Source organism: Equus asinus, chromosome 20 (assembly GCF_041296235.1).
Source record: "Equus asinus isolate D_3611 breed Donkey chromosome 20, EquAss-T2T_v2, whole genome shotgun sequence".
Lineage (NCBI taxonomy): Eukaryota > Metazoa > Chordata > Mammalia > Perissodactyla > Equidae > Equus > Equus asinus.
In genome coordinates this window covers 22989233-23048477 of record NC_091809.1, presented here as the reverse complement: position 1 = coordinate 23048477, position 59245 = coordinate 22989233, and the positions used below count along the sequence as shown (strand labels likewise).

Below are 59245 nucleotides of genomic sequence, written 5' to 3'. Positions count from 1 at the left end.
ACAAGTTCAAATAATTATAACATAAAAGATAAAGGGAAGGAAAGCATCATAAATAACTATAAACACTTCAACTTAGTCACAAAGTCACAACACAAAACAGAAAGATTTATGACAATAACTCAGAAGGGGAAGAAGAAAGGGATGGAACTTGCATAGGCTAATGTAGATAAGAGGCAATCAGATAATGGACTACCTCATCTGTGAGATATTTTATACAAACCACATGGTATCCACTAAACAAAAAATCAGAGCACAATTCACAAATAAAGAGAAAACCACCAGAGAAAACAATCAAACTGAAATTGCCATTAGAAATAAAAGGGAATAGAAATAATGGAAATATAGAACAACTGGAAAACAAGAGATAAAATGGCAGTATTAAGCCTTCACATTTCAATAATCAACTCTAAATGTAAATGGATTGAATTCTCCAATCAAAAGACACAGAGTGACTGTATCGATTAAAAAGCAAAACCCAACAATATGCTGCCCCCAGGAAACACATCTCAGCTCTAAAGACAAACACAGGCTCAGAGTGAAGGGATGGGAGATGATACTCCAAGCAAATGGCAAGAAAAAGAAAGCAGGCGTAGCCATACTTAGACAAGCAGACTTCAAGATAAAAAAGACAATGAGAGACAAACAGGGCAAGTATATAATGACAAAACAGACTTTCCACCAAGAGGACATAACACTTATGAATATATATGCACCTAACACAGGAGCACCAAAGTACATAAAGCCACTCTTAACAGACCTAAAGGGAGAAATTAACAGGTACACAGTAGTAGTAAGGGACCTCAACACCCCACTTACATCAAAGGATACATCATCCAGACAGAAAGTCAACAAGGAAATAGCGGGTTTAAATGAAACACTTGATCAGGTGGCCTTAACAGATATATAGAGCACATTCCATCCCAAAACAGCAGAATACACAATTTTCTCAAGTGCACATGGAAAGTTCTCAAAGACAGACCATATGTTGGGGAAAAAAGGCAAGTCTTAGTAAATTGAAGAAGACTGAAATCATATCAAGCATCTTTTGTGACCACAATGATATGAAACTAGAAATCAACTACAAAAAAAAAGCTGGTAAAGTAACAAAAAGTTGCAGACTAAACATGCTACTGAACAACCAATGGATCAATGAAGAAAGCAAAGAGAAATTTAAAAATATGTGGAGATGGGGCTGCCCCATGGCCAAGTGGTTAAGTTCACATGCTCTGCTGTGGCGGCCCAGAGTTTTGCTGGTTCAGATCCTGGGTGTGGATATGGTACCGCTCAGCAGGCCACGCTGAGATGGCATCCCACGTGCTACAACTAGAAGGACCCACAACTAAGAATATACAACTATGTACTGGGGGGATTTGGGGAATAAAAGGAAAAAAAATCTTTAAAAATAAATAAATAAATATAAAAAAATATGTGGAGGCAAATGAAAATGAAGATACAATATACCAACTCTTATGACATGCAGCAAAAGCAGTTCTAAGAGGGAAATTCATAGCAATACAGGCCCATGTCAACAAACAAGAAAAATCTCAAATAAGTAATCTTGGGGCTGGCCCCATGGCCGAGTGGTTAAGTTCACACGCTCCGCTGCAGGTAGCCGTGTTTCATCAGTTCGAATCCTGGGTGTGGACATGGCACTGCTTATCAAACCATGCTGAGGCAGCATCCCACATGCCACAACTAGAAGGACCCACAACGAAGAATATACAACTATGTACTGGGGGGCTTTGGGGAGAAAAAGGAAAAATAAAATCTTTAAAAAAAAAAAAGTAATCTTAACCTACACCTAACAAAACTAGAAAAAGAACAAACGAAGCCCAAAGGATAGCCACTGACTCTCTTTTAGCTGAGCAAGGCAGTCTGTGTTGTGGCCATCACCACCTGCTGCTCCTGAATTTAAACTTCTGGGGAAGTTGAAACTCACATAACATCACTGAGAAAACCATTTGGCTTTATTAAAAGGTGACGGCTTTGATGAGGTCTTTCTTTGATTCATTTGATTTTGATTGGTTTAGTTCTTGGGGACCATGGGTCCAAAATACACTCCAGATATTGAGAACTGTCCTTCTGATTATACTCATAATAAACTCCTTGGTACATTGTAGTCTCTCAAAAGCTTTAAATGCATGTTTGCAGCTGCTAACCACCAAAGAAATGATCTCCTAGGACTGGAAAATCAAAAAAGGAATGAAGAGACGACCAGCTTAAAGAGTGTGAACCTGAAGCCTTGACCTTTGAATGTCACAGGGATTAAGGAAAAATGTCATGACCTCTGGATGCCATCCAAAGGAACAACAAAAAAAGAATTTCACAGGGGTAGCTGAGTGGTGCTGATGCCTTAAATTTTGCTCAGATCTCTCAGTTAGGCTGAGAACCTGATCAAAAAGGAGGAAATTGTAAAAAAGGAAACCACAGGCCGAAAACAGAGTCACTTTTGCTAGGCCCACATCAACAAACAAGGGCTTGATACCTAACCTACCTGCAGCTTCAACCTTCCCGAGGAATGTAGTCTGACCATCAGTCTAGGAGTTTCTGGTCAGCACCAATGAGGCAATCTGCCACAGGGACCTCTCCATCCCCCAAAGGAAGATGAGGTCACCCACCTAATAAGATCCTTGTGTCCCCAGTGCAAGGTAACCTTGCCTAAAATAATAATTTTTTCTATTTATGACTTCCTTGACCTGCCTTTCAAACATTTCCCTTTCCACAGCCCTTTGGAGCTCCTCTCTAGTGGATGTGATGTTGCCCAGTTGATGAGTTGGTCAATAAAACAAATTAGATCTTTAAAATTTACTCAGTTAAATTTGTGTTATTAAACACTATGAAAAATAAAATATGGTTCCTACAAATTTTTTTATCATGAAATATTTACCATGAATATCAAGCTTCAAAAACTCAGCCTGAGATTTATTTGCTACTTATACTATATAGGTAATATACTAAAATATACTATATATAAATATGTATATATACTGTATTCTACATTCTCTCTTAATATATATACACACAGATACTATATGCAGCATTAGATAATTTTATTTTATAAACTACATTATAATACAGTAATCAAACACCTCTTTTCAATATAGATTAAAAAAAGCCTCCACAAAACACTAGTACACTGAATCCAGCAATATATAAAATGACCTAAAACACCACAACCACGTGGGATTTAACACAGGAAAGAAATGGTGGTTTTACATCTGAAAATCATTAAAAGAATCAACCTCAAAAACTACAGGATCATCTCAACAGATACAAACAAGCATTAGACCAAGTTCAACAGCCCTTCACAAGGAAAACACTCAGGAAACTAAGAGAACCTCCCTCAGTCAACTCCCTCACCCTGAAATAAAGCATCAGTGAAGAACCCACAGCTGACGTCACTCTTGATGGTGAAGGACTGCGGGCTTTCTCTCTCAGATCAGAGAGAAGACAGAGATGTCTGCTCTCACCAGCTCCACCCACCGTGGTGAGAAAGGCGCTACCAGGGCAGTTAGGCAAGAACATGGGAAAACCAACCACTCCAGAATTCAAAGGACACATACATATAGCTCCATAGACAGACATGCAAAATCACACAGACTTTGTCATGGCACATATAGGACACACGCAGACGCAGACACAGACACACAAACTCACAAACCCTCACAGTTAATGGTCAGAGACACAGATGTTCCCATAGACACACAGGCGCAGGCCCTCCCCACTCCCCCCCACATTTCTTTACTCTTTAGGGCCAATCATCAGATATATGGTATAATTTTACTAATATATCTTCTTTCCTAAAATGTCATCTTAAATCAAAGTGGGATATTTCTTCTGCTTTGTTCACCAAAGCACCTACCTGAAGGCCAGTCATGGCAATACTTCTTGCATACTGGGGCTCAGAGAGAAACAAACAGACACACACACTCACATGGAAGCCTTACACAAACCTCATCACAGGCCCGGATCTTCACAAGGTGTGTTGTTCTCACTCCCATGCCACCTGGTAGAGGGGTGTCTCCTGGCTCCCAAACAAATCCCCAAAGAGGGGGTCTCAGCTCCTCCAGATGGGGAAGGGATTTCACCCTTCCTCACACCACACAGTACAAACAGGACACGCTACAAAAAACACAAAATGGGAGACTGGATGGCAGGGTCAGGGCCCAAAATGCTGGAGTTCCAGCCCCTCTCACTGCTACAAAGGCATCCAGAAGCTCCCTCATCATGAATTGTCCCTTTGTCACTTTGCTTTTCTATTGAGCTCAGTGAGGGGACCAAAGGTGAGCATCTCCTCGCTCAGTCCCCATGTCCCCTGCTGCAGGCTCCCTGGGAAACATCAGCTCTGCTGTGGACTCACATTCCCACAGACCTCACTCTGTCCTCCCACGGTGGCTCCACCATCTTCACTGAACACTTTCTCTTTAGGATCACTGTCTGCTTTGTACCCTCAAGATTTTAATTTACAGAGTTGACTAAGTGACAACATAGACAGGCCAGTATCACTGAAAGAAGTTTTTTACTTACATTTCCCAAGACAAGGGGGCACACCATGCCAGACAGGGTCATAGGGGCTGCATCAGGGTTGCTCAGGAGGGAGAATCAGGAATGGGACACAAACCCAGGCCACGGCCTTCATTTGGGTCCCACAGGAAATGTGAGTCAGGGCAGAGTGAGCAGCTCAGGACTGGCTGCTTTGAACAATCCCAGCAGCCTCTGGGGCCTGGGGATGGTCCTCAGTCATCTGGTTCCTGGCCCTGGGTGGGTTTAGGGCAGGGGATACTGTCTGGCGTGTGAGAGGCAGATAAGGAGGTCTGTAGGGACAGGGCACTGGATCAGGCGGGATGCACATGAGAGGCCTGCTCCAGACAAGCTGTCCACCGCCAACGTGGAATGAGGTGCCCCCCAAGATGTCAATACACCTGAAGAGACAGAAAATAAAAGATGTGATTAACACAATCAGAAAGAAGACAAGGATGTGTCTGCTCACGTCAGTTCAATTCACCATGGTGAGGGAGGTGCTAGCAGGACAGTTAGGCACCAAATGACATAACAGCATTCCAGATTTTAAGGACATCCACACACAGGCCCCCAGACACACAGACAAAATCACACAGGCTTTCTCATTGGACACACATGTGCACACACCCACACACAGACACACAAAGTCACAGACCCTCAGAGATAATGGCCCAGAGACACACAGCCCAGGCCCTGAGGAGGGAGAGTCAGGGCCCACGATGGCTGCAGTGATCACCGTGTCCCAGCCCCTCACGCTGCTGTTATCCCTTCCAGAAACGCACCCCTCACCACGTGCCCCTTCCTTGCTTTGCTCTCCAATTGGAAGCTCAGTGCAGACAAAGCTCTGTGCGTCCTCACCCAACCATCAAGTCCTCAACTGTGGTCTCTGTGGTCTGGGATCCATCACCCCCTGAGGTCTCACCTGCATGCAGACCTAGCACAACACTGCCCATCCTCACTGAGGTCTTAATCACTTCCATGCCTTGGAACATTTACTGATGGGGGGGGTAGAGGCTTTGAGACCTCTCATCCCAGCTCTCCCAGCCATGGAGACATCACCTTGGAGACTCAGGAAAGCACTGGAAGTTGTTGCAAGACCAGGTTGGGACGTGGCCTACCTCATTTCTCCCTCTTCCCTTCAAGAAACAGTGGGCAGAGCCTCTCCCAGAGTGGGGGCGGCATCACCTGTGCCTGTGCGTGTCAGGAAAGGAGGAATTCCCTGCCATTTTCTGCCACTTCCTTTGGCATGGGGCCTGCCGCATCCTGGGAGCGATGATTAGGGATGGGACCCCACAACTGCAGATGGTGTGCTGAGATCACCATTTACCACAGGTCTTACAGCTGGAAGTCTGCTGGGTGAGTCCTGATATAGAAAAAGTAAGCACTGGCCTTGGTGGGTGGGCTCCAAACTCACTCTGGAGTCGGGTTCTGAGGTGAGGGAGCTGGCGTGGTCAGTGCATGAGCCACTGAAACCACAGGGTGGAATGTGCCAGAGATCTCAGGGACAATGATTTAGGTACAGCTGGGCACCTGAGGGACTTCCAGAGCTTGGACAAGGCAGGGCATCTCTTTGTGACATTATTGGTGGTATTGAGACTATGGTCAAACTGTGCTTGTTGGTGCAGAGGTGATGTGTATGTGACAGTGGGGAGTATTGTTTTCCAGGGGCCTGTGCCTCATGACATGGGCTCAAGGTTCTGCCACTGCCTCACCTCGCAGGTACCTGGGGCTTCAAATGTGAAAAAAATACAGGAAATCTCATGTAAAATGAAGTCAGGAAGCCCTGAAGGGGAGCTCTCATGCACTACCACTCCCCATAACCTGCAGACCACAAACAAGAAGTGTCCGTCCCATTCCCCAACAGGAAGCAGCTTACTTCACAGTCTCCAGCAAGAGGGAGGAAGAATTTCTCCTTGCCCAGCAATAGCCCAGCCAATGAGAAACCACCACAGTCAGCCACTGTCAGTACCCTGAACTCTCCTCCTCCTTCAATGGCCTTTGTTCCAAGGAGCCCCTCCCAGCATGCTTCTTTCCTCTTTAAAAGCAAGCCCATCTGTTCTGTTCTCCATATTTGCCTACAGTTCGCCATTATTTGCATATACTAACTTGTACTTCCTCTGCTATTCCTGAATAAACTCATTTGACTTCTAAAATAACTGGCTGTTACATTTTGTTTAAGATTTTATTTTTCCTTTTTCTCCCCAAAGCCCCCGGTACATTGTTGTGTATTTTTAGTTGTGGGTCCTTCTAGTTGTGGCATGTGGGACGCTGTCTCAGCATGGCCTGATGAGCAGTGCCACGTCCGTGCCCAGGATTCGAAGTGGTGAAACCCCTGGCCGCCACAGCTGAGCACACGAACTTAACCACTCAGCCACAGGGCTGGCCCCATCTTACGTTTTTTAAGGTCAAGACGACAGAAAATTTCCAGAGTGGGACAGGTGTGGCATTAAAAACGTTGCCCAGCAATATGCCACACGGAAGTCTTGAAATGGGAAACTTAAGAGCTGGAAACGGCCTTAAGACCTGCTCTGAGAAGACATGATGTCGATGCCCAAGAATTAGATTAGGATGTGCCCTGGTGGATCCCACTGTGGAGATGTGTCAGGCGCAGCTTTACGTTTCACCCCACCGCATTCCCAGGACATGACCCAGGAAACCCGGTGTCAACTGAAAGATGGAGGCCGGGAGCCCCATCACTTTCTCACCAGTTATGTGAATGACACAAGGGCAGGTGTAGCCCTAGAGGGAGTTTTCTAATTCAGACTGGGTGCCAGGAACAGTCCATAGTGGCGCATGTCCTTCTTCCCAGTCCTTCCACTCCTTCCGAAGAAGGAACCCAAGGAGGTGGAAGGAAGTGTTGCACACGTAGCAACCAAAGTACAGGAGAGTTTCACATTCTCCTAGCATGTGAACACATTTGTATTGTTTTCTATTAATTGATTTTAGTATATTCACATACTATTTTAAGAGTAGTTGTGAGTTTTCACAAATGTATACTTACACCACCATCAGGATGGAGAACACTCCATCACCCCAAAGGAACACTCTCATGCTGCCCATTGTACTGAACCCTCCCACCTTTAAGAACTGATCTGTTTTATTTTCCTATACCTTTGTCTTTTCCAGAATGTCATATAAATGGAACACCATGTTGTCTTATGGGTCCTGTTTGGAAATTTTGATGCCACTTTTGTAAAAGGGCCTAATTATACAAACTTTGCAGTGTTCTTGTGAGTTTAAAATTTTTGGCATTGCCCATTATGCCTTCAAAACTAAGAGATTCCTCTCTTACGAGCTCTGTGAATTTGGTTAAGACCTCGTGTGCAACTTTTTTCATCTGCATCATGGGAGGAAGGATGGGGACAGGGAATCAAATGAAATACTAATAATTAGAAAATCTCATAATCTCTCCACTGCTAGGAGAACATGAATTAGCACTGACCAAAAAAAGGGGGAACAAGTTTGGTTTCTGTTGTTGTTTAATGAAAAAAAACTGTCAAGTTTTACCCCGTCTTCCATAACATCTCCTGGAAATGTAAACATATGGAAATGATCCCCGAAAATAGTAAAAATGAGTTTTGGGGGCTTTGCGCATCATTGAAAAAAGCTCCCAGCTACTCCTCTTATAAAACGGCATAGAAAACTTCCCAACTTGAGGATGTCAAACTTACCTCCTCTGCCACCACACAGGATATTACTCAAAATGATTCTGTGTGTCTGTCTACAGCTCACCTCAGCTATTGCATGGATCATTATCTTCTAAGCATTCATAGATTTTTAAAATGTTTTAACCAGGAAATCACACTGATCTTGCACAGATGTCACTCTACTCCTAGGAAAACCCATGATGGGCCACAACTGTGCAGATGACCAGAACCCTTCCTCAAACTGAGAGAAACTTGAAGGTTTAATGGGCATAAATAGTGTCACTCAGTGTGAATAGCAGAAAGACAATATGCTGTATCAAGACAATTTCAAATCCTTTCAACTGATTTTAAACAGAAACATAAGTACCACAAATACCCATGGCCCAAAGCAATGGCAGTCTCCAGTTCCAGACAATCGTGTATCTGGATCGTGATCAAATAGCACATGCAGTGAAACATTTAACCACAGCTAAAATGAAGATGAACTGTCTATGCCTTTATCTCTATGGGGAAGCATTGCTGTTAATTCCAAGAAAGCAAGACTTTCAGTATTGCTGTCCATTGTTTACATCCACACCCAAGCAGTTCCTCCAACAGTGTTTAAGATGTAGTAGATGGTGGGAAGACAATGATCGATGAGGGCATCCTCACTCACTGAGGCCTCTACCTGCCATGGAGAAGATACACATCCATCAATGGACGAATGGATACAGAAGTTGTGGTGTATATACACAGATGATGGAGTATTATTCAGCCATAAAAAACAAGGAATTCTACCATTTGTGAAAACATGGATGCAACTTGAAGGCATTACACTAAGTGAAATAAGTTAGACAGAGAAAGACAAATACTTTATGATCTCACTTATATGTGGAATCTATAAGACAAAAACAAAAACAAACTCATAGAAAAAGAGATCAGAATTATGGTTACCAGAGGTGGGGGGAAGGCAATTGGAGGAAGATGATCAAAAGGGACAAACTTCCAGTTATAAGATAAATAAGTACTAGGCATATAATGTACAACATGACAACTATAGCTAACTATATCATACTCCTGTATGATACATAGAAAAGCTGTTAAGAGAGTAAATCTTACAATTTCTCATCACAGAGATTATTCCTTTCTTCTATCTTTTTTTTTTGTATCTAAACTAGAAGAAGGATGTTAGCTGACGTACTGTGGTAATCATTTCACAATATGTATAAATCAAACCATCATGTTTCACACCTTAAATTTATAAAGTCATGTGTATCAATTTTTTCTCAATGAAACTGGAAAAAAAGGAGTCAGAGAATCATGGTCTCTGGTCTGTAATACACGGAGCTCCGAAGCCAGATTTGAGTCCTCAGAATAAAAAAGCCAAGAAACTTGTAATCAACAACTCTTCCGTCAGAGAAGTGACGTCACAGGGTAAACCACTGTCTCTATATTAGAAAGAGAGACAAAGAATTAGCCATTTACCAATAAACCCCAAATGTAATGTTTTTAACAAGGCATGCCCTAAAAGCAGTCTATTTCACAGGGCTGGGATTTTCCCAGAGCCTAACTGACCCGGGGGAGAGAAAGAGCCAAGAACGTCTCTTCCAGCCTTTTCTGCTCTCAAAGGTGGGGGACTTGTGAGAATGATAGGATTTTCCCCCTCCTGACACCAAATATTTGGTGTCTGTTCCAATGCCCCTTCTCCAACTCTACATCAGCAAAGAGGCATCCATCAGTTCAATTCAATCCTAACACTTACCACCCAGAGTGCACGTCAGACTCCACAGGTTAAAAGTTCAGTCCCACAAACTGCCCCTTCTTCAGATGTCAACCAAAAACGGGGTTCCTGGGCTGCCAACACTTTTACTCATACATCTTCAAATTCATAGATTGTCTCAACACCTGATTACATTTCATAATTTACTTACATGATTTTGAGACCTCAGCCAAGTGCTTCATTATTATTGGTATAAAAGATACAACTCGGGAATAGACAAAAGGCAGAGTTGCATAGGGCAAAGTAGGGCAGTGGTATGGGTGAGGGGGGTGGAGGGGGCTGCAGAGATTCCACGTCCTCTCTGGACACTCCACCCTCCCAGCACCTGATGTGGTCACCAGCCCAGAAACCCTCTGAATTCTGTCTGTAAGGGTTCCAGTGGAGGTTTCATTACATGGGCACAATTTATTCAATCATTGCCCATCGGTGACTGACTCAGTCTCCAGCCCCTCTCCTTCACACAGAGGCTGGGAGCTGGGGCTGTAAGTTCCAGGCCTCTAATCACGCTTGGTGTTTCTGGTGTCTGACTCTCATCCTGAAGCTATGTAAGAACACTATCACCCTTATCATGCAAGGAATTCCAAGGGCCTCAAGAGGTTTTTGCTAGGAACTGATGACATAGACCAAATATCTTTCCTTTTGTATAACAAGGTCAAGCCCAGGGACACAGGCTCACTAAATATTGAGACCAAAACATCAGAATAGAGAATGCTTCCCCTCTGCCCACACCCACCTCTACATCAACTGGGCTCTTGCTCAGTATTAGTGGACTACACTGAGGGAACTAGATGCTTCCGGTAACATCAGGAGGAAGGCAAGGGTGTCCCCTCTCACCAGCCCTAGTGAACCCTGTACTGGAATTCTTAGTTAATACAATTAGACACAAAAAGGAAATAAAAGGTACATAGATTGGGAAGCAGGAAATAAAACTGTCCTTGTGGCACGAGATTGTCTAGGGAAAATCTCAAAGAATCCCCAATAACAAAGACAAACCCTTGAACTAAGAGGGTAGAGGAAACTTGAAAGATAACATGTTAATAGACAGAAGTCTATTGTTTCCTGTAGATCCACACAAGCAAAGATGAGGTGAGCTCATCTTTGACTAAGGACCAATGGCAATTCACTGGGAAAACAAACTTTTCGACACATAATGCCAGAATAACAGGGCATCCACATGCCAAAAAAAGAATCTAGACAAAGACTACACTTTTCACAAAAATTAATTTAAAATGAATCATAGATCTTAGTACGAAATGTAAAACCACAACACTCCTAAAAGATAACATAGGAGAAAATCTAGGTGACCTTGGGTTTGGTAAGTAAGTTTAGATACAACACCAAAACATTGGTGTTTTGTGGTAGGGGTGCCCATTCAAGGTGCAAATTTGCAAGGAACAGCACAAACAGGCTCAAGTAAAATTTGTAAACAAGGAATACACTGCCTCCCAAACACCAAGAGAACCTAGAGGATGTGGTGAGTGCTGAGGGGAGCAATAGCTATCTCTTCACGGTGTCAGAGAAGGAGCAGGTCTCACACTAACAAATAATTTCCAGAAATTTAACAAAGTTGTCAGGGCCTCACAACAAATGTGTGGCAATGTCCCATCCACTTTTTATGAGCTCCTTTTTTCAATATTTGTGTGTCCTGAATGTCCTCAGAGGAGATGTCAGTAATGTAACATGGTCCCTGTGTTCTTGGAGGAACCAGGATGAGTTCAGACCCCGCCTGCAGTGACTGTGGGAGGGCACAGCTGTGGAAGGTCCATGAGGACAACCCAGTAAAGGGGCATCATGTCCCTTCAGAGGGGAAGGCCAAGTGCAGCTGAGAGGCTGTGGACACAGGACTGGACAGAACAGACTTAGCCAAACCTGTGAGAGCAGGATATTTATCAATTGCTGATTGGCTGTGGTCAGTAATTTCCACACTGTGGGGACTGGGGACAGAGGTCTGTGTGGTGCAGCCACAGCCTCAAGCTGAGGTAAATCACTCTGAGGTGTCAGTTGTTCTTTCCAGGTTTAATAAGACAAATTAAGTTGTTAAAAAGGACACTGGGAATACTCAACGCTTCACTAACTAGGTTTTCCAAACTGTTTTCAGTTCTTCCCGGCCCTGTGTAATTTACATTGGGACATAGTAACTACTTGATTTGCGGGGTAAGGTCCCTGGGGTCCCAATTGGTCAAGTCATCTTGTAAGTGGCAAAGACTACATTTAACTCTAATTCTAGCTCATTGGATCAGAGCTTCCCAGCTCACTATGGGATATTTCAGGACAATGCGTGTTTGGACCATGGAGAATTTAGGCAAGACCATAGTTCTGATAGCTAAAGATGAAATACTTGTCCTATCTGTCCTATATATTATAGTCATTAACACCCCTAAGATCATCAGGGGCACTTTCTGTAAATTTAATGGGATCCCAGGCATGACTGTAATTTGACACCTAGGCTTGAAGGTTTCTGAATTAGTGCATTACATCAGAGAGCAAAAGCAATACAGAACCGATCTTGTAGAGGCCCAAAGCCAAGCTGTGTACCTCTATCCGTTTTGTTATGTCAATTTTTTAGTATATTTTGGATTTCGAATTGGTGCAAATTGGACCTTTCTTTCAGTATTTTTTCTTTTGTTCCCTCCGTCTTGTCCTTCACTGTTTTGGGTTTTTTTTTTTTTTTTTTTTTTGTCATTTGTTATACTTCAGGGGAAAAGCCATCCTCTCTACCCTGGTATTTATATATTTTTGCTTCTGAAGAGCCTCAAAAAGTGCCATCAAGCTTGGGAGCCTCCCCAATGACAACTGGGTGCTTTAGTGAGGTTAAGGTCCCTGGACTTAAGTCAGGTTTCAACTAATCTCTTTGCTGCATCACAGCAGTGCCATGGGTGCTGTCCCCTAGAACCCCGAGGGTCATGATGTTTGTCACAGTAGATGCAGGGAGAGCAGCAGCAGCAGAGGTACTGAAGGGACCAGGTGAGCCCTCTGGCATTAGGGTGTGGACTCAGCCTGCCATCTACTGGCTGCCCGTCCCCTTCTCTTCTCTTTTTAAATGACAGCTGTTTCAGGAGTGACCACTGATGGGCCCTCCTCTTGCACTGGCTCCGGTCTCCCTGTGCCACCCCCATCATTGGGGCATCTTGGGGCCAATGCAGCCTCTGTTACAGCTTCACTGTAACACACAGATAAATCCCAGCAAAGACGTGAAACAGGAGCACTTTAAAGAGACCCCAATCCCACAGTCCTGCTCCCAAATGCCTATAAATTCTTGAAATTGCCAACTCTGCTCAGCTGATCCTGAAACTGAGGCTTTGTGAGTCAACAGTGCAACACGGGGCAGCACAGCTCACAGCCCAGCTCGCCAGCGAGCAGCAGCCCACAGCCCAGCTCGCCAGCGAGCAGCAGCCCACAGCGCATGCGCCACCAGGCAGCAGAGCAGGGGAGCAGGTCAGAGCAAGAGAAGACAGACCCAGGGGTGGGGTCATGTCTGGACATGCTTCTCAGGGCACCAACTGTTATGGTCACCCGCAGAGGGGTGGTTCCTTTGTTGGGACTGATGCCAGGGTGGCACGCAAGCGCACGCGCACACACACACACACACACACACACACACACACACACAGGATAGGACAAGGCTTAGGACTCACATAACAGAGGTCTGAGGGGAGGGCAGGGCCAGCCTCTCAAGCAGCTCTCACAGGGCTCAGAAAGCAAGGAATGGAGCCTGGCCTGGGGGTTCACTGGCCCTGGGGGTGGGGCCGAGGCAAGAGCTCTGCACACAGGCAGGGGCTGGAGTGGTGGGAATCTCCTGCCTGCTCTAGAGGAGAGAGCACCCAGGCTTCCTCCTCAGCTTGTCCAGGTGGGGGCACAAGGGGAAGAGGGTGGGTGAGGCTTAAGCTGTGAGCAGTCACCCAAAATGTGGAGCCCAACTGTTCATTAAAAGGACAAAAATGGGTTAAAATATACGAATTTGCAGTTGCTTGTTTTTATATAAAGAAACACTAACAGAAAGCTCAAAAAATCATCAAAACTGTGTACTTGGGGTGACTTGAGTAACAGTGCTGGAGGGGACCAGGATATGTTGGCCATGAGTCATAAGTCAGACTTTGCTGTGTTACAGAATTATTTTTAAAAAACAGAGAAACTGATATGTATTATATTTTATTATTTAACAGCCATTTATTTTTTTTAACTTTTGTACATAGGAAACCATTCTAGTAGATTTAGTTCCTTTAAACACTAACAGTTACAAAAGTGCAAACCACAGAATGAAAATTTTTAAATCTTTCTACCTAAAAGGACATGCAGCATCCTAGTCTGTCCTCCCCCTGTAGCTCACACTGGGGTATTTTCAGGAATAAGTAGCATATTATAAGGCAATAGGGGTCTGAGTTTAGCTGCTTTGATATAGTAGGATTTTCAAAGATTGACATAAGCTTTCAGAAGTTTCCTTCACATCAATTAACATAGGAATTTAATTGCTTTAGCCTTTTAAATTTCTCTGTTCTCTAGGGATATACACATACAAAAACTGATCTAAAAATGAAATATTTACCTGAGAACTTCACATCTTGAGGTTCTCTGGCTTAAATGGAACAAAAATTCTATTTGGTTCCACAATTTTTTACTCTCCTCACAGCCTCTCTCTCCATCTACTTACAGTCTCAGGGCCCAAGTGCTAAGGGAAACTAGAGCCAAAGGGCTGCACTAGTCCATCAATAAAGGAATCCAAAGGGAAGAAACACAAACACTGGAACCAGCTCAGATGAGCAGCCTGCTTCCCACAGGACAGAAGGAAAGCCACAGTCAGAAGGTTCCACGTTCCTGACTCTCCTGGTGGAGACAGAGCCCTGGAGGGGGTCAGTCCCTGGAGAAGGAGGGGAGGGCACCTGAGCAGCCACAGGAAGGAGCTCTGGGAGCCCCACACACCCTCCTCTCCCCAGGGAACAGTGCACATGCTCCCTCTCTCAGGCTCCATTCTCACAGTGAGGAAACTCAGCTGGATCCAGTTTAAGGTTCTGACCCAAATGGACCCCAGATTAATGGGCCCTAATCCAGGACACAGAGCTCCTGACTCTCACAGACTTTCTCCGTGTAAACAAATTACTCTCTGTGGATGCAAAACTCCAATTATGTCTAGAAACAGGCCCAAGGAAACCACAGCTACAACCTCAGAAAGGGTGTCACTTCCCATCCCATGAGCACGTGCACCCCCAGCTTTCCAGGGCTCTGCAGCTCCTCTCAGGATAAAGGCTCCTTCAATGGGGGTGTGAGCAGTAGGACACCTGCAGGGGGAGGCCCCCAGGAAGGACAATGGGCTTCAAGTCCTTCCCTCTGCAGGCCCAAGGGGGCATCAGCTTAGTGACAGTGTCTTCAGGCGTCTGCCCTCACTGGAGTTTTTTTGGACCAGCATTGATACCTTAAATGAAATAAATCCAGTGTTTGAACAATCGCACTAAAACACTCACACCAGTCTTTATGTGGAAATGAGGGAAGAAAATTGTATGGCATTTTGCTGGCTCAACAAGGAACCTCACAGCAATGTACTGCATTCCAGGAGAAAAGATATTGATTGATTATTTCCATGACAAGAAATTGTTGTATAAACTATTACTCATACTTGAGCACTTCAGATCTGCCAGACTAAGCCCTGGAAATCCATTTGAACTCCCCCAAAATAAAAGAACAGACCTCAGAATATTAGCAACATGCATGGGGAGGAAAAAAGAACAGTTATTAAGTCATACAATGAACTAGTGGAATGTTTTATTTTCTCTGAAATTCACCTCTTTCTTCCCTCTTTGGAAACATTTTATATTTTCTTTCAAGCTGTATTGATTAAATAAATTTTCATTCATTGAAAAACAGACACTAAAATAAAGTGAATACATCTTTTCAAGCTGACAACCCCAGGGAGGGGCAGTGCTGACAGGACAGATCACGAGGAAAGTTTGCCCAGAGGAACCTCCAACCAAAGGACATAGGATTGAATGTCTGTGCCCAGGACACAGCCTGGGAGGAGAGGCGGAAGGAGTTCACACAATGCGCTTCTAGGTAGCTGTTTACTACTTTTTTCTCATGTAAAACATCTGATACCAACCCTGATATCAGTTTCCCTACACTGAACCCAGCATATATGGGGTTAAAACCAAAACACTCATTCCCTGCTTACTCCCTGACTTCCTGGCTCCAGAATCCACTATCCTAGATGGAGACAGACACCACGAAGGACAAGCACCTGGATTCATTTATCTCCTCCCTGCAAGGAGCTACAGGCTGGTGGGAAAGCTGCTGACCAGCAAGGCGATATGGTCCACCTCCCCTACCTAAAGCCCCAAATAAAAACCCTTCCTTTTAGCTTTTCAGGGAGTTTGGGATTTCAGCATTAGCTGCCCTCTCTCCTTGCTTAGCACTGTGCAAAAATAAAATTCCTACTTTCTTCCACCACACCCGGTGTCAGAGATTGGCTTGCTGCCAACGGGTGAGCGAACTCACTTCAGGTTCGGTAACACATCCACAAACAAGAAATAAACCCTTTTAAAAGGGCCACCCATTGACTATGAAAAAATAATAAACAATTAAAATGTTGGGTCTGTTTGTAGTCGGTTATGATGCTGTGACTTGGAGACATGAAGCTGGCGTTGGGGAACGTGAGGAGGATCTGGAAATTTAGGGATTTATTGTCAGTCCTGGAACAGCCGGGGGACAGGGTCGTGGATTTGAGACGCTGCTCCCCAAACATTTAGGAAACTCAGGAGAAAACAGGTCCCCCCTGGGGAGAAAGGAGGCCCTGGGGACCCCACAGACCGCAGCCCCTCCGCGCACGGACCCCGGACACCGAGGCCCGACTGTCCTGCGAACCCTCCCGCTGGCCCCGCACCCTCTGCGACACGCGGGGCTGCGTGCGCACAGCGGCCCAGAGACGCTCCGGCCCAAGTCGCCGCGCGCAGGGACCACAGGACGCCTGGGGCCCGGCTGCCGGCCCCGCCCCCACGCTGCGGCCGGAGAGGCCTGAGAGCTGAGCGGCGACACCGCGGACTCGGGGCCGCAGACCCCGGAGGGGACGGGGGAGGCCGGGCCCGCCCCGCCGCTTCCCACCAGCCCCTCCTCCCGCGTCCTCACCCCGGCGCTGAACTCTCACCATTGCTGAGGCTCCTGGGTCCCCCGGCGTCCTCCCTACTACTCGGTACAGGTCACGGCGCTACAGAGTCGGCAGCAGAGCCACGCGACGCCTTTAAAGTCTGGTGACCCCTGACACAAAGAATTGTAGAGGGACAGGAAGTCAGACGTGATTGTGGAGCGTCGCCCCGCCCACCTTCCCTGGCGCTGACCCTGATTGGACAGTTTGAAAGGCCCCTGGTCCTGAGTGGCAGCGGGATGGAGATTACTTCTCTGAGCCAACCCAGAGCTGGAAATTGTCCTCTCTGGGGACGTTCCCAGTGAAATGAGTTGCTGCGAGGCCACTCGGAGAACTGTGACTCTTCTTTGCAAACACAATTAAAATCACCCCCCCCCATATGTAATAATTAGTCTGTCTTCACTCTGATCTTTGATCTTCCACCCAGCGCTTCCCCACCTCCACTCAGAACGTAGTTTACAAAATCCCACGGCCTCCCAAGCCCTTAGCCCTGGTGGGAAGTTGGAACCCGCGTCCCTAGCTGGGCGCAAGGCCTCTTCTCAGTCTAACCACAAGGTATGAGATGTGTTCATTCAGTTCTCAGGTGTACGTTTTATGCTGGAGGGAAATTTGTTTGAGATCATTTTTTGAATGTATCCTGAGAGAACTTTGAACTGTAAAAGTCTATAATATCCCTAAGGAAATTCAATTCCTATTTGGACTGATATAACAAAAAAACAAGAAAAGGTTATGTCAGTGTGGGATGTACCTGGAAAGTATTCATGTGCTTAAGAGATTGGAATGCAAAACTCATTTGCATTGCAAAACCGTTATTGCATGTATCCACTTATTTAAACAGTTGTGGGTTGTTTTTTGTTTTTTTTTTTTTTAAATACAATACACTTACTATGCAACGGAGCCCTTTAATGTGTACAACTCACTGGTTTTCAGTATATTCACAGATAGTCTAGTTAACATCCATCAACATGAGTTATACATTTTTTTTCTTGTGTTGAGAACATTTAAGATCTAGTCTCTTAGCAAATTTTAAATATACAATTCAGAATTATTAACTCTAGTTACCAGGCTGTACATTACATCCTCATGACTTATTTATATCATGAAGTGTGTACCTTTTGATTACCTTCTGTATTTATTCCATCGAAGTTACGTCTTATCCCTATTTAAGTGTACAGTTCATAGTGTGAAGCACACTGACATTGTGAAACCAATCTCCAGAACTCTTCATCCTGCAAAACTGCACCTCTCTGTGTATTAAACAACAATGCCCACTTGCCCTTTCCCCTGTGGGAGACTGGAATTGGCCACTCCAAGATATGTCTCTTTGGCATGAGGATTATTTTGGGCTGGTTACTTTTAAAAACTGCAGACATGAGAGGAACTCTGAAAAGTAGAAGTTATCCTTTGTTAAGAGATATTTACATTGTAAAGGAAATCTCCATCTGTAAAGGTGTCTCCCTCTCTGTACCAGGAAGAAGGGCAGATGACCTTATCTCTAGAAACTCTTATCAATGTGGAAGGCAAGGACTTAAATCTGCATAATAACCTTACGCTTTACTGTACTTTTCTGATGATCTTCCATAACTGACTCCCCCCACCTCCAGCATCCTCCTTTGTCTTTAACTGAGGATCACATTTAAGGTGAAAGCTTCAGCCATTTTGGTGAGTTGCTCAGCTTGCCTGAGTCTCTCCCATGTATATGTTATAAAGCTTTGTTTAATTTTCTCCTGTTATTCTGTCTCATGTGAATTTAATCTGTTGTCCAGCCAGAAGGACCTAGAGTGGGTAGAGGAAGTGTCTTCCTCCCCTACACCCCCAGGCCCTGACAACCACCGTCCTGCTGTCTCTATGAATTTGACTACTCTAGATACATCGTATCAGTGGAATCATCATACAGTTTTTGCCCTTTTTTTGACTGCCTCGTGTCACTTAGCATCATGTCCACAAGGTTCACCTATGTCGTAGCAAGTGTCAGAATTTCATTTCTTTTTTAAGCTGAGTAATATTCTGTTCTATGTGTATACACATTTTGTTTATCCATTCACCCACTGGTGAACACTTGGGTTGCTTCCACTTTTTGGCTACTGTGAATAACGCGCCTATGAACACAGTGTACAAATATCTGTTTGAGTCCATGTTTTCAATTCTTTTGGGTATATACTCAGAAATGGAAATGCTGGATCAGATGGTAACATTCTCCATAATATTTGAAAAAATGCCATACCATTTTCCACAACAGGGCATGATTTTACATTCCTGTTACCGAAACTAAAGTGGGTTCACCTCCCGGTAAGTTAAATAACACTCTCCACCAGAAGTAGTTCTCTCAAAGTAAAGTGTATTTGCAGCAAATAGGAGACCATGTGGAATCATTTCCAAAGTCACGGCACCTCTGAAGTAAGGGAAGCAGGGACCTTTTATTTCTGATGGGGAATGAATATTCAAAAGGAAGAGGTGGGTATTCACTTGCACAGGTTCAGTTGGAAACCATGCTTCCATATACACTGCAGGTTACAGTAATCAGGCGTGAGCTCCTCCTGGGGAGATCTTAGCATTAAAAATAAGATCATATGTGTAGCTCTTGTAGTGAGGCTGGGTCTGGTCCAGGGTGGTTGATGATTGCATCTCATTAATATACCAAAAGGGGAAAATACAATTTGGAAAAACAGTTAAATGCTTCCAAACCCAGCCTTGAGTTCCTCAGAGCAACTAGTCAGTGACAGTCTCTCTCTTTCTGGGTTTTTTTTTTTTTTTACTCTAATTGGCTTATTTATTTATTCACTGACTGGCTGGATTTCAGTCTATGTCCCCAACACAGAGGGGAACCTCTGACACAGCTCCTAGAAGGGCACATGGCTTTGGGAAAGCCTGCCCTCCTGGGCCAGTGATATTGGGAGGGCCCTCGTTCTCCTTCAGGAACAACAGCCGGTGGGTAAACTCCACTAACTGCTGGCTGATTGCTCTATTGTTTTCACCAACGTCCTGGGGTGCACAGATTGCTCTAACAATCAATTCAGTAAAAGTCTGGCCTCTTTATAGAAATTTTTTCTGAAGTCTCTAGGTGATATTTGTTCTGAGGCTGTAAGTCTCCTCTCAGCAGTCTAATTTCCTGGTTTTTTATTTTCAGAGAAATAGTCGGCCTACACTCTAAACTGTATCTTCAATAAATATATGAATCCACTGCTAATTGCCTTTTACCACTTTCTTCAGAGTGTCCTTTGACTTGAACTTCTCATGATCTTGGGCCAACGAAGTTAATTCTTTGGAAAGTGACTACGAGCTTTGTGTTCGATGGCTCAATTTGCACCCATGTTCAGGAAAATCTCTGTCAGAAACCTGGAGCTGTTTTGAGGACAATGGGAAGCCTCTGAATGACAATCCCATTTGAGGAGCTGAGGGCTCAATGCAGTAGAGACAGCAGCCAGAGGTGCTCTCAATTGTGTTTCCTGCCTCCTCCCAAATGACTTATGTTACACTCACCTCATGACGTGGAACAAGGGTGAACGGCACCCAAGTACTGTCAGGACACCACACCAAAGGCATCACCTCAGTTCCACGGTAGGGAGTGAAACAATGGTGTCCCCACTTTTCAAGCACACTCACCCAGCACTTATTTACCCTCCACAACAAGTAGCTGGGCACAAGGTTAGAAATGCTGATGTCCTGTTCTTCTCGGGAAGGTAGCCCTGTTAGTGGGAGCGGGGGTGACAGGGTGCCCCGTGTTGTAGACTGCAGGGGTCTGGAGTGGAGTCTCCACCAATGGGAGCTGGAGGAGGTAGGCAAGCAGTGCTCTTGGTTCCAATACCACAGACTGTCATGGTTTTTACAAAGCTTCATAGATTTTCTTGAATAAAGTTAATTTCTTGTTTGATTTAGGACCATTTCCAGTGCCTTTAAATGTTTATTAAAATAATTTTCACCAGTCTTACTAGGGAGTAGGTCAGCAGAGCTCCTCCCATAGCTATACCACCCTAATACATTTAGAGTGAAGCCCATTCCTCTCAATACTCACCAGTGTGAAATGCGATGGAAGAAGTTCCAATATCACTTGTTATTTTATATGAGAACAGAACAGGATATTTATTTTTTATGGCTTTCAAAAAGAGATTGAGGGCCGGCCCCGTGGCTCAGTGGTTAAGTTCGCATACTCTGTTCTGCGGCCCAGGGTTTCACTTGTTCAGATCACGGGCACGGACCTAGCACTACTCATCAGGCCATGCTGAGATGGCGTCCCACATAGCACAACCAGAGGCACACACAACTAAAATATACAACTATGTATGGAGGGCTTTGGGGAGAAGAAGAAGAAAAAAGAAGACTGGCAACAGATAGCTCAGGTGCCACTCTTTAAAAAAAAAAAGGTATTGAACACGTCATAAAAATTGCTGTTTAGAAAATTACACAAACAAAATGGCTTCCCATTTAAAATGAATCACCTGTTCAATTTATAACATTTTAAATATAAAATTTGGTGTTAGTCAGGGTTCTCCAGGGAAACATAACCAACATGATGTTAGTGTGTGTCTGTGTATACATATATATCATTTGTCCTTCTCTCGTTTTAAGAGACTCATGTGAATATAAATAATTGATTAAATAAAAAATCTGGAATCTTGATGAGTAAGCCAGGAACCCAGGAGAAGAACTGTAGTTCAAGTGCAAATGCAGTTTCCTGGCAGAATTCCTTCCTGTTCAGGGAAGGGCAGTCTGTGTTCTATTAAGAACTAGAATTGATTGGACGAGGCGCATCCATGGTGGGGGCTGACTTACTCAAACTCCACCCATTGAAATGGTAATCTCCAGAAAAAGAGAAAACCCTGCACAGAAACATCCAGTAGAATGTTAAGTTAATATCTGGGCACTGTGGTCGAGCCAAGTTGACACAGAGCTGTTGGCTTGCAGTTTTCTTTTCTTCTAGTGTCTTTGTCTGGCTTTGCTATCAGGGAGATGCTGGCCTCTAAAATGATTTTGGAAGAATTTCTTCTACTTCCAGTTTTTGGAAGAGTTTAACAAGGATTGGTATTAATTCTTTAACTCTGTTGTTATTTGGTATTGATCTGTTCAGGCTTCCTAATGTTTAATTCTTTCTTGGTAGATTGCATATTTAAGGAATTTATCAACTTCTATGTTATCCAACTTGTTTGCATATAAATGTTCATAATAGTCATTTTTTATCCTTTTTGAGGCATCTGTTGTAATATGTCCTCCTTCATTTCTGATTTTATGTACTTGAGTCTTCTCTGTTCATTTTTAGTCCACCTAAGGGCTTGCTGATTTTGTTTCTTTATTAAAAAACTGAAACTATTCCTTTTCTGTTGTTTATTTTTACTTTAATATTTATTATTCGCTAACTTTAGCTAACTTCGGGTGTACTTTTCTGTTCCTTTTCAGTTCCTTGAGGTGTAAATTTAGGTTGTTAACTTGATATGTTTTTTCTTAATACAGGTGTTTTTCACTATAAACTTGTCTTTTACTACTCCTTATGCTGCATCCCACCAGTTTTAATTTGTCTTTTCCTATTTGTTTGTCCGGAGATACCTTTTAAATTTCCTTTTGCTTGCTTCGGCAGCACATATACTAAATTCCTCATTGATTTTCTCTTTGACTTAATGGTTTGTCCAAGAGTGTTATTTAATTTGAACACGTGTGTGAATTTTCCCAATAAGATTTGAGGTTCTTTATTAAAGTTCACTCCTGAGGTTTGTTGACTGAGTAATGACACATCTCATTTAAATGAATTTGAGTTGAATATTAAAAAGCCATGTGAAAAACACAAGGAACAAAGATGACAAAGCCTCAAAAACACATTTGAATGCAATCATTCTAAAGTGTTGGAGAGATCCAAGAAAGCGTGTCAGTGTGGTTCCAGAACGCTGTTCAAATATTCTAGTAATGTTGTTGTTCACTCTAATTTGTTGGCTCATTTGTTGTGTTCTTGGAGGCCCCCTGCCAGTGCAGCCTGCCCACATGCAGCGAGCAGCCCTTTTAGGGGACAGAGCTCTCCCTGGCTGGTTAATAAATAGTCAAACCCAAGGAGTCAGCAGCTACCACGGCTGCCAGGGGGTTTTCCTTCAGGGAAACATCTCAAACACTAGCCGTATGCTGCAGGTATTCTGAGTGTTTGGGACATTTCTTGATTGGCATTAATGATGATGTTGAATGATATCATGTGTGCCCAGGTCAGTAGCAGTCACACCTGTGAAATGAGCACATGTGTGCAAATGGTAGGAAAACAGCACATTTATGTGGATGGACTTGAGGAGTTTTGAAGGCAGGTGTCCAAGAGGAAATATTACCACACAGGGCACACAGAATACCGGTGACGTGAGGAGGAAGACCAGGAGTGGGATATGAGTGGTGGCCAGGGGGCACGATTACAGTGAACCAAAGACCTGCAGGACTGACCGTTCTGACAGACATGTCTAGTATAGAAAGGCCTATATTTATAAGGTGCCAGTGAGCCTGGTGATCAGGACAAAATAAGCCCCAAAGACTGGGGATTGAGTCTAACTAATGATTCAAACAGCAGGAACAGCCATTTAGAAGAAAGGAAGTTTTGTCTAAGCAAGCCATTAATCCCAACAGGGCTGCAGCCTGAGTCATGAGAGAGGTACAAGATCCAGTGAACACCTTTTTAAAGGGCCCAGCATTTTATACTTTGAGACATTAGTTGATAATATCAATAATTTCTAGAGCATCTTGGTGAGTCCTTGATTCTGGCTTCAGGAGGATCATGTATGACAGGAGGAGTACTTTGTCTATAAAAGGTCCTACCGTGGTCTGAGCATAGCAAGCAGCCCAGCAGAGGGGGTGAGCAGCCCGACAAAGTCCATCTGCCATCAGCTGTAGGGTCCCTTTCCTCTGCCTGGACTTAATGTGCGTGGATTCTATTACCTGTGACACATGTTTTTCACATCAGGTGCGTTAGTAACGAGTTATCCATGGGCAGGGAGGGGAGTGCCCTGAATTCTGCCTAGGCCTTTAGGTTAGAGGCCTCTTAATGGTTTCATATCACAGGGGCCCATGGGCCAAGATTAATGCCATCAGGTCTGAGGTGTCAGTATGTGTCTCAGAAATTCGAGTCCATTTATCCCCCTGAGCAAAGAAATGAGCCCCTGGAGACTGAGGTTTCATATGTGCAGAGTAAGGAGTGACCTGACTTGTACTTGGGTGTGTGAGGTAGGTATCCCAGAGTTCTTTCAGGCAGAGGGGCAACCTTGGCTAAGGAGATGTTGCTCTTGGTGGGAGGGGACAGCTAGATCACTGGCAGTGGCCAAAGGATCTGTAACAATGTGCAGATGAGGTTGATTCTTCCCCAAGCAATTCTCTGTTGCTGGTGCGATTACCTGGAGTTTGACTCATCAATCTGATCCACTCTGTGATCAGGGCTGGCCTGTTTGATCTGGGGGAAGAACACAGCAACTCTGCAGTGGATCCAGTGGATCCTATCAGGTGTGGTGGTGCACACTGTGCATAAAGTATATGAACTCCGTGGTCATTCATGTGCCCCCAAGTCACTCATGAAGTGACCAATGTGTCTAAAAGGAGGCCACCTCCTCCAGAATGAATTAGATCAATCAGAGAAGAGGGCAACACTTTCTCTTGTAGAGGAGATATGTAGATATTCTATTCTACGCATATATCTTTAATGTGAAGGCCTCTGGTTAACAAGCCTGAGGGGTCCTGCATTCATGACCCAAGGCAAATGGGAGGCTGGCTATGGAGGATCAACTCAGGCCCTGGGAGGGCCTCCACTTATAAAAAGACTGTCAGTTGCCAGCAGGCTTCTCTAATTGTGTGCAGCACTGGATATGCATGATGGGAGGCTGCTAAAGCCTTTATGGTGAAGGGGTGCATGAAGGGAGACACTGCTGGAAGGAATGCTATTTCAAAAACTTCCAGAGCCATTTGTTGCCCAATTCAAAGTCAGTCAACTTTCAAGTGTTGTCTGAATAAGTAAGCAAGCAGATCTGATAATATGCAATGTTTGTGGTCACTGTGCCCAGGCCATGGATTCTACCACTGCTTGTGTCACCCTCCAAGCTCACAGCCCACTCTTGCTGCCTCAGAGAAATTTTCCAGGGGGAACATGTGTGGATTCCTAAAGATGTTTTCTAGTAAGCAGGCACAGAGCAGGCTTGAGTTGGGAAATGAAGAGCTGGAAATGGTCTATGGATGGCTGTGAAAAGATCTGATGCTGATGCACATGAATGAGGATGTCCCAGGCAGATCCCAATTGGGATACACTTTTATGTTTTAGACCATAGTATTTCCAAAGACCTGTCCATGAACCTGAATTCAACTCAAAGAGAGAGTCTGGGAGCCCTCTCACTTCACTCCTGTTATGAGTATGAGCTGAGGGCAGGTGCAGCCCTAGGGGGCGTTTTAGTCAATTAAGACAGGGTCCTTCTTGCCTAGTCCTGCAATATTCCTAAGAAGGATCCCACAGTGGTGGAAAGAAGTGTTGAAAACATAAAAATCAAGGATCAGGAGAGCTTAACATTCTCCTAGCATAGGAAACTGATTCTCTTACTCATTTTCCATTAATTATATAAATATGTAATACGTTAGGTATACTTATAAATTTTCACAAATACTGCCATCAAAAGATGGAAAACATGCCATCACCAAGGAGAACACTCTCATGGTGCCCATTTGAATGAAATCTTTCCCATACGTAAGTTAACACACACACACACACAAAAAAAAAAAAAAAAAAAAGGAAAAGACTAGGGCTTTCTTTTGCTCTTTATCAAACCTTGTAGCCGTTTACTGGTCTTTCTCACTTTTCCACAACATGTGGTGTACGTCTAGGCATATGGAAATGAAACCTGTGATCAGCTAAATGGGTGACAGGGCTTTGAAGATCATTGAATCTAAAAACTTCCAGCTACTCCTTGGATAAAAAGACACGATTTCCCATTCATCCTTTTGTATTCAATTAGGATGTTACTCAGAATGACACCCTCCCTCTGCAGCTCACTCAATCGTTCCTTGGCTGGTTGCCTCTCAACACCCAAAGCTCTTTGTGCTGTTTCCACTGGGGGATCACAGCGGACTCACAGAGATGTCACTCTACTCATAGAACTCACTCAGGATGAGCTAGAACAGGGCAGGTGAAGGCAACTGTCTCTCTAAGTGGGAGGACCTCCATGGTTTATTGGGGTGCATGTTGCACACTCCAGTCTGTAGAGCAGCAAAACGAAAATGCCAAAAACGATAACATTTTAAATATTTGATGGTAATATAAAAATCCTCTCAAATGACATTAAAAACAAAAAGACATAACAAATATTTATGGCTTAAATCAACATGAAGTCTCCAGTCCCAGATAACAATGACATCCTTGCTCACTCCTACCCTCACAGAAAAGATATAAACACACCTCAGCCTCCCTATTAATTCACACTGTTTTTTACTTTTCCTCAAAGCCCTTATTTCCCATTTTAGCAGACAAAGCTTTACCATTTGTTAATCTCTCTTTTCCCACAAACATTTAAGCACCAGGACTGCAAGAACTAGTACATTTCAAGCACTGTATCCAAACCCTACCATGCCGTATTTCTGCTACATTGGGTAACCTGACTCTATAATGGATGGCACATGAGGGATGCTGAAACATTAGCATCAAGAGCACAGTCTCTGAGAAAGGAAGGCTGGATTGGCACAGTAGTCCTGTCTCTCTCCCTTGCTGGGTTTGCATTGTCTCACAATTTAGCTAATACCAAAGGCCTCAGCTGAGCCACAAAGGAGATAGTAAAAACATTAGGTAGTATACTAAGAAGTGAATTTACATGTTTTAACTGAGGTACTTCATAGTAAACAGTGTCTAATACACCACAGGAAATACATCGGTGTTTTGACTGTAAGTAGGAAAGGCAAAGCTGTTCCAGAGGACCAGGAGCTGGCTGCATCCACTGCAAGGCCAAGTCTTACCCTGCTGAACAGAACAATATCACACACATCATTTTTCAAAGGTAGACAGTTACCAAGACAAGACTAAAAGTATTTTGTAGCTGTACCAGTAAAAACGGTAAAAGATAAAATTCCACAGAAATGACTAATACTCCCTTCTTACTAAAACGAGTGACTGGAACTTCTTATAAGTCAACTTTAGCTCCACTATGAATAATAATCAAATCAACAAACACAGGTCAAAATCGTGCAAGAAGTCCTTCTGAGCACCCTGTTACTGTTATAGCTCACCATCCTCTATGGTCTGCTGTCATTCTTACTAGAATTCATCACACCTTCTCTCTGAATACAGGAGCAATCCTGCAGGTCACTGGCAAGAAGGCACTGAAAAAACCATGATAGTTAAGTTTTGTGTTAAGAATGAATGAGAAATTAGTTTCATGACAAAAATTGTAACTATAAAAGAATAAAAAATACAGTTTGAGGAAAAAATACTTGAGGGGCGGCCTGATGGCGTAGCAGTTAAGTTCACGTGCTTCACTCCAGCAGTTCGCCAGTTCAGATCCTGGGTCCGGACAGACAGCACTGCTTATTGGGCCGTGCTGTGGCAGGTGTCCCACATATAAAGAAGAGGATGATGGGCACGGATGTTGGCTAAGGGCCAGTCTTCCTCAGCAAAAAAAGGAGGATTGCTGGCAGATGTTAGCTCAGGGCTAATATTCCTCAATAAATAAATAATGGAAAAATACTTTAATTTCTATACTCATGATAAAACTGACTCATAATGTGTAATGATTAAATGAAGAAAATTGCCAAGTATATCTGAATATCCACAATTAACATAGATTTTAATATAATCTGAGAAAATGAAGACAATATTTATTAGCATACAATGGGTTAGAACAGTTGATAAAATATATCAATGAAACTACTATAGGAGCATTTATTTCATAAGGAAATGCATGTAGTTTAATGACATACAATCAAATATTATTGAAAGCATATTGAGGGAAAACATTCAGTGACAAGTAACAGGAAACACACACAGTCTTCTGACATGAGAAAGGAGATTATTCTCACATGGAAGAACTGCGTGAAGGCAGCCACTGCACAAGGCAGCAGAGAAACAAACTCCAATGTCCTTCTTTTGATGCCCCATTGTAGATGCCACAGTGAATCAGAAGACGTGCTCACTAGCACTATGAACAGTATAAGCTGTTTCCTATAAAATTAGAACTTTTACAGATATGATCTAAAAAAGAGAGCAATCAGAGAATACTCCCAGCTGCAGAAGTTTGTACTGGTTTCCTGGTGGACACAAAAGACCTGACAGAAAAACCTTAACTCTAATGGATCTTTGATGTGAAACTTGTGAAACCATCAGTGGAAAATACACCCCTAAGAAAATGGAAATAAAACAGTCGGTGGTGGTTTTCAAGATACTTTGTGTAGAAGGGCAAAGAACCCAGAAAATGGGATGGAAGATGGTGTCCTTGAAGCTCCTATGTAACTGTGTCTCTCCTTATATGGTGGCTCTAGAATTGGCCTAAGGCCTTGAGTGCTTCTGCCTTCCAAATCTCATGCAAGTGAGGCCACTGGGGAATTCCAACAAGGAGCCAGCAATGGGGTGGATTCTTAAAGATCTAGCTCTTCAGATCACCCTCACTGACATGATGCAGTACAGGGGTGATGTGTCCAGCTCTAGATTTTCTTGCCCTGCCACAGGGCTCTACTTAATTCAAACTCTATTCACCAAATACCAGTCAGAAGGAAGGACAAAGAATAAAGGCCCAAATGTGAAAATAAGAATTTATAGGAAAGTATACTCTTTGATAAACTTGCCACACATAAAAACTTATTCCAACTGTTTAATAGTATTGAAAATGGAAGCAGGCTCTTATACCCACCACCCCAAAAAAGGAGCTTTCTCAAAGAAAAGAACAGTATAGTCAATGGATTAGTCCTATCAAGGCCAGTAAGAAAATCCTGAGAAATACACTGTCATTTTTCAGTGGCACCTTAACATAGAAAAATTAAACAGTATTAAAAATTAATGAGAAAATATTAAATGATTCAAGAAAAAGAACTACTTATTAAAGTTTCTGTACTATTAATGAAGGATGACTTGCAGAATAATCTCACCACCATATTCACTTGTGAAAGTAATTAATAGAAATCCACCATCAAATGTTGCACTTAGAGGCTTAGTAAACACAATATATTTACAGCTTTTATAACAAATATTTCATGTTGAAAATTTTCTAGAACATTATACACAAACTAATTCCCATCAAGCTTTCTCATATGACTTATTCATATTTGTTTTTGGTGGGAGTTTCACATAGAAGGCCAATTTAAGTCTTTCTCAAGCTGTTTACATTCAAGAGGTTTTATCAAGTGAGTCCTTTCATGCCTTCAGAGAGAACTGGGATGAAAAAAGGCTTTCCCACATTCTCTGCATTTATATGATTTTTCCTCTAGTGGGCATTCTCCCATATCCTCGAAAGTTTTCATTGGAAATAAAGGCTTTCCCATTTCCTGACATTCATGGGGTTTCTCTCTGTGTGAAATCTCTCAAGACTTTGAAGTGATCTGAGAGTAGTGAAAGCTTTACTGTATCTTTTGGCATTCAAAGGGTTTCTCTGCAGTATGAGTTCTTTCATGTTTTCGAAGAGAACTTGAAGAAGTGTATGCTTTACTGCACTTTTTACATTCATAGGGTTTCTCTCCAGTATGAATTCTTTCATGTTTTCGAAGAGAACTCAAAGAAGTGTACGCTTTACTGCATTTTTTACATTCATAGGGTTTCTCTCCAGTATGAATTCTTTCATGTTTTCGAAGAGAACTCAAAGAAGTGTACGCTTTACTGCATTTTTTACATTCATAGGGTTTCTCTCCAGTGTGGTTTCTTTCATGTACTTGGAAACCTTGAAGAGAAATAAAACCCTTACCACATACCTTACATACATAGGGCGTCTCTCCTGTGTGGGTTCTCCTGTGTATTTTTAAAGAACTGTAACCACTGAATGCTTTCCCACATTCTTCACATTTATATGGTTTCTCTCCGGTGTGCACTCTCAGGTGTGTTTGAACATCTGTGAGACAAATGAAGGCTTTCCCACATTCCTGACATTCATAGGGTTTCTCTCCAGTATGAATTATTTCATGTTTTCGAAGAGAACCCGAAGAAGTGTATGCTTTACTGCACTTTTTACATTCATAGGGCTTCTCTCCAGTATGAATTCTTTCATGTTTTCGAAGAGAACTCAAAGAAGTGTATGCTTTACTGCATTTTTTACATTCATAGGGTTTCTCTCCAGTGTGATTTCTTTCATGTACTTGGAAACCTTGAAGAGAAATAAAAGCCTTACCACATTCCTTACATACATAGGGCATCTCTCCTGTGTGGGTTCTTTTGTGAATTTTTAAGGAACTATAACCACTGAACGCTTTCCCACAGTCTTCACATTTATATGGTTTCTCTCCGGTGTGCACTCTCAGATGTTTTCGAACATCTGTGTGACAAATGAAGGCTTTCCCACATTCCTGACATTCACAGGGTTTCTCTCCAGTATGAATTATTTCATGTTTTCGAAGAGAATTTGAAGAAGTGTAGGCTTTACTGCATTTTTTACATTCATAGGGTTTCTCTCCAGTGTGAGTTCTTTCGTGTCGTTGAATAGAGCTGGGATGACTGAAGGCTTTCCCACATATTTTACATTCATAGGGCTTCTCTCCAGTATGAATTATTTCATGTTTTCGAAGAGAACTCAAAGAAGTGTATGCTTTACTGCATTTTCTACATTCATATGGTTTCTCTCCAGTGTGAGTTCTCTCATGTCGTTGAATAGAACTGGAATAACTGAATGCTTTCCCACATATTTTACATTCATAAGGTTTTTCTCCAGTATGAGTTCTTTCATGTCGTTGAACACAGTTGGAACGACTGAAAGCTTTACCACATACTTTACATTCATACGGTTTCTCTCCAGTGTGACTCCTTCCATGTATTTGAAATACACTGGAAGAAAGGAATGTTTTCTCACATTTCTTACATTTGTAAGGTCCATCTCCAGTGTGAAGGATCATGTGTAATCGAAGGCTTGAGGGATGTATAAAAGTTTTCCCACACTCCTTACATTCATGGCGTTTCTCTCCAGTGTGAGTTCTTTCACGTAGTTGAACATTACTGGAAAACCTGAAGGCTTTACCACGTATTTTACATCCAACAGGCTTCTTTTCAGTGTGAGTTCTTTCATCTATTTGAAGAGAATGGGAAAAAGTGAAGGCTTTACTGCATTTTTTACATTCATAGAGTTTCTTTCTACTATAAATTCTTCCACGTATTTGAAGAGAACTGGAAGAATTAAATGCTTTACTGCATTTTTTACATTCATAGGATTTCTCTCCAGTATGAGTTCTTTCATGTTTTTGAAGAAAACTGGGAAAACTGAAGGCTTTCCCACATTCCTTACATTTAAATGGCTTCTCTGCATATTTTTGATACTCATATGGTTTCTGTTCAGTGTGATATCTAACATGCCTATTAAGGGATGAATGATGCATGAACACTTTTCCACCTGCGCTGCATCCCCATGGTTTAGCTCCAGTAGTTTTCTTGCTCAGATTGAGATTTGGGATAAGGCTGAAGTTTTCTCCACTTTGAGTACTCTCTTCACTTTCACAGAGTCTCTCTATCAGACGGTTTCTGTAAAAATTGGGAAGCATATTATTAATGATTTTATATTTGATATATTTTCTATGATTTGTAGAAAAACTTTAGGTTTTCTGACTCATCTGAATTGTCTGAATTTGAATATAGTGAATGTTCTACAAGGGGACTTCAACCTTACGATTATCCAAGAACTGATATTCCTGTATAGGTTTTATTAATACTATTCCCAAGTGAAGTATTTCACAAAAACTGAATCTACATCAAATTTCAGAAAGTATATTTGGTGAAAAGCTTGAAAAATAACTAAATTTGAAACAAAGCTTATTTGTTTTGTTTGCTTCTTTTTAAAATTTTATAACATACCAGGATTCTCACTTGAGACGCTGCTTTCTATTGTGTGACTCACCTTAGTTTTTCCTCCGGGTTTTTGTACTGATCTTCAACATCAAGATCGTCCGACGTTTTTCCTGAAATACAGACCCAGAAAGTTGATTCCAAAGTATTAGAAAATACAGGGGGCCGGCCCCGTGGCCAAGTGGTTAAGTTCACGCACTCCACTGCAGGTGGCCCAGTGTTTCGTCAGTTCGAATCCTGGGCGTGGACATGGCACTGCTCATCGAGCCACACTGAGGCAGTGTCCCACATGCCACAACTAGAAGGACCCACAACTAAGAATATACAACTAGGTACCGGGGGGCTTTGGGGAGAAAAAGGAAAAAATAAAATCTTTAAAAAAAAAAAAGAAATTACAGAAAAATTTTTAGATTCTAAGCTCATGATGAGCTATGACCATTTCTAGCTTATTTACCAATATCCCCCATTTCCACATTCTACATATTGGAACCACATTGATGTCAAGATACACTTGTTCTCTCATTGATGACATGAAGGAATGTCCTCATTCTTACCTACTGAGGCCAGGTGCCTGAAGGTTTCCCACATCACATCTCTGTAGAGTTTCTTCTGTGAGGGATCCAGTAAAGCCCACTCCTCTGGGGTGAAGTTCACAGCCACGTCCTCAATGGTCACTGAGTCCTAAAACACCACAAACATGTATAGTGTTGGATGCATAAGACTGACAGCAATGGGGACATATATTCCATTTGAAGGAAGGTTGTGTATGACTATGTCATTTCCAAATATTTATTCTATGATGAGATCATCAAAAACAGACTATTTTTCTGTAAACACTGCCTCAATTTAACAGCATTATGAACACATGAAAATTATTTTCACATTTTTACTGTGATCACCCTATATTGTATTTCTCTGTAATGGCAGGGGCCAGAGCATGTTGGGAAATGACAGAAATGACATACAAATGAAACAAATGTTATCATTTTTTTTATTAATGTTATGATAGATTACAACCTTGTGAGATTTCAGTTGTACATTTTTGTTAGTCATGTTGTGGGTACACCACTTCCCCCTTTGAGCCCTCCCCCCACCCCCCCTTTTCCCTGGTAACCACCGATCTGATCTCCTTATCAATATACTAACTTCCACCTATGAGTGGAGTCATATAGAGTTTGTCTTTCTCTGACTGGCTTATTTCACTTAACGTAATACCCTCGAGGTCCATCCACGTTGTTGTGAATGGGCCAATTTTGTCTTTTTTTATGGCTGAGTAGTATTCCATTGTGTATATATACCCTATCTTCTTTATCCAATCATCAGTTTCTGGGCATGTAGGCTGGTTCCACGTCTTGGCTATTGTAAATAATGCTGCGATGAACATATGGGTGCAACGGACTCTTGAGATTTCTGATATCAGGTTCTTAGGATAGATACCCAGTAATGGGATGGCTGGGTCATAGGGTATTTCTATTTTTAACTTTTGGAGAAATCTCCATACTGTTTTCCATAGTGGCTGTACCAGTTTGCATTCCCACCAACAGTGTATGAGGGTTCCTTTTTCTCCACAACCTCTCCAACATTTGTCGCTCTTGGTTTTGGATGTTTTTGCCAGTCTAATGGGTGTAAGGTGATATCTTAGTGTAGTTTTGATTTGCATTTCCCTGATGATTAGCAATGATGAACATCTTTTCATGTGTCTATTGGCCATATTCATATCTTCTTTTGAGAAATGTCTGTTCATGTCCTCTGCCCATTTTTTGATCGGGTTGTTTGTTTTTTTGTTGTTAAGCAGTGTGAGTTCTTTGTATATTATGGAGATTAACCCTTTGTCGGATAAGTGGCTTGTAAATATTTTTTCCCAATTAGTGAGCTGTTTTTTTTGTTTCAATCCTGTTTTCCCTTGCCTTGAAGAAGCTCTTTAGTCTGATGAAGTCCCATTTGTTTATTCTTTCTATTGTTTCCCTCAACTGAGGAGTTATAGTGTCCGAAAAGATTCTTTTGAAACTGATGTCAAAGAGTGTACTGCCTATATTCTCTTCCAAAAGACTTATTGTCTCAGGCCTAATCTTTAGGTCTTTGATCCATTTTGAGTTTATTTTGGTGTGTGGTGAAAAAGAATGGTCAATTTTCAATCTTTTGCATGTGGCTGTCCAGTTTTCCCAGCACCATTTGTTGAAGAGACTTTCTTTTCTCCATTGTAGGCCCTCTGCTCCTTTGTCGAAGATTAGCTGTCCATGGATGTGTGGTTTTATCTCTGGGCTTTCAATTCTGTTCCATTGATCTGTGGACCTGTTTTTGTACCAGTACCATGCTGTTTTGATCACTGTAGCTTTGTAGTATGTTTTGAAATCGGGGATTGTGATTCCGCCGGCTTTGTTTTTCTTGCTCAGGATTGCTTTAGCAATTCGCGGTCTTTTGTTGCCCCATATGAATTTTAGGATTGTTTGTTCAATTTCTGTGAAGAATGTTCTTGGGATTCTGATTGGGATAGCACTGAATCTGTAGATTGCTTTAGGTAGTATGGACATTTTAACTGACAATTCTTGGTGAGAAAACTTCTTTCATCCTCTTCCTTATTACCCACCAGTTACAACACTCCATGAGGCAGAGGGTCAAGCCTGCCTGAGGTTTCAATGAATAAAAACATAGTGAAGAACTGAAAACTTAATTTTGTCTAGTCCCATCACCAAACAGAAAGTCCAGGAGGCCTGCAGAAATAAAAGTTTTTATTTGTTTTAATTGAGGTTATGATAGTTTACAACATTGTGAAATTCCACTTGTATATTATTGTCAGTCATCTTATAGGTGCACTCCTGAACCCTTTGTGCACACCCCCGAGCCCCCTTCCCCATGGTAACCACTAAATAGTTCTCTTCGTCCATGTGTTTGTTTATCTTCCACATATGAGTGGAATCATATAGTGTTTGTCTTTCTTTATCCAGCTTATTTTGCTTAACATAGTACCCTCAAGGTCCATCCATGTCATTGTGAATGGGATGACTTTGTCATTTTTTATGGCTGAGTAGTATTCCATTGCATATATATACCACCTCTTCTTTATCTAGTCATCAGTCAATGGGCACTTGAGTTGCTTCCACATCATGGCTATTGTGAATAGTGCTGCAATGAACATAGGGGTGCATGGATCTCTTCAAATTGCTGATTTCAAGTTCTTTGGATAGATACCCAGTAGTGGGATGGGTGGGTCATCTGGTATTAGAAATAAAACTTTCAACAAAGACCAGCTGGCCACATTATGCTACAGTACTCCAGGCCATTACAAGGAATCACACACAGCTGGCTGAATGTAAATACTTCTGTGGGGAAGCATTGTTTTTAACTTGTGTAATATTTATCATAGACTCAGTCCTTCCTTTCTCTCCCAGTATGATAGATGAGGCTAGAAAGTTATTTGCAACTTAAAGGTCAGACATGAGGGAGAAGGCGTGACAACTTAGACCATAAAATCCCTATATGCATGTGCCTCAAGGCTACTTCAAACTAATTTCAGATCATATAGTGCTAAAACAGTGTGCCATAAGAGCTCCTTTTGGTCAACTGCTAATAGTGTGCTTGCCTTGCTGCCCTTGAGGAGCAGGTTAAGAGCTGCAGCTTCCACAGGAGCTCACTGAAGTCCACAAAAGTTTGATGGTCAATGGCCATGATTATAGAATATGTAAAGTATTCAACAGTGCTTTCCTCCAAAAGAACATAAAATCTCCATTCTCCAACTTCAAGAGAACATGTTTTCTGACCAGCCACTCTGGATGATGCCCTACCAACTTCTGATCTGACACTTAAGGAGCTCAGAAGCTGTCATTCTTGATCTCACAAGAAGAAAATGAACAAACTTGAAATGAACAATTCTTCTGAGATCCATGAGACCCTGGAGGTCACAGGGGAAATGAGTGTGTCAAAAAATGGAAAAAAAGAGGGGCTGGCCAGGTGGCACAGTGGTTTAGTTCACACACCCCACTTCAGTGGCCTGGGGCTTGCAGGTTTGGATCCTGGGCGTGGACCTAGCACCACTCATCAACCCATGCTGTGGTGCATCCCACATAAAATAGGGGAAGACTGGTACAGATGTTAGCTCAGTGAAAATCTTCCTCAAGAGAAAAAAAGATTAGCAACAGATGTTAGCTCAGGGCCAATCTTCCCCACAAAAAACAAAAAGCAAAAAAACAGGAAAAAAGAAACAGCATTTTTTTTGTTTTTAAAGTTATTTTATTGATGTCATATTGATTTATAACATTGCGTTATTTCAGGTGGACATTATTATATATCAATTTTTGTATAGATTACATCATGATCACCACCAATAATCTACTTTTTATCCATCACCATACCTATGTGCCCTTACTCTTTCACCTAACCCCCCATCCCCTTCCTCTCTGGTAATCACTAATCTGACTTTTTATCCATTTGTTTGTTTATAATCCACATATAAGTGAAATCATACAGGATTTGTCTGTGTATGGCTTATTTAACTTAATACCCACAAGGTTCATCCACACTGAGGCAAATGGGATGATTTTGTCTTTCTTGTGGCTAAGTAGTAATCCACTGTGTATATATACATCTTCTTCCTTTTTTTTTGTTTTTCAAGGAAGATTAGCCCTGAGCTAACATCTGTCAATCCTCCTCCTTCAGCTGAGGAAGACTGGCCCTGAGCCAACATCCATGCCCATCTTCCTCTACTTTATACGTAGGATGCCCACCACAGCCTGGTTTGCCATGTGGTGCCATGTCAGTACCCAGGATCCGAACTGGTGAACCCCAGGCCGCCAAAGCGGAATGTGCACACCCAACTGCTGCACCACCAGGCTGGCCCCCACAACGTCTTCTTTATACATTCACCAGTTGATGGATACATCTGTTGTGTCCACAAATTGGCTACTGTGAAAAATGGTGCAATGAACATACGGGAACATAAATCTCTGTGTTGTTGATTTCATGTTCTTTGGATAAATACCCAGTACTGGGATAGCTGCATCATATGGTATTTCTATTTTTAACTTTTTGAGAAATCTCCATATTGTTTTCCATAGTGGCTGCACCAGTTTGTGTTCCTTCCAGTAGTGTCTGAGGGTTCCATTTTCTCCACATTGTCTCCAACATTTGTTATTTTTCGTCTTTTTAATTGTGGCCATTCTGACAGGTGTAAAGTGATATTTCATTGTAGTTTTGATTTGCATTTCCCTAATAATTAGTGATGTTAAACACCTTTTCATGGGACTGTTGGCCATCTGTACATCTTCTTTCAAAAAATTTCTGTCCAGATCCTCTGCCCATTTCTTGATTTTTTTTTTTAAATAGCCTAAGTTCTTTATATATTTTGGAAACTAACCCCGTTGTCTGATATGTCATTTGCAAATATTTTCTCCCGGTTGGTAGGGTTGTCATTTGTTTCATGGTTTCCTTTGCCTTGCAGAAGATTTTTAGTCTGACGTAGTCCCATTTGTTCATTTTTTTCTTGTTTCCCTTGCCTGAGCAGACATGGTATTAGAAAACATGCTCCTAAGACCGATGTCAAAGAGTGCTGTCAATGTTTTTTTCTAGGAGTTTTATGGTTTCAGGTCGTACATTCAAGTCTTTCATCTATTTTGAGTTAATTTTTCAGTACAGTATAGGATAATGGTGTACTTTCATTCTTTTGCATGTGGCTGTCCAGTTTTCCCTACACCATTTATTAAAGAGATTATCCCTTCTCCATTGTATGTTCTTGGCTCCTTTCTTGAAGATTTGCATGCGTAGATGTGTGGTTTTATTTCTGGGCTTTCAATTCTGTTCCATTGATCTTTGTGTCCGTTTTTGTGCCAGTATCTTGCTGTTTTGATTACAATAACTCTGTAGTACATTTTGAAGTCAGGGATTGTGACGCCTCCAGCTTTGTTCTTTTTTCTCAAGAGTGCTGTCATTCAGGATCTTGTTTAGTTCCATATAAATTTTATCATTCATTGTGATTGGGATTGTATTCAATCTGTAGATTGTTTTAGGTAATACAGACATTTTAATTATGTTTATTCTTCTAATCCATGAGCATGGAATATCTTTAAGTTTCTTTATGTCTTCTCCAATTTCTTTCAATAATGTCTTATAGTTGTCATTGTATAGGTCTTTCACCTCCTTGATTAAATTTATCCATAGATATTTCACGCTTTTTGTTACAATTGTAAATGGGATTGAATTCTTGAGTTCTCTTTCAGCCAGTTTGTTATTAGTGTACAGAAATGCACCTCAGTTTTGTATGATGTTTTTGGACCTACCAACTTTGGTGTAGTTGTTGATTATTTCCAATAGTTTTCTAGTGGATTCTTTAGGGTTTTCTATATATAGAATCATGTCATCTGCAAACAGTGAAAGTTTTACTTCTTCCTTTCCTATTTGGATTCCTTTTTCTTTTTGTTGCCTAACTGCTCTGGCCAAAACCTCCAGTAATATGTTGAATAAAAGTGGTGAAAGTGGGCATCTTTGTCTTCTTTCTGTTCTCAGGGATATCTTTCAGTTTTTCACCATTAACTATGATGTTGCCTGTGGGTTTGTCATATACGGCCTTAATTATGTTAAGGTACTTTCCTTCTATGTCCATTTTATTTAGGGCTTTTATCATAAATGCATGTTGGATCTTGTCAAGTGCTTTCTCCATTGAGATGATCATGTGACTTTTTATTCCTCATTTTGTAAATGTGGTGTCTCAGATTGATTTGTGGATGTCGAAACATCTCTGCATACCTGGTATAAATTGCACTTGCTCATGGTGTATGATCCTTTTAATGTATTGCTCTATTCGATTTGCCAATATTTTGTGGAGGATTTTGCATCTAGGTTGATCAGTGACATTGACCTGTAATTTTCCTTCTTTGTGTTGTCCTTCTCTGGTTTTGTTATCAGGGTAATGTTGACCTCACAGCATGAGTCAGGAATCATTCTGTCTTCAATTTTTTGGAATAGTTTGAGAAGCATAGGTATTGTCATCTTTGAATGTTTGGTAGAATTCTCCAGTGAAGCCATCTGGTACTGGATTTTTGTTTTTTGGGGGGAGATTGTTGATTGCTGTTTCTGTTTCTTTACTTGTGATTGGTCTATTCTGATTCTCTATTTCTTCTTAATTCAATTTTGGAAGAGTCTAAGAATTTATCTATTTCTTCTAGGTTATCCAATTTGTCGGCACATAGTTCCTCATAGTGTTCTACCATAATCCTGTGTATTTCTGTGATATCCATTGTGATTTCTCCTCTTTCAGTTTTAATTTTGCTTATTTGCACCTTCTCTCTTCTTTTCTCAGTGAGTCTGACTAAAGGTTTCTCAATTTTGTTTATATTCTCAAAGAATCAGCTCTTAGTCTCATCAACACTTTCTATTGCTTTTTTAGTCTATCATTTATTTCTGCTCTAATTTTTTTTTTTCTTTAAAGATTTTATTTTTTCCTTTTTCTCCCCAAAGCCCCCCGGTACATAGTTGTGTATTCTTCGTTGTGGGTTCCTCTAGTTGTGGCATGTGGGACGCTGCCTCAGCGTGGTCTGACGAGCAGTGCCATGTCCGCGCCCAGGATTCGAACTGACGAAACACTGGGCTGCCTGCAGCGGAGCGCGCGAACGTAACCACTCGGCCACGGGGCCAGCCCCATTTCTGCTCTAATTTTTATTATTCCTCTCCTTTTGCTGACTTTGGGCTTTGTTTCTTCTTCTTCTTCTAGTTCTGTTAGGTGTAGTTTAACACTATTTGAGATTTTTCTTGTTTGTTGAGGTAGGCCTGTATTGTTATAAATTTCCCTCTTAGTACCAATTTTGCTGCATCCAATAAGAGCTGGTATGTTGTGTTTTAATTTTCATTTCTCCCCAGGTATTTTTTTAATCTCTCCTTTGATGTCTTCATTGGTCCAATGGTTGTTCAGTAGCATATTGTTTAGTCTCCACATATTTGTGACTTTCCCAGCTTTTTCTTGTATCTGATTCCTTGTTTCCTACCATTGTGGTAAGACGCTGGATATGATTTCAATTTTCTTAACGTTGTCAAGGCTTGCCTTGTTTCCTGACATATGGCCTATCTTTGAGAATATTCCATGTGCACTTGAGAAGAATGTGTTTTCTGCTGTTTTTGGATGGAGTGTTCTATAGATATCCATTAAGTCCAGCTGGTATGGCTTTTCGTTTAATTCCAGTATTTCCTTGTTGACTTTCTGTCGGATGATCTACCCATTGATGTAAGTGCGGTGTTTTGGTCCCCTACTATTATTGTTTTGCTGTCAATTTCTCCATTTAGGTCTATTAATAGTTGCTTTATATACTTTCATGCTTCTGTGTTAGGTGTGTCCTCTTGGTGGAAAGTCCCTTTTCCCTCATATACAGCCCCTCTTTCTTTTTTTTTAAAGATTGGCACCTGAGCTAACAACTGTGCCCATCTTTTTTTTTCTCCTCCTTCTTTTTCTCCCCAAAGCCCCCCAGTACATAGTTGTGTATTCCCATTGTGAGTGTCCCTGGTTCTGCTATGTGGGACGCCACCTCAGCATGGCGTTGATGAGTGGTGCCATGCCTGTGCCAAGAATCCAAATGGGCGAAACCCTGGGCCGCTGAAGCAGAGCGCACGAACTTAACCACTTGGTCATGGGACAGGCCCCTCTCTCATTATTTTTCTAAATCTTGAAGTCTGCTCTAAGTATGGCAATACCTGCTTTCTTCTGTTTTCCATTTGCTTGGAGCATCATCTTCCATCCCTTCACTCTGAGCCTATGTTAGTCTTTAGAGCTGAGATGTGCTTCCCCGAGGCTGTATATTCTTGGGTTTTGTTTCTTAATCCATCCAGCTACTCTGTGTCCTTTGATTGGAGAATTCAATCCATCTACATGTAGAGTGATTACTTATATATGAGGGCTTGATACTGTCATTTTATCTCTTGTTTTCTGGTTGTTCTATATTTCCATTGTTTCTCTTCTCTTGTATTTCTGACTGCCATTTCATTTTGGTGCTTTTCTGTGGTGATTTTCTCAGTTTTCCCTTTCTTTCCTGCATTGTGGCTCTGCTCTAATTTTTAGTTTAGTGGTTACTGTCAGGTTTGTATAAAAAAAAAATCTCATAGATGAGACAGTCCATTTTCTGATAGCCTCTTATCTCCATAGCCTAAGCAGGTCCCATTCCTTTCTTCTTCCCCAAGATATTGTTGTCACAAATTATTCAGTTTTCTGTTGTGAGTTTGTGACTAAGTTGAAGTGTTTACTGATACTTTTGACGCTTTCCTTCCCTTGAGATTTTAAGCTATAATTAAGTATTTACTACCCTGTTCGGAAACAGAGCTGCAGTTTTTTGATTTTGTGTGTCTATTTATCACTTTGCTCAAAGCTTTGTAGACCTCTGCATTTTTGTTTCAGATATGAGGGCATCCTTGATCCATTTCTTATAGGGGAGGCCTAGTGGTGATGAACTCCCTCAGCTTTTGTTTATCTGGGAAAGCTTTTATTTCTCCATCATATCTGAGGGTTAGTTTCACTGTATAGAGTATTCACAGCTGAAATTTTTCTCTTCCAGGATTTGGAATATATTATTCCATTCTCTCCTAGTCTGTATGGTTTCTGCTGAGAAATCTGCCGAAAGCCTGATAGGGGTTCCTTTGTAGGTTTTCTTCTGCCTCGCTGCCCTCAATATTTTTTCTTTGCCATTGACTTTCACCAGTTTTAATATTATATGTCTTGGAGAAGGTCTTTTTGCATTGATGTAATTAGGAGTTCTATTGACTTCACGTACTACTAAGTCCATTTTCCTCCCCAGCTTTGGGAAGTCTCAGGTATTGCTTGTTTGAACAAGCTCTCTGCTACTTTCTCCCTCTTTTTTCCCTCTGGAATTCCTGTAATCCTTACTTTGCTTATCCTAATTGAGTCAGATATTACTCAAAGAAATTCTTCATTTAAAAAGAATTTTAGCTCTCTGTCCTCCTCTACCTGAAGTATTTCTTTATTTGTGTCCTCCAACTCACCAATTCTATCCTCAATAATATCAGCTCTATTTCTTATGGTTTCTAGATGATTTTTTTATCTCACTGTGTTACTCATAACCAGAATTTCTGGGGGGGTTTTGTTGTTGTTAGAGCTTCAATTTTTTTGGTGAAGTACTTCTTCAGCTCATTAATTTTATTCTTGAGCTCATTGAATTCTCTGAGTTTTCTTGTAACTCACTGTGTTTCTTTATGACAATTACGGTGAATTCTTTCTCCTTTAGATTGTAAAGTTCTGTGACTTCAGTACTGTTTTCAAGAGACTTGTCATTTTCCTTCAGCTCTGAATTTTTGACAAATTGATCCTTTGCTGGCACATTTGTGGTACTATCAGGTTGCAGCTTCCACCTGCCACCACTCGGGGGGAGCAGAGCTGTGTCTTCTGATCCTGCCCTGTGTGCTGGAAGTTGTGTTGCTAGGGCTGCTCTGCATCTGCACAGGCTGGCCACAGACACTCTGCAGGTATTGGTCATATGGGCATAGCCTCTGTGCTGGGTGGGTGACACAGACCATAGCTGGGGTGTCTGTGCTCAGTAGGCAGGTTGCTCTCACATTGGTGGGGCCACTGCACTCAGCATGAGACTGGCTGAGATGCTGCACTAGGTGGGAGGGGCACCTACATGGAGTCTGATCCACCACTCAGTGAGTCCCATGGGCTGCTGTACTCTATGGGCAGGGCAGCTTCTCACCTGTGCTGTGCTCCGTGGGTGGGCACCTTAATGGGGGCTGAGCCACAGCTTTTTGGTGAGAAGTGATCCCACAGGTAGGGCTGCCACAGCACAGTGAAGCACAGCATTTTGAAATATGCCCCAGAGATTCTGTTCTTAACAAGGTCTGTACTGAAAAAAAAATCTGTTTCACCAGACTCTAATGGAAAGACAAATAAAAAAAAAAAGACGGAACACAGTAGCCATGATGCCTAGGACAATTGTCTTTAACAAAAGATTTAAAATACACACAATGGGAATACCTGAAGGGAAAGAAACAGAAAAAACAAGTGAAATGATAATCACCTAAACATCCTAAAATTAATGACAGCCAGCACACTGTACATGCAAGAAGCTCAGAGAACACTAAATATGATAACTACAAAAGTGCACAGTAGAGGATATCACATTCAAACTAGAGAATGAAAACAGAGAACATACGGAGAAATCCAAGAGAAGGAACACAACTTAGTTACAAGGAAACAAAGATGTGAATTAAATTGGACTTCTTTTAAAAAATCATGCAAGCAAAAAGAGTAGAATGAAATATTTAAAGTTTTTGGGGAAAAAAACCCACTCTCCTAGAACTCTGTCAAGCAAAATTATCCTTCAAAAATAAAGGAGATACAAGAACTTTCTTAGACAAAAACTGATGAACTCTGTCATGAGTATACCTGCTGTGAGTGAAATGTTCAAAAATTTATCAGAAAGAATGTAGGGGCTGGCCCTGTAGCCAAGTGGTTAAGTGTGCACATTCCGCTTCGGCAGCCCGGGGCTCACCAGTTCGGATCCCAGGTGCAGACATGGCACCGTGTGGCAAGCCATGCTGTGGCAGGTGTCCCACATATAACGTAGAGGAAGATGGGCACGGATGTTGGCTCAGGGCCAGTCTTCCTCAGCAAAAAGAGGAGGATTGGCAGATGTTAACTCAGGGCTAATCTTCCTCCAAAAAAACAAAAAAAAAAACCCAAAACCTAGAAAAACCAAAGATCTATCATCAGTAATGTAAGCATCTATGTTAGAAAAAAATTAAAATAAGAACAAATTAAACCCATAGGCATGATAAAAGAAATAAAAATTATGAAAGAAATCAATCTCATGGAAATCAATGGAGAAAATTAAAGCAAAAAAGCTGGTTCTTTGACAAGACTAATAAAACTGATAAACATCTAGTCAAGATAACAAAAAAAGGAAGACAGAAGTTAGTAATATCAGAGAGGAAAGGACTGTGAAATGAAAATAAAAAAGGATTTGATAAAATCCAAAATCCACTTATAAGAAACCAGTAATAGAGGAGAACTTCCACTTCTTAAGAAAGAACATCTTTCTGAATCCTGTAGCTAAATTTATAACAATTGTTCCATATGGCATAACTGTCTCTGTTAAACGTCTGAAAGAATTCACAACTAACTAATTCTGTTAGTCCTGGAATTAACAGAATATACCAAGGTTGAAGAATACATGAGTCAACTGCTTTCCATATAGCCCCACACAAACAGAGTCAGGTGATCCTTGAAAAAGAAGGAAAGGCAATTCAAATAAAAAAGAAAGTCTTTTATTTGTTTTTGTTGTTGTTGGGTTTTTTTTTTTTAAGGAAGATTAGCCCTAAGCTAACTACTGCCAATCCTCCTCTTTTTGCTGAGGAAGACTGGCCCTGAGCTAACACCCATGCCCATCTTCCTCTACTTTATACATGGGGCGCCTACCACAGCATGGCTTTTGCCAAGTGGTGCCATGTCCGCACCCAGGATCTGAACTGGTGAACCCCGGGACGCCGAGAAGCAGAACGTGTGAACTTAACCGCTGCGCCACCAGGCCGGCCCCAAAGAAAGTCTTTTAAACAAACGTTGGTGGAAATAATGGATATCTATATGCAAACACACACACAAAAAATGTAGACATGGGGCTTACACTTTTCACAAAAATTAAGTCAAAACACATCACAGGTCTAAATGTGAAATGCCAAAAGAATAAACTCCAGGAAGAAAACATAGGAGGAAAGCTAGATGACCTTGGGTTTTGAAATGAATTTTTAGATACAAAACCAAAAAGCAAGGTCCACAAAAGAAAAACAAAAATTACTTCATTAAAATGGAAAACTCCTGCTCTGAGAAAGACAGCGTTAACAGAATAAAAGCAGAATTCACAGAATAAGAGAAAATCTTTTTAAAACACATATTGGATAAATGATTGGTATCTGAAATATCCAAAGAACTCTTAAAACTCAATGGTCACAGAACAAACCACTCAATTAAAAACTGGGCAAAAGATCTGCACAGAAAGCTTTCACTGAAGATACACAGATGGGAAATAAGTCATATAAAAACATGATCCACATCAAATGTCATTAGGAAATTGCAAACAAAACAACGAGGTATCATTCAACACTTATTAAATGGGGAAAATACAAAACAGAACACCAAATATTTGTGAAAATGCAAAACTACAGGTAATCCTCATTCACTGCTGGTGGAGATGGAATTTGGTGTGCCTACATTGGAAGACAGAAACTTCCTTTGAAAACAAAATACACCCTTGCTACACAGAGTAAGATCCAGCATCAAACTCCTTGGTATTTTCCCAAATGAGTTAAAACTTTATGTTAACACAAAACCTACACATGAATGTTTTTCGGAGCTTTATTCATAACTGGCAAGAGCTAGAGTTTTAAGCAAGCTGTCCTGCAATAGTCAAATAGAGAAAAACAATCGGTGGTCCGTCCATACAATGAAATACTGTTTAGTGATTAAAAAATGAGATATCAAGCCATGAAAACACATGGAGGAACTTTAAAAGCATATTGCCAAGGGAAAGAAGCCAATGTGACAAGGCTATGTAGTGTGTGATTCCAAGTATATGACACTCAGGAAAAGACAAACCATGAGCCACTAGAAAAACCTTGGTTGTGAAGGATTTGGGGTCGGGGGAGGGATGAGTCAATAGGTGGAGCACAGAGGAGTTTCAGGGAAGCGAAACTACACTCCATGACACAGAAATGATGGGGACACATCATTACACATTTGCCAAAACCCACACAGTGTGTAACACACAGAGTCAACGCTAATGTGCAGCATGCACTGTAATGCGTCAATATGGGTCAGAAACTATAACAAACGTCCCACAGTAATGCAAAATGAGAAAAATAATGCAAACTGTATGGATGTAGAGAGAAGGGTGATGTGGAAACTTTGTAAATCCTGATCAATTCTTCTGTAAACCTAAAATTGCTCTAAAAATACTTGAAGTTTTTCAAATAAAGAGATGGGGGGGCCAGCCCAGTGGCGCAGCAGTTAAGTGCACACGTTCCACTTCAGTGGCCTGGTGTTCGCCTGTTCGGATCCCAGGTGCGGACATGGCAACACTCGACAATCCATGCTGTGGTAGGCGTCCCACGTATAAAGTAGAGGAAGATGGGCACGGATGTTAGCTCAGGGCCAGCCTTTCTCCGCAAAAAAGAGGAGGATTGGCTGCAGTTAGCTCAGGGCTAATCTTCCTCAAAAAAAAACACAAAAACAAAAACAAACAACAACAAAAAATCAAATAAAGAGATGAAGAAGACTCATTATAATTCACCCCTGATGACTTAACAGGACATCTTTCATTCAACATATTTCAATAAGCCAGTCCGGTGCTCTAGGAGCCTGAGACCCATAGGGGAGGTGCAACTTCCTTCGAATGCCTTGTTGGGGAGCACAGCACTGTATCCTCTGAGAAGCACCATGGTCACTATCAGTAGTGTCAGAACTCCAAGGGGGATGACGAGTGTCCTCTTGAGTCCTTGTATTGTAGACCTAGTCAGGTACAGAACAAGTGCTACCTTGATTTCTATTTTGAGTATCTCTGAGTCAAGAGATTCCTAGAATTCCTTTACCACAAAGGGACATCTCTTGGACAATCATCCAAGAGGTTGTGAACACATGTAGATGAGGCCAATTTTGGGCCAGTAGTAAGATGACTGCCTGATATTTGCTTAGATTCTGTGATCCTTGGGTTTGGTTCATCATCAGGGATGTCCCAATTAAGGGATGAAGAGCAGCAACTCCACTGAGCTCCATCACATAACAATGTGTGTTGTCCTTAAAGACTTTGTACTGTCCAGTGCTGTGCATTCAGTTAATCCCAAGGAACTACCCAAGAAACCAAGGACTCTGGGACAGGGGTGACCTCATTCATCATCAAAGCATCTTTCAACGAACTGAAGACAGGTTATGCCCCTCCTGCAGGTGGCATACGCTGCAGGGCCAAAGTTAGGTCCATCATATCACAAGTAGGTGTGAGTAGCTGGGCTGAGCTGGCAGGGTGCCGTTTCCAGAGCCAAAGGCATAAAAGGTGCCTTGGTAGAGGGTCACATGCTCAGTGTTTGTGAGAGCCTCTATGTTCAACAGATGTCAGTACCTGGTGACAACAGCAGCTCTAATGGCATACAGTGTGGGATGTGGGGCAGTTTCTTGCATCAGAGGCCTATGGACAACTTAAGGCCCTCTGCCAGAGAGCCTCACATCACTGCCATCAGGGTCAGGGACCTCCTCCATGACAATGGCTTGCTTTATAGAGTGTAAAGGACCCAGGCTTAAGTGAGGTTTGAACTAATCCCTTTACTGGGCCAAACTCAGACTGTGGGTGTTGTCCACTATAACCCAGAGGGTCAGGATCTTTGTTCCAGTAGACACAAGGGTGGCAGCAGCAGTAGACTTACTTAGGGGTCCAGGTGAGCCCTGTGGAATCTTAACACCTACTGGCTGCATTTTCCTGTCTCTTCTCTTTCTGAAATAATTGCTCTTTAAGGAGTGATCATCTGACGGGCTCAGCTCATTCACAGAGCAGAATCATCCTCATAATCCCAGACTCCCCTAATGTAGAGGTGACCCCAGCCTCAGTCTTGCCTTCACTCTAAACACACAGATGGAGCCCACCTGAGACAGTGGACGCAGGAGCCCGTTGAGGGAGGCCTCATTCTCATATTCGTGGCATTTTTGTTTCTTTAGGTTGATATCAATTACCATCCGGGGTCACTTGCTTTCAACGTGAAGAACTCCTTCAGGAATCTCATAAGGCAGTTGGCTATTAATACATTTTCTCAATTTTTGTTAATCTGGCAAAGTATTTCATCTTTATGTTTTATGAGGTAGTTTTGGTGAATACAGAGTTCTTGGTTGGCAGGTTTTTTCTTTGAATCAGTTATCCTCTGCCTTCTGACCTCCCTTTCTCTGCTGAGACATCACTTGTTAATTTTACTGGGGTTTCCTGTAAGAGTTGGGTAATTTTTTCAATTGCTTTTTCTGCAGTATATAGTTCCTACTTTCCCGTATTTTTGCCTGTGTTGTACTTTTGATGGAAAGTAGACATTTTAGGTAATTTATTATAGAAACTCTGAGTACTGGTCCCCTTCCTATTGGGACTCTTTATTATTATTAGCTTGTTTCTTTGTTCAGTGACTGGGCAGAGTATCCTAGCTAAGTCCATGTCCTCCACACAGAGGGAAACTTCTGACTTAGCCCCTAGAGTTGGGCATGGCTTTGGCTGTGTCTGCTGTCCTGGGGCAGTGGCATGGGGGGCTCTCTTCCTCTTTCCTGGCCACAACCTATGCTTAAACTAGATTAACTGCTGGCTGATTGCTCTATTGTTTTCACCAACGTCCTGGGGGCATAAGTTGCTCTACCAAATACTCCAGTGAAATGCTGGCTCCTTTGTAGAAATCTCTCTGAAGTCAATGATTGATATTTGTTCTGACCCTTGGGAGTATCCTCCCAGTAGTCTAATTCACTGGTTCTTTCCAGAAAATGAGTCAGCCTACAGTCTTGCCTGTATCTTCATTAAATACACAAATCTACTGATCGCCTTTCACCTCATGCTTCACTTTCTTGAACTTTTCATGATCTTTTGCTGCCCAACTTAATTCCTTTGGGATGCAATCGAGAGCTTTGTGTTTTATGGCTGGCTTTGCCCCTGTGTTGAGGCAAAATCTCTGTGCCGGGATTCTGGAGCTGTGGTGGGAACAAGAGGAACCCTCTCTCTGGGTGACAATGCCATTCTAGGGGCTGGGTGATCAGTGCAGTGGAGAGACAGCAGCCAGAGTCCTCTTGATTGTCTCACGTTACAGCCACCTAATAAGCTGGGGAAAGAGCGGTCAGTGCCCAGCATTCTCAGCACAGCATGAGCACAGCAGAGCCTCTGCACCATGAGGAGGGGCTGGGGCAAGAAGGGGTCCCCACATTTCACAGGAACCAACGAGGGACTGAAATTCAGAAACAGGTAGCTGCGGGCAGATGGGTAATGTTGAAGCCCTGCTGCTCCTGGGGAAAAGCCCTGCTTCTGGAAGCTTAGGGAGGGAGAACCTTGTCTTCTGGTTTGGGGGGCAGCACTATGGAGAGGAGGGCTCACTTGCTGAGCTGAGAGCAGGGAGGGAGCAGACATGGTTCAAATCCCACACAATCTCCCTTTTCTCACTGAATTTCTATGGATTTCCTGGATTACATGTTTCTCATTCACTGTTTGCCTCTAGGATAATTTCCAGAGGCTTCATATGGTTGTTTTTTTTTGTTTTTGTTTTTTAAAGATTTTATTTTTTCCTTTTTCTCCCCAAAGCCCCCGGTACATAGTTGCATGTTCTTAGCTGTGGGTCCTTCTAGTTGTGGCATGTGGGACGCCGCCTCAGCGTGGCTCGACAAGCAGTGCCATGTCCCCGCCCAGGATTCGAACCAATGAAACACTGGGCTGCCTGCAGCAGAGCATGCGAACTTAACCACTCGGCCACGGGGCCAGCCCCCATATGGTTGTTTTAAAATAATTTTCACCAGTTTCACTAGAGAGCGAGTCAGCGGAGCTCCTCATATTATTAAACCCCCCTAGAGCATTTAATACACTGCCCCTTTCAGCAAACCCCCTCCAGATTGATACACAATGGCACTACAGGCTGTAATATCACTTGTCACTTTATGGAGAAACAGAATTGAGAAAATTAAGTTTTTACAGTTTTTAAAAATATATTGCACAATTCAAAAAGTTATTTAGAGGATTAACACATACAGCTGTGGCTTCCCATTCAAAATACATTAGTCATTTGATTATAAACTACTACTAAAAAAGGAAATGACAGGCCCCAGATGGAGTCACTTTAGCCAGTCACACATCACCAAACTGGGGCTTAATACCTAACTTAACTTCAATTTCAACCTGCCCCAGGAATGCAGTCTTAACTGGTCATTCTGGGATTCTCTGATCAGCATCAGTGAGGCAATCTGCCACATGGGCCTCTCCAGCCCCAAAGGAAGATGAGGTCATGCACCTAATAAGTCCCTTGTGTCCCCAAAGGGAGGTAACCTATAATAACCCTTTTTTCTGTTTATGACTTCCTGCTCCCTGCCATGAAAACCTTTCCCTTTCTGTAGCCCTTTGGAGCGCCTCTCTACTTGCTAAGATGGGATGCTGACCGACTGAGGAATGGCTTGATAACACCAATTACATCTTTAAAATCTACCTGGTTGAATTTTTGTTATTTCAGATTTGTGCCAGCAACAGGATCCAAAGTGAACTGCTGACAGCTTTTGGGGACAATGAGAAACACAGGCAAGGGGTCTGAAATCCCTTCTGAGTACTCTTTGTCACAATTTTTGAGGGCCATAGATAAGTGCTGTCTTGCTTCTGAGCTCCACTGTCTTGCCAAAACCTCCCAATCTAAGTGGCTTTCCAGTCAGTTCTCCATTTGTCTGGAACCACTAGTTTCACACTGGGAACTATTGGTAGTTCAGACCACAATTCCCCATTTGATTGGAATTCCCAGTTCTTGGTTCTGTCCCCAGATTTAACCTGGGAAACTGCTCATGACAGCTGCAGTTTCCCATCTGTTTGGCATCAGCCCACAGTCCCTATTTGTTGAGGTCCATTGGTTCAATCTATTCCCCACTCCCAAGTGCCACACTGGGAATCAATGGTGTGCACAGGGCCTTTTCTTGGCCAGTCCACAGCAGCATCTTTTGGTTACTGCTGGTATGTTAAGGTGCGCATGTTTGCTTTTCTTGTTTTACGTAAATAAAGGCTATTGCTAAAGAGGGTCTCAGAGACCAAAATGTGCAAAAATTGGTAGGCATGGATGGGGCATTTAAAGGCTGTTAGAGTGCTCACCACCTAACTCAAAGGCTTCCATGTTAGGATAAGCTGGTCAGGGAATGGGTCAGACTGACTCTAGGTCCCCTACCAACCTCAAGGAAATTTCTGTGCAATGAGGGGCACTGTGAAACATCACACAATCTCCAGCCCAGCTGCACATCCCATTGAGTATTAGTTTGTCTCCCAGAGGCCCAAAGGCTTAGCTAAAAGAAACAGAAGCCTTAAAATCTAGAGTTAAGTGCATTACCTTTGGATACACCTGCTTATTTTATATCTAAGAACTATGGTCCCAAAAACTATAAATCTCTACCAAAATGGCACAATCTTACTAAGATTTTTGTGTCCTGAGAGCTTGGCTCGGTAATCTTCAGGTTGGGGCCCACAAAACAAGGCTGGATAGAAGTTTGAGTTGCACCCCATGTGCAGCTAGATAAGTCTGGCCAGAAACGTGGGTGATGCTCCATTTACAGCTAAGGGTCCCACCGAACTGCTGTCAGCTCTCAGGAAATAACAGCGGCTATTATGAGGAATATTCCAATTAGACAACATCATTTAAGAATGCACTTGAAAATGAATACTGAAAATTCCAAAAGAGGCTTCAATCAAAGTTTCATTACAAAAACTTAATGAAAAATTAAAGATGTAAGAGGTAACTAAAATGAAATTATGTGACCATAAACAAAAGTTCACCAACTTAATGACCTGACAAAACCCCCCATATCTACCTTCAAAGGTGGGCCCCCATAGAGACACCTCTCAAAGGTGACAGGACTCCGAGGGATTTTTTTGGTAAATTACTTTATTTCCTGAAAGAGCCAACAGAAACTATAATTAAAATTAAGTGAAAAAACTTGCCAAATTGTGGTAAATACCAGAGCTACACCCTCTACTTTAAACCCTGCTTGGAGCCTATAGATGGAATCCTGGGAGAATGGGCAAAAGCTGGCTTTGGGTGAGAATTCTTACAGAGCCAGCTCTCCTGGATCACTGGCTGAAGGGCCCAGGCAAGAGACTGAAATAAAACTCCATACTGTCCCTTCCTTTCCACATCCAAACCAACTGGTTATTGATCCTTTCTCTCGCAAAGACAACTAGTGCCTTCTTGTTTCTCTTGTCTTATGTCCTAAAACCTGGCTTGGCTTTCTGCCTCCCTGGGACATGCAAGTTGTCACTTCTTTCTTTGGGCTACCTTTGGGAGTGAGTCTGGATCTTGTGAAGATAATATATTATGCACCCTTCTTGGGGATGCCTCATGGGTCCAAGACATTGTTCAGCATTGCCAGAAGTATTCACTGCTTGTCTGGGATTGTCCTAGCTCCAACCTGACAGGATATTCCAAAGGATTTCATAGTTTAATAACCAGAAATTTGGCCAAATTCAAGGCTGATATTCAGAGCTTGATAGAAAGAAGATTTGCCTTCTCCTCTAAGCTAATGTCCCCAGAGAGAAAGAAAAACACTGCAACGTTGGTAGTAGGGTGTGTCAGTCCTTTAGCATCCAGGCTACAACCCAACTCTTTGAGGAACTGAGAGCAACTGTCCTGATCTCACAAATCCTTACAGAACTAGAAATGCAGCTCCAGAGGAGTTAAAATTCCTCTTACCAATCCCAAAACCTGCCCTATCCATCTCCAAAGGCTTATAAATGATTGGCCTTAGAAAATCAAAGTCCTTCCTGGACAAATTTGCATCCCTTCCCTGTGCCTCTGAGACGTAAATGTGAAAGTGTGAACTTCAGGGAGGTCATTCTTATCAGAAGAAACATAAGAGGGGAAACGTTATTTGAAACACGAGCAAATAATCTTTTTTAGAATTTCTCAACAGATATTGGTGAAACGCTTTAGCCTTCTGAGCAGGTAAACTTAACTTATTCCATCTACCAGAAACACAACCTAGATGCAACTTCTTAATAATGAGTTTTACATTATCGTACCTGTCTCATGGCTAAAAATTTTCTTTTTGAGGAAGATTAGCCATGAGCTAACATCTGCCACGAATCCTCCTCTTTCTGCTGAGGAAGACTGGCCCTGAGCTAACATCCGTGCCCATCTTCCTCTACTTTATATGTGGGATGCCTACCACAGCATGGCTTGCCAAGTGGTGCCATGTCCGCACCCGGGATCCAAACTGGTGAACCCCGGGCCGCTGAAGCGGAAATGTGTGAACTTAACCACTGCACCACCTGGCCAGCTCATAAAATTTTTAAATGAAAACTATAAAGTCTCCTATTTTCTTTGGCCTGTACATTTTGTAGATATGTGGTATTTTTCCACCTGTGGATGGTATTACTAAAATTAATTTGTAAAAGAGTTCTATTTAATTGGCTTTAAAAAACAAGCACTTAGTATTCATAAAATTCTCAAAAATATAATAGAAGTTAACCCAAATGCTTTTCAGGTACACATGATCTGGTAAATATTCGGTATTCAAGTTAGTTTAAGTTTGTTGATTTAATTAAAATAGACATGTCTTAACAATTACCAACATTGAATATAATGCATTGTATTCCATCTGGGTTTATAAATCAAATGAATTCATGTTATCTCTTACAAAATTTGTCAGCAAGAAAACTTAGTTTGGGATGAAGGTTAACTTTGTCTAATGTCCAATGAAGTTTTTGTGGGTGATCTATACGTTGTTGTTAAGAACAAGCAAATTAAACAGACGTAAGTAAGATAAAATGTTCCAACTGTACTTTAAATAGTGTTCCTGACACTTTTGGTAACCCGTAACTTTAAAGTTTTGCTGAATTAACTTAAATGATGAATCAAATTCATTGAATAACCAAACCATTTCCAAATAAGGACAAAATACTAAAACATTAATTACTGGAAATGGGTTTATCACTTTTTGCTTCCTTCTATGGAGGAATTAAAGACTTTTGCATCTATTAGTAAACATGACTTGCGCGATGCTGAAAAATTTACTATGAGGAAATACATGTTTCTAGATATTATAAAAAGTACTTATAAGTCTTCAATCTACAGAATGTTAATATAAAAGTTCACAATTGCTTGCTTCTTAGTTTTCACTAGAAGTTAAAATTTTAAGGGTTAAAATTTCTAACTTATATAATTAAAATGACTAAAAATAACAAAGAAAAGGAATTTTATGTGTGGTCAGGGCTGACTAATATTGGAATAAGTTTAACTAAGTAAATGAGTTTTAAGATAAAAGTAAGCTGCTGCAAAATGAGTATTTTTTTCTCTGTTAAAAGGATAATGTTTTCTTGGTCTGTTCTTGATAATCAGAGATTACAAAAGGTTTATTTCTTTTCCTTTTTAAGTATTCTGTCTAGAGAAAAAAAAGGTCCTGTGTCGGGGCCAGCCCAGTGGCACAGCGGTTAAGTGCCCACGTTCTGCTTCAGTGGCCCAGGGTTTGCCAGTTTGGATCCCAGGTACAGATGTGGCACTGCTTGGCAAGCCATGCTGTGGCAGGCATCCCACGTATAAAGTAGAGGAAGCTGGGCATGGGTGTCAGCTCAGGGCCAGTCTTCCTCTGCAAAAAGAGGAGGATTGGCAGCAGATGTTAGCTCAGGGCTAATCTTCCTCAAAAAAAAAAAAAAGCAAGAAAAAAGAATGAAAAGATGGCCAACTTAAAGATTGTAAACCTAAAGCTTTGACCTGTGAATGTCACAGCTGTTAAGCAAAACCATCATGACCTCTGGATGCCATCCAAAGGAACAACAGAAACATAATTTCACAGTGGTAGCTGAGTGGTGCTAATGCCTTAAACATTGATCAGAAGTCCCAGTTAAGCTGAGAGCCTGATCACAAAGGGGAAAATTGTAAAAAACGAAACCATAGGCCCAAGATGAAGTCACTTTTGCTAAACTCATGTCACCAAACCAGAGCTTAATACCTACCCTACCTGCAGCTTCACCCTTCCCCAGGACTGCAGTCTAACCCATCAGTCTATGAGTTTCTGGTCAGCACCAATGAGGCAATCTGCCACACGGGGCTCTCCATCCCCCAAAGGAAGATGAGGTCACCCACCTAAGAAGTTCCTTGTGTCCCCAAAGGGAGCTAACCTTGCCTAAAATAATCCTTTTTTCTGTTTATGACTTCCGTGTCCTCCCTTTAAAACCTTTCCCTTTCTGCAGCCCTTTGGCGCTCCTCTCTACTTGCTAGATGGGATGCTGCCCAATTGAGGAATTGCTTCGTAAAGCCAATTAGATCTTTAATTTTACTCGGTTGAATTTTTGTCATTCAACACTATTAAAAATAAAATGTGGTTCCTACATTTTTTTGTTTGTTTATCACGAATTCTTTACTGTGAATATTAAGTTTCAAAAGCTCAGCCTGAGATTCAAGTGAGCCTGAAGCCTGGCCCTAGCATGACCTTTAGCATTGTCCCCATGCTCATGTAGATAACAACGTCATTCATTTCTTCTAAGTCTTTTTAGCATTTACAGAAAAAGAAGGAACTTCAAGTATGTATTTTTTTCTTCCCTTTGATATGCAAAGGTCACGTGGTTTACACTGTGAAATGTGCTTTGCTCTCTTGTTCACGTAAACATAAATCCTGCACCTATTTTCATATCAATGTGGTGTGCCACCAGCACGTGATGGAGAACACTGCAGAGCTGCTGCTGCTGTCCCTAACCAGGCCGTCCCAGATCAAAGATGGGGCCCAGCGGTCAGCAGGATCAGTCAAACTCCAGGCAGTCATGCTAGAGGACGCCCTGGCCAACAGTCCACCTCTTTACATTTTTAGACTTTTACCTTAATGCCAATGATCTAGCTGCCTGGCAACAAGAACATCAACTGTTTATCCAAGGTTACCCTTTTGGGAGAAAGCACTCTGGGGGAATCTTGCTCATAACTACTCAAATACATAAGAATGTCACGCGTCTCTGTACGTACTAAATACAAAAGAATGTCACACAAGTTTCTGCGTGTACTAAAAATCAAACCACAGAGCCTCACTTCAACTCTCAGGCTGTTAAATTAGTTACAATTTCCAAAAACCCTACTGACACCTCAGCTGCACTCAGAAGCAGAGAAAACAAACACCGGGGTGGGGAGGCAGGCTCTGGAGCATCGAGACAATGAGGTATCAAGACGTCAAGACACAGTAATGATACCCAGTATGCTACAGACTGCTAAAAGTGTTGATACTATTCTGTGCAAGTATAGCACTATACTATACACTACAAAACTAATTACACACTAGTTATATAATATATCCCACTTATATATCATATAAACTAATTATGTATAGTAGTAAACTATATGCAAATAAGGCAATAATGCACATGCTCCCTCTCTCAGGCTTCCATTCCCACAATGAGGAAACTCAGCTGGATTCAGTTTAACATTCTGACCCAAATTGTTATTGCTCAAGGAGGGGGGGCTGTCTGCCCACCACAAAACATGCCAACAGTCAAGAGGAAATGTGGGAGGAGAGAAAGGACCTTTTATTACAGCTTGCTAGCAAGGAGGAAGATGGCCAACTAACGTCCCAAAGAACCATCTCACAGAACAAAGACTACAGGCCAGTTATATAGGGGGCTGGTCTCTTGGTGGGGGAGGCACCTCATCTCTGGGCGGAGGCAGACATCAGGTCTCAGTTCCTGACAGTTTTTTGTTTTCCTGGATATGCATCAGAGACCGGAGCAATGCCCTATATACCCTATATATATCTTTCAGTTGTCATTGATCAGCGTAGACTCTCTGCCTGGGGGGTCATCCCATTTCTAAGTAACTCAAAACAATAAAGTTATCAAATTATAGCAGCTGGGAGGGGCCATAAAATGTACAGAGCATGTCCGGGTTAGTAAATGAGAGGTCATTCAAAGTTACAATATGGTTTGTTTTCTACAATATGGCTTCCCTCATGCCAACCTTGTGTTGAGCCAGTATCAAGATGATTTCCCAAATTAATGGACTCTAATCCAGGACACAGAACTGACTTTCACAGACTTTCTCAATGTAAACAAATTGCATTCTGAGTGCACCTACACTGTGGATGCAAAACTCCAACTTATTTCTAGAGGGAGGCCCAGGGAAACCACAGTTATAATCTCAGAAAGGGCGTCACTCCCCACCCCATGAGCACGTGCACCCCCAGCTTTCCAGGGCTCTGCAGCTCCTCTCAGGATAAAGGCTCCTTCCATGGGGGTGTGAGCAGTAGGACACCTGCAGGGGAGGCTCCCCAGGAAAAACAACTCGGTCTTCAAGTCCTTCCCTCTGCAGGCTCAAGGGGGCCTTAGCTTAGATTCATGGCCCTCAGTCCTCTGCTTCCACTGGAGTTTTCTGGACCATCATTGATATTTTAAATACACAAACCCAGTGTTTGAACCATCCAGCTTAAACACTCAAACCAGTCGTTATGTGGAAATGAGGGAAGAAAATTGTATGGCATTTTGCTGGCTCAACAAGAAACCCTACAATAATGTATTGCATTCTAGGGGGGAAAAAGATGCTAAGGTAGTATTATTTTCATGACAAGTGTTCATACATGAACACTTCAGGTCTGCAAGTCTAAGCCCTGGAAATCTACTTGAACTCACCCAAAATAAAAGAACAGACCTCACAATATAACTACCTACCACGGCAGGAAAAAAGGGAAAGAAGAAATTAGCGAATGCAACGTAAAACTGGAATCTTTCATTTTTTCTGAAACTGACCTGTTTCTTGCCTCTTCAGAAATATTTTATATTGTTTCAGGTCATATTGATTAAATAAATTTTTATTCATTTGGAAAACGGAGACTAAAATAAAGTGAATAAATCTTTTAAAGGTGACTAACTTAGGTAAGGACAGCATGGACAGGACATATCATCCAAAAAGTTTCTCAAGAGGAACTTCCACCCAAAGGACTTCCCAAAAGATGTCTGTGCCCAGAAAGATCCTGGTGGGGGAGGCACAAGGATTTCATACAATGTAGTTTCACACAGTTATAGGCTACTTTTCACTCATGGAAAACATCCACACACACAAAATAAATCTTTTTAAAAACAGCCATCCATTGACTGCGAGGAAATGATAACGAAAACATTGGGTCTGTTTCAAACCCACCAGTAGCACAAATAGTTGATAATAATGCTGTGAATCGGAGTCAGGAACTTGGCGTTTGGGAATGCTGGGAGAGACTGGGAATTCAGGCATCTGTTGCCAGCCCCAGAAAGATCTAGACTGGGGGACAGGGTCATGGTTTGAGACTCTGCTTCCCAAATATATGGAAAATTGACAAGAAAAGAAGTGCCCTCCAAGGAGAAAGGAGGCCCTAGGGACCCACAGACCGCAGCCCCTCCGCGCACGGACCCCGGACACCGAGGCCCGACTGTCCTGCGGGCCCTCCCGCGGGCCCCGCACCGTCTGGGACACACGGGGCTGTGGGCGCACAGCGGCCCAGAGACGCTCCGGCCCCAGTCGCCGCGCGCAGGGACCACAGGACGCCCGGGCCCGGCTGCCCGCCCCGCCCCCACGCTGCGGCCGGAGGGGCCTGAGGGCCGAGCGGCGCCACCGCGGACTCGGGGCCGCAGACCCCGGAGAGGACCGCGGGAGGCCGGGCCCGCCCCGCCGCTTCCCACCAGCCCCTCCTCCACGCGTCCTCATCCCGGGGCTGCACACTCACCATTTCTAGGGCTCCTGGGTCCCCTGAGTCCTTCCTACGACCCCCACGGCCAGTGCAGGTCACAGCTGTCAGGGGCTGCGGCAGCGCCACCAGGGACCGTTAACGGCAGGAACGGGAAGGGAAGTCCATGTTGGGCCAGACACTCTTCCTCAAAATCCTGACTGCGGACCGAAAATCTCACCAATTCTAGGTTTCCTGGACCCCTTGGCATCCCTCCTATGACTCCCGAGGTTGGTACAGGTCACAATTCGACAGAACAGGCGGCAGAGCCACGTAAAGCCCCTAATGGCGGGGGAACGGTGTCCCCAGCGCGGCTGGAGCAGCAGCAACTTCCGGGTGGTTGGATAGCTTCGCCCCACCCACCTGCCCCGGCGCCGCCTCTGATTGGACAGTTCGAAAGACTCGCCCCCTTGTCTCTGACTGACAGCTCCTGAGTTTAGGTGTCTGAGCAGAATGCCGGTCAGAACTCTTCCTCTGCACGGATATTTGCCTTGAGAGGTGGTGTTGGGAGGGGACTCCTGGAACTGCGATCCTTCTTTATACACACAAAACTGAAGATCACCTCACCGTATACAATAGTCTCTCTCCATTTTGATCTTTGTTGACAACTGGAGTCTGACATAGTTTTGCCAAATAGGTACACAGATATGGTGACCAGGGAACTAGGCCAAGGAAAGTGTACTGAGGATCTGATAAAGACTAACGTTATCTGTTGAGTGTTTTGCAGATGGAAAGTCTTTGGAAGAACCTAACCACATGTCGATGAAAATAACCCATAACCAATCTGTAAATGAAAATTTGGGTGAGTTTATTCTTTTTTTTTTTTTGAGGAAGATTAGCCCTGAGCTAACTACTGCCAACCCTCCTC

General features: G+C 42.4%; 1 protein-coding gene across 1 annotated transcript; it reads right to left on the bottom strand.

Moving 5' to 3' along the window:
* Window positions 1–17200: 17200 nt before the first annotated feature.
* Window positions 17201–58753, bottom strand: LOC106846587 (zinc finger protein 709-like). Its single transcript, XM_070492091.1, has 4 exons — window positions 58378–58753; window positions 32552–32678; window positions 32050–32110; window positions 17201–31676 (listed from the first exon to the last, which is right to left on the bottom strand). The coding sequence occupies exons 1-4, from the start codon at window positions 58378–58380 to the stop codon at window positions 29579–29581; spliced, it is 2289 nt and encodes a 762-aa protein (XP_070348192.1). The 5' UTR covers window positions 58381–58753; the 3' UTR covers window positions 17201–29578.
* Between the last annotated feature and the right edge of the window lie 492 nt (window positions 58754–59245).

Bases quoted from the DNA above. Each gene is read 5' to 3' on its own strand.
- LOC106846587 (XM_070492091.1), bottom strand. The intron at 32,111-32,551 runs GTAAGAATGAGG...TCTGTATTTCAG, and splicing joins CAGGCACCTGGCCTCAGTAG to GAAAAACGTCGGACGATCTT. The intron at 31,677-32,049 runs GTGAGTCACACA...CAATTTTTACAG, and splicing joins AACCCGGAGGAAAAACTAAG to AAACCGTCTGATAGAGAGAC.